Below are 72,089 nucleotides of genomic sequence, written 5' to 3'. Positions count from 1 at the left end.
CGGAGGTCTTTTATGTAAATATTATTATGTGCATGTTTGGTTTCCATTCGCGTATGCTTTTTATCCTTAGGCTTTTTCCTTTGCCGCCTTCCCTCTTTGGGGAGGCAAGTACTCGAGCTTTCTTGGATTGAAGTGAAGTGAATGGAAACCGGGTCGGTGGTAGGCGGCAAACCGGCTTTCGTTATATTAGTCCGATGGTCCCTGGCCATTTTTCGTGTGGGCATCCTTTCCTGCTTTTGACTCTTACCAGCCGGACAGCCGGTTCTTCGAACTGCGACTTTGGCAAGAGCTAAGCCTGGGTGTCGGCACACTACTTGTCTGACCGCGGGTAGGACTTCTAATATAACTCCAGTCGGCCAGTCCCCGGGTCGACTAGTCGAACCCGGTGCCGGACGGAACAAGTAAATGAAATGACAAGGTCATAAGCATGATACTTTTCATTCATAGATAAAGGATGGCAGTCCCCGAGCCCTCCTCGGGGGGCCTTTTGTCTCGTACTTAGTACAAAAGTTAGCGTGATACATACTGCATTTCAGCTGTAAAATCTTCGAAGGAGGTTGGCGTTCCATGGTCGTTCCGACTCCTTGCCGGAGTCATCTCTCTTTCGTGCCTTCGGCTTCTGTGCGTCGATCAGGTAGTAGGAGTCGTTGCCTAAGGCTCTATGATGACAAAGGGGCCCTCCCAAGGGGCCGAGAGCTTGTGTTGGCCGGCTGTTCGCTGGATCAGCCGGAGCACAAGATCGCCCTCTTGGAAGGATCTTGGCTTGACCTTCCGGCTGACTTGTTTGGTGTAGCCGGTTGACTCGTTTGGTGTAGTGCGCAGGCTCCAGAGGACAGCCGGCAGCTCGTCGAGCCAACAGCCGGCTGAACGCTCCAGTGGTACAACCAGTCAGGGCTTGATGCCGGAGAGGATGAGGCCGTTGGCTCACTCGACCTGGCCGTTTGACTGCGGGTGGGCGACGGATGCTAGGTCCAGCCAGATACCTTGGGCTGCACAGAAACGTGCCAAGGCTCCTTTGGCAAAATTTGTGCCATTGTCGGTGATGATGCTGTGTGGCACGCCGTACCGAGTTGTTATGTCTATGATGAATGTCACAGCAGTCGGCCCATTCAGCTTCTTGATCGGCTTTGCCTCAATCCACTTGGTGAATTTGTCCACGGCGACGAGCAAATGCGTCATGCCGCCGCGCGCCGTCTTGAATGGGCCCACCATGTCCAGTCCCCAAATGGCGAAGGGCCAGGTGACAGGAATGGTCTTGAGTGCCGAAGCCGGCATGTGTTGCTTGGAGCTGAAGAGTTGGCACCCTTTGCAATATTTAACTAATTCCTTGGCATCATCCAAAGCAGTCGGCCAAAAGAAACCATGGCGGAAGGCTTTGGCGACGAGTGATCTTGAGGCTGCATGGTGGCCGCATTCTCCTTGGTGAATGTCTCTGAGGATTGCAATGCCCTTCTCTTGCTCGACGCACCGTTGGAGGACTCCAGTGACACTGCGCTTGACTAGTTCTCTGTTGACGATTGTGTATGCTCCGGCTCGACGTTGGACTTGTCTTGCCTCTGTTTCGTCAGCCGGCAGATCTTGGTTTACTAGGAAGTTGAGGATGGACTGAGCCCATGACGGAGCCGCGACTTCTCCTACTGCCAATGTGGCTACTGCCACAAGGGTGGGCGGGTTGGGTGGTGAAATGCTGGAGTCGGCCGCCGGCTGTTGTGCAGGTGCAGTCCCCGGGCTGGCTACCGCAGTCCCCGAGCCGGGTGTGGCAGTCCCCGAGCCGGTTGCCGAAGTCCCCGGGCCGGCTGCGGAAGTCTCGGGGTCGCCTGCTTGGTTCTTCAAGCCGGACCCGGCCGCGTCGGGGTCAGGCGGCACGAAGATGGAATCGGACTCTGGAGACGGCTTGATAGATGGCTTGAGGAGGCGTTGTAGAGCGACGCCGGTTGGTATTGCTTGCCGAGTAGAGCCTATTCGAGCCAGGGCATCGGCTGGCTCGTTGTCGGCTCGCGGTACGTGGAGGAACTCGCATCCCTCAAAGTATCCGCTGAATTGTTGGACTAGGAAGCGGTAGCTTGCCATATTTGCGTCCTTGGTGTCCCAGTCGCCGGATGATTGCTGAACCACCAAGTCCGAGTCGCCATAACATAGGATCCGGCGAATGCCGAGTTCTTTGGCAAGCCGGAGCCCGTGTATGAGCGCCTCATACTCGGCCATGTTGTTGGAGGTGGCGAAGTGGATCTATAGCGTGTATCTGAGCTTGTTGCCTTTGGGAGAGGTAAGGACGACGCCGGCTCCCAAGCCGGTGCGCATCTTGGACCCGTCAAAGTGCATGCGCCAATGGGTGGAGTCGGGAGCCGGCGGCAGGTACTGGGTCTCGGCCCAGTCGACGAGGAAGTCGGCCAGTGCTTGGGACTTGATGGCGGTGCGGGGCTGGTAGAAGATTGTGTAAGGGGCCAGCTCGATGGCCCATTTCGCCACCCGGCCGGATGCGTCCCGGCTGCCTATGATCTCGGCCAACGGGGCGGTGCATACGACCGTGACGGGATGCTCTTGAAAGTAGGGCTTCAGCTTCTTGGCGGTGAAGTACACGCCGTAACACATCTCCTGGTAGTGCGGGTAGTTCTGCTTTGAAGCGGACAGCACCTCGCTCAAATAATACACCGGCCTCTGGACCGGCTGGGCTCGGCCTTCTTCTGGGCGTTGGACTACGATGACGGTGCTGACCACCCGGCTGGTTGCGGCAATGTAAAGGAGCATGGGCTCTTTCTCAGTCGGCGCCGCCAGGACGGGCGGCGTGGCCAGCATCTTCTTCAGCTCGTGAAAATCTTGGTCGGCCTGGTCGTTCCATTCGAAGTGAGTGCTCTTCTTCATGAGGCGGTAGAGGGGGAGAGCTTTCTCTCCGAGCCGGCTGATGAAGCGGTTCAAGGAGGCCAAGCATCCGGTGAACTTTTGGATGTCTCGAAGCTTGGTGGGGATCGCCATTCTCTCGATGGCCTTGATCTTCACCGGGTTGCATTCGATGCCGCGTTCGGAGACCAGGAAGCCTAGGAGCTGGCCGGCTGGCACTCCGAACACGCATTTCTCGGGGTTGAGCTTGATTTGGAACCGGCGTAGGTTCTCAAACGTTTCCTTGAGGTCTCCCAGCAAGGTGTCGCGCTTCTCCGTCTTCACCACAATGTCGTCCATGTAAACGTGAGTGTTTCTGCTGAGTTGCTTGAGGAGGCACTTCTGCATGCAACGCTGAAAAGTGGCACCGGCATTTCTCAAGCCGAATGTCATAGTCAGGTAGCAGAAGGCTCCAAATGGCGTGATGAAGGCGGTCTTCAGGCGGTCGTCCGGATCCAGCTTTATCTGGTGATATCCTGAGTAAGCATCCAAGAAACTCAACAGCTCGCGTCCGGCTGTGGAGTCTATCACTTGGTCAATCCTTGGCAGGGCAAAGGGATCTTTGGGGCAGGCCTTGTTGAGGCTTGTGTAGTCTATACACATGCGCCACTTGTTGTTCTTCTTTAGCACGAGGACCGGGTTGGCGAGCCACTCTGGAAAGAAAACTTCCATAATGAAGCCGGCTGCCAGAAGCCGGGCTATCTCCTCCCCTACAATCCTGCGTTTCTCCTCCGACAGTCGGCGAAGGGGTTGTTTGACTGGCTTTGCGTCTTCTCGGACGTGTAGTTTGTGCTCGGCGAATTTCCTCGGAACACCCGGCATGTCCTTGGGGGACCATGCAAAGATGTCCCGATTCTCACGGAGGAAATCGGCGAGCTCGCCTTCCTATTTGCTGTTCAGGTTTGCCCCGATGACGGCAAACCTCTCTGGGTGCTCGGGGTCAAGAGGTATCTTCTTCGTCTCCTTGGCCGGCTGGAAAGATCCTTGAGCATCATGCTCCTTGGGGTCGGGGGACACGGCCGACTGCTTGCCGGCTATGGCCACGACTCGGTCCAACATCTTCTTTTCTTCGGCAATCACAAGGGACTCGGCCAGCCGACTGCTGGCTGCTGCGCACTCAGAGGACTTCTTGTAATCGCTGGCTACGGTGATGACGCCTTTGGTGCTTGGTATCTTCATCTTGAGGTATGCATAGTGGGGAACTGCCATGAATTTGGCCAAGGCAGGTCGGCCAAGCAATGCATGGTAAGGGCTTTCCAGGTCCACCACTTCAAACCATATTGCTTCCCCGCGGAAATGCTCCTTGTCCCCAAAGAGTACATCAATCTTGATCTTGCCAATGGGGGCGCAGGACAGGCCGGGTACGATGCCATGGAACACTGTCCGAGTAGGCATGAGCTGCTTCGTCTTGACATTTAGCTTCTCCAGGGTGTCACGGTACAGGATGTTGATGCTACTCCCGCCATCTATCAGCACGCGGGAGAAGCGGGCAGCGCGTCTGTCCGTTGCAAGGGTGGCTTCCAGGACCAACGCATAAGAGCCGGGAGACGGCATCACCTCTGGATGGTCGGCCCGGCTCCAGCTGATGGGCTTTTCCGACCAATGCATGTGTCCGGCGGGGTTGGCAGCGACCACGCTGACTTCCTGGTGCTCTTGGCGTTTGCTGCGCCGGTCTTCGGGCTGGCTTGTAAAGACGATGTAGGTTGCTTGCTCGTCGGGGAATTCGTCGTGCACGGCTCCGACTGCGGGCCGAGCGGCCGGAGGCGGCGGGGCCGGAGGCGGCGGGCCGGCAGGCGGAGGCGGCGCGAGCCCCTCGCCTTTAGAGATTCGGGTGAGCCAATGGCACTTCCGGGTGGTGTGGTTGGACGGCTTCGCGCCGCTGTGGAACTTGCACAGGGCGTCAAGAGCTTGCTCGTAGGAGAAGGCCGGCTGCCAAGCTGGCCTGCCGCCCTTGGGCTTCTTGGGCGCGGGTCGCCCTTCAGGCGGCACGTCTTCAACTGTGGCCACCTGCCGACTGGCGGGAGGCGGCGCGGGGCCCTTGCGCTTGTGGTCGTTCGAGTGTGGGCGTCGGCCGGAATCCCCAGCCGGCGTCTTGGGCGCCGGGTTGAGTACTTTTCCGGACGCGTCTACCCGAAGCTCGGTCTTCATCGAGGAGTCGGCGGTGGCGTACTTGTCCGCTATGTCCAGAAGCTCGTCGAGGGTAGTCGGCTCGTCGCAGAGGAGCTTGTGCTTGAGGAGGGTGCCTTCTCGGCATCCGGCTGTGAAGTATTCTATGGCTTGCACCTCGTGCACCCCTTCGCAAGAGTTGCGGAGCTCGGCCCAACGCGTGAGGTAGTCGCGAGTGGACTCGGCGGGGCCTTGTACGCACAAGGAGAGCTGTCTGGGCTTGGGAGCCCGCTTGTAGGTGCTGGTGAAGTTGCGGATGAAAGCTTCGGTGAAATCTAGCCAGCTGTTGATGCTGCGCGGTTTGAGGCTGTTGAGCCAGGTCCGCGCCGTGCCTTGCAGCATGAGGGGCACGTACTTCACGGCAACGCGCCGGTTGCCGTTGGCTATGCTAACCGCCGTGGAGTAGTCGATCAACCAATCTTCCGGCTTCACGGAGCCGTTGTACTTGGGCGTGTCTCTTGGGAGCGAGAACCCTTTGGGGAAGGGCTCGTCGCGGATGCGGGGGCCGAAGCAAGGCGGACCGACATCGTCTTCTTCTTCCAGCGCCAGGGATCGCGCCAGGCGGTCGATCCGATGGCGGGCGTCGTTCACGCTGACTCCTTCGCGGCGACCTAGTCAGCCGCTGAGAGTCGGGTGCACCACTGGCGGCGGGGTGGGATATCTCTCTCCACGGGGTCGAGGCGGAGGCAGGTTGCCCCGCCATTCCATGGCTCGGGGATGGCCGTCCGCGTCTCGCTCGATGGAGATTCGGGTTTGGCTTCGGCTGGCAGCCGGCTCTTTCTCACGTCGCGCGCGGTCTCTGCCCGCAGTCGGCATCCGGGACGTCGCGCCGTGATCTCGGCGCGGGGGAGGGCTTTCCGCACGGGCGTCGGCTTCGTGCCGCTGCACGGCTGCATCGATCAGCTGCTGGATGCGTCGGGCCATGTGGGGAAGTTCTTCGGCCCCCAGTCCGTCTAGCTCGTCTATGGCCGCCTGGGCGGCGCGCAGGTTCTCGAGTGGAGTGGCGTAGACTGGGCGGTCGACTCCCAGCGTGTCGGCGATGACGGCGCCACGTTGCTTGACAATGCCAGCCCGGCTTGGCCCGCCCGGGGCCGGCTTGCCGAAGGCGGCGCGGTCAGCTTCGCGCTGGTAGGCTTCAGTGAGGCGTCTCATGGAAGCCAGCCTCCGGCCCTCTGCGAGGAGGGCAAGGCGGCGCGCCTCCAGTGCTTCGTCGTCGGCATCAGCCGGGAGGGGGGTGGACAAGTCGTGGGCCGCCGCGTGTGGGGCGTCGTGGGCGCTCTCGTCAGCAGCGCCGTCGTGGCCGATGACCATCACCTCGGTGGTGACAGCGTCGCAGCCACCGGCTCGGGGAAGCGGGTTGTCGTAGATCACGACGTTGGTGGGGAAGGTGTCGAACGAGGCCGTGTCGGAGCCGACAGGCATCGGATCGGTGGAGCCAACCGACTCCAGATCCACAGCAGGCTCGCTGGAGACATGGAGCTGGCCGAGGAGGTTGGCGAGGTGGTCGGTGCCCGCATCGGAGGCGAGCTCGTCGGAGATGAGGGTCTTGTCGAGGAGATCGGCGAGGCTGCTCGCTGCGCAGGCGTTGGTGACGCCTTGCAGCGCGTCGTGGCAAGCGCCATCGGGCATGCCGGGCTAGCTACGCTCGCGGGGGAGGAAGAGGGTTCCTGTCCAGAGCAGGTCTCCGGACGACGGTGCACCTGGCCCCACGGTTGGCACCAAATGTCGGGTGGTAGGTGCGACATATGCCAACGGGTGGCTTATGATTGTGGGAGCCAGTAAGACGTCGCCGGTGCCTGGAAACGGGATGAGGCAAAGACATGCACGCCGGCGAATCTTACCCAGCTTCGGGGCTCTCCGTGAAGATAACACCCCTACTGCTGCTCTGCGGGGTCTCCGCATGATCACTAGATGGACAAGTAGCTACACAATGCTCCTTGAGCTGTTTGGTGGGAGGAGGAAGAAGGGCACGGCTAGCTTGCTTCTTCTCCTAGTGTGGTGTCTAAAACTAGCTGAGGGTCGAACCCTTTGCATGGGTGCCCCGGGGGGTTTATATAGGCCTACCCCCAAGGGTACAATGGTAATCCGACTGGGTGCGGGGCCCAGCCGTCTGTGACTGCGCTCGCCGGCTTCTGCGCCGGCTGCTGGGGCCCGCCGACTGGTGGGTCCCGCCGGCTGCCGGCCCCTCGGTCGACAGGCAGGCCCCACTGTCCAGGACCTGGTCGGCGGCTGATCACTGTTGCTCTATCTTGGTGACGTGGGCTTCGTCGTGGTAGGCGTGGCTACAGTGCCGCCGCCCGGTGGGCGATCGCTGTAGCCTCACCGCGTCTTGTCTTCTTAATGGGGCGTCTCCTTCGAGGGAGGCGGCAAGCCAGCTGCGGGGAGCCGGCTCTGCCTTGGGCCGACTAGGGGAGGCATGGCCACCTTCGGGTGTCTCTCTGCCCAAAGGGGCCCACCGCCCGTGGGCCGTACTGGTAGCCCGTCGTGGATGACATCAGGGGCAATGTGGCAACAGTGTCGCGCCGGACGGGTCAAGGCCACCCGTACGGCGCACTGTGCCAGGCGTGCTCCGGGATTCGGGGGTGGCTGGCCTCACTGTAGCCACGCCCCGTCGCACCGCCATTAGGTGGGTGCAAACTTTGAGGGTACGGTCTCGACTGCTTTATGGGAGCCGGCTTCTTGGAGTCGGCCTTCTCGCGGCCAGCTTCTCGAAGTCGGCCCTCCCATGGCTTTCTTCATGAGGGCTAAAGTCGGGCCGCCTTCCGAAAGCCGGCCTGGGTGATAGCCAGCAAGGGGAAGGCGGCCCCATGTCTTGGATTCTTGAGAGCCGGACGGGCTCGTAAATTTTTCAGAAGGGCCAGGGGAAAGCCGGCTAGGCTACCCATGGCTATTTACTCTGACACTTTGGGAGTTACTTCTATGTTTGCTTATTATGCCATGCTATGCTAGTAGACGTGGATTGGGTGAGTGATATCCATGACAGATGTGAGATTGTTAATTAATGGTTTATCTAAGGTGGCAACTTAAAGACACATCTCGGTGGATTGAGGCACCTGAGTATTTCCAGGACTTGCCTGTTTTTCTTTTGGACCGCCACCCAGGCTCAAAGGGATCATGAGACTATTCATACTAGAAACTTCCGTGTGTAGCCACAAGCTATTATGGGCTCTAGCATAGTTGACTAAGTCGTGCGAACTCTTACAGTGGTAGACTAGCAGATGTAGGGGATGTAGGTGGTACGGTCTACCCGATCGTAAGGTGCTAGCGCTTCTGAAAGACTATGTCTCGGTCATCCGTCTTCTCAAACACCATGTAGTGCGAGAAACCAAACGGAGGCGATCGAGTCTTGTGGGGAAAAGTGTGCAAACCTCTGCAGAGTGTAACAAACTAATCATGGTTAGCCATGTCCCCGGTTATGGACATCTTGAGTATCTAGTACTTGGATTATCATGTGAATCTCAACATGTTACTCTACATTAATTTTGTTGGGTTTTGTTTAATGATGATGCTTAATTGGGATTGAGAATGCTGTCAACCATTCTCAATGTTTAACAACTACCATGATAGTTAAATAAATTTTATTCCTTTGAAGTAGGGAAAAATTGGGTTTACGCAAAACTGAAACCATAGAGCTTTCCACCAGCCAAATATGCATATAGTATAGTTGTTTCATTCCATTACTATCTATGTGTTACATTGCCAGCATATTCCATGTGTTGGCCCGTTTTGGGCTGCAACGTTAATGTTGCAGACTTTTCAGACGACGATTAAGGAGTTTTTAGGTCGTGGTTCTATACTCAGTGATACCGTTGGAGTTGATGGACTCACTTATCTTCCAAGCCTTCCGCTGTTATCGTTTAGATGGCCTTAAGCCATATTTATTGTAATAAGTTCTCTATGGAGACACTCAATGTAATAAGTGTGTGATTGCTACTCTGCTATGAATCCTTCGAGTATTGTGTGGTGTCAGCATTACTGATCCAGGGATGACACCGAAGCACAGAGATCAGACTGTTTGAGGTCTGGTCGCTACAAGAAAAAACGGGATCGATAGTAGTCTAGTCTCTTATGTACCCCTTTAGGCACCTCAAAGAAATACAAAAGGAACATTGGCATACTCGTAAACACCGAGTTGATCAATACCAGCCTTCCTCCATATGACATAAGCTTACCCTTCCAGCAGCTTAGTTTCTTCTCGAAATGATCCTCGATACACTTCCACTCCTTATTAGTTAGTTTCCTATGATGAATTGGAACGCCCAGATAACTGAACGGTAATGATCCTAGTTCATAGCCAAACAGTTGCTTGTAACTGTCTTGGTCATCTTTGGCCCTACCAAAGCAGAACAACTCACTCTTGTGAAAGTTGATCTTAAGACCCGACAGTTGTTCAAATAGACATAAGACCAATTTCATATTCCTCGCCTTTGCAAGGTCATGCTCCATGAAGATGATAGTGTGGTCTGCATATTGTAAGATAGAAACGCCCCCATCCACCAGATGGGGAACAAGACCACCTACGAAGCCTCTCTCCTTGGGCCGACCTATGAGAACAGCCAACATGTCTGCCACAATGTTGAACATAATCGGAGATATGGGATCTCCTTGTCTCAGGCATTTATGCGTTTGGAAATAATGACCAATGTCATCGTTCACCTTTATGCCCACACTACCTTTCTAGACAAAAGAATCCACCTGATTCCTCCATGCCCCATTAAAACCCTTCATGCACATGGCCTGTTGCAAAAATGGCCATTTGACCTTGTCATATGCCTTCTCAAAATCTACTTCGAATATCACCCCATCGAGTTTCTTCAAATGGATTTCATGTAGAGTTTCGTGTAAGACAACAACCCCTCTAGGATATGTCTTCCAGGCATAAAGCCAGTCTGACTTGGTTGCACTACCGTATGAGCAATCTGTGTCAGCCTATTAGTGGCCACTTTCGTAAATATCTTGAAACTAACATTCAAGAGACAGATGGGTCTCAATTGCTCGATGCAAATTGCTTCCTCTTTCTTTGGCAGCAGCGTTCTGGTACCAAAATTCAAGTGGAACAATTGTAGATGCCCACTAAAGAAGTCGTGAAACATAGGCATAAGATCATCTTTCACAATATGCCAACATTTCTTATAAAATTCTGCTGGGAACCCATCCGGTCCCAGAGCTTTATTGGGTTTCATTTGAGCGATCGCCTCAAAAACCCCCTAAAAGGTTCAGATAGAATATCATTTTCATATCACCTTAGCTCAGGAATATCCTCGAGTACTTGCTCGTCTAGGGTCACCGCGTTATCCATCAGGGGCCCGAAGAGTTGTTTGTAATAATTGGATATAAATAACTTGAGATTCTCATGACCCACCTGTTGGGGAACGTAGTATTTCAAAAAAATTCCTACGATCACTCAAGATCTATCTAGGAGAAGCATAGCAATGGGCGGGGAGAGTGTGTCCACATAACCTCATAGACCGAAGGCGGAAGCATTTAGTAACGCGGTTGATGTAGTCGAACGTCTTCATGATCCAACCGATCCAAGTACCGAACGTACGGCACCTCCGTGTTCAGCACACGTTCAGCACGATGACGTCCCACGAGCTCTTGATCCAGCAGATGCTCGAGGGAGAGTTCTGTCAGCACGATGGCGTGGTGACGGTGTTGGTGATGTGATTCGCGCAGGGCTTCGCCTAAGCACCACGACTATATAATTTGAGGTGTAATCTGTGGAGCGGGGCACCGCACACGGTTAAGAGAAACTTGTGTGTTCTAGGTGCCCTCTATCCCCACATATATATAGGTTAGAGGGGGGAGAGGCAGCCTTAGGGAGCCCCCAAGTAGGCCGAATCCTACTTGGGGTGCAAGCCCAATTCGGCCTTCCCTTCCTTATTTCAGCATATGGGAAGGAAAGAGAAGGGGGAAGAGAAGCAAAGGGTGGAGGCTGAACCCTCCTCCTTCCTTTCTTATTCCCCTTCCTTTCCTCCTACTCATATTCGGCCTAGGAGGGGCGCACCAGCCCACCAGGGGCTGGTCTGTCCCTCACTTGGCACAATAGGCCCATAACTTTGCCGGGGGGTGCCCGGAACCCCTTCCGGTGACCCGATATCACCCAGAAAACTTCCGGTGTCCAAATATCATCATCCTATATATGAATCTTTACCTCTCGACCATTTCAAGACTCCTCTTCATGTCCGTGATCTCATCTGGGACTTTGACCAAACTTCGGTCACCAAAAACACATAACTCATAATACAAATCGTCATCGAACGTTAAGCGTGTGGACCCTACGGGTTCGAGCACTATGTAGACATGATCGAGACGCATCTCCGGTCAATAACCAATAGTGGAACCTAGATTCTCATATTGGCTCCTACATATTCTACGAAGATCTTTAGCGGTCAAACTGCATAACAACATACGTCATTCCCTTTGTCATCGGTATGTTACTTGCACGAGATTCGATCGTCGGTATCATCATACCTAGTTCAATCTCGTCACCGGCAAGTCTCTTTACTCGTTCCGTAATGCATCATCCTGTAACTAACTTATTAGTCACATTGCTTGCAAGGCTCATAGTGATGTGCATTACCGAGATGGCCTAGAGATACCTCTCTGATACACGGAGTGACTAATCCTAATCTCGATCTATGCCAACTCAACAAACACCATCGGAGACACCTGTAGAGCATATTTATAATCACCCAGTTATGTTGTGATGTTTGATATGTAACGACCAAACCTCGAAGGATTTGAGTCTCTGTGCTTACCGTGCTAGTCCCTGGATCGAGCTCGCTAACACACACAGTATAGATGAATACCAGAATGGCAAGTGCATCATTTATTACATCGTATGATCCAGAATATATAAAATAAAACAATCTTTATAGCACTTGGCTAGCTTTATTCAATCAAACAGCGGAAAGTAGCAGAAAATAACGATGAGTCCCATCATAGCCCACTGGTGATGCTGAGTGTAGACTCGCGACCCTAACGGTACCTTACTCTTCGTCTGAATATCCTGCAACATGAGACGTTGCAGCCATATAGGTCAATACTTGGAATGTATTGGCAAGTTACACAGGAGTAATAATAAAGCAGACCTACATGTATATGCATAGTATATCAAAAGGAAGGCTTGAGGGTTTATTTTTGCAGAAAGCTGATTTTGTCCTAATAACTACCTAATAGTCAATTTTTTATTTAGTTCGTTTATTACTACAATTAAATACACAAGGTTGAGTTGGCAAAAATCAACTCCAACCTACCCTTTATTAAGTTGCCCACAAATATTATTAAGTGTCACATCTGTCAAGATCATCCAACAACTGTAATGGCATAGTCGCTCAAATTTACCCATAACTGGGGGCACGGCTAATCATGATTAGTTTTTAATACTCTGCAGAGTTTAGTACGCTTTACCCACTGGACCCAACCTGAAGATTGAGACGAAGTCTTTCAGAAGCAGTCCCCTAGTCCCAACAGGAGGCCCATCCCAACTATTATATCTACATCTGCTGGCACATCCGGGTAAGGGTTCTACAACTGATCAACTAAGCCAGAGCCCATTTAGCCAGTGGTCGCACATGGAAGCTACTAGTCACTAAGTATGTCTGATCTTTTTGAGCCTGGGCGGCCGTCCACTTACATCCAGAGGGTATAAACCATGATGTTCTTGAAACCACCCTAGCAATACCACTTCCGCCCAGAGGTGAATTAAATCCTAAGTTACTACTCAAATTATTATTATATATATAATCCTCACATAAGCTCAATGAATACATGAACCACCCCCGTCTACAAAGCATAGCAACCTACAACTACCACGATCTGCAAAGACGGGAAGATAGCTCAACAGCATAGCAAAATAATATAGTATTCCTATACATGCATATATTCATAGTGTGATATAACTACATGCATAGAAAACAATAGGTAAAGGATGATCAACATGTAACTTGCCTTGGATCTGGTTTATAAAGTCACACTCCTGACAATAGCTCGCGTCGCACTCCGGACAATCTACACGTTTCACACAATTCAACACATCAATCACCGGAACACGAATAGAACCAGAACAAAACCAACAGCAAGAAAACCAATTCAAAACCCCAACAACAGCAGCTTAACAGCACCTAAATTGCACTACGGTCACAATGCAAAAGGAATCACTCGAATTTGATAAGTGGTTTGAAAGATACGGCCTCCAGAAGGTTTAATTCAAATTCAAACGAATTCAAATTTGAAAAGTGCAAACATGTGCAAAGTCGGTAATGTCATGAAGGGCTGATTTTTGTGAGATCACAGGAAAACGAATTACCTAAATTGGATATACAGAATAGAAGTTATAGCTAATTGAAGTTAGAGGAAGAATCTGAAAAGAAAAAGAAAAACAACAGAAAACTCCTCCACTCCTTGTGCGTGTACTGTAGCTGGTTTCCACGTGGCAGCACGCGGTTGACTCAGGTGGTGCTGTGCACGTGTGTGCTCACCCGAACAGGGGACGGCGGCGGCGGTCTCGGGCGTCGGCGGCAGCGCTTCTTCGACGGTGCTCCGGCGAAGGTAAGGCTACGGGAGGATGCAGCGGTGAGTGGCGAAGGTGGTGGTGGTGTTCAATGGCGGCGAAGCTCCCTCAATAGGCGGCGGCGACGACGTGAAACTCCGGCGAAGGCGGTCTGCTCGGGAGGCTCGTTCCCATGCTTTGTTGGCTAAAACAACATGTCACGAAGATGCAGAAGTGAGAGGGGGTTCGAAAAGAGCAAACGGAGCGACTGGAGGTGCTCCCACCGCGACGAGGTCATCCGGCGAAGGCGGCAGACTGCGGGCGTCCTCGGCGAGATCCAATTCACCCAACAGAGGTGTGCGGACAACGAAAAGGATCGGAAAGAGGCTTCGGGGCTGCGGGGCAAACCCTTACGCGTCTAGGGAGTCCTAGGGGTGCACGGGGCGAACAGGGTGCCGGATCGATCCGGGCTCGGCCACGGTTGCGCGTGCGGTGCGGCGCTGATTCGTCCGACTGGAGGAAGGGGATGGGGAGCGGTGCGGGACCCGCTGTCAGTGGCTGAAGGCGGCGAAGGGCTACGGGGCTGGCGACGCATACCGCTTCGGGTGGCCAGCTGGGCCGCGGGGAGGTGAGGCGCTGGGGTGCTGGGCCACAGCACTCTACTAGGCCGGCTGGCTGGCTGGCTAGCGCTAGCTGGCTGGTTCTGTTTTTTTAAACAAAACCACAGCAACAGACAAAAATAAATAACTAAAACTAAATAATAGAAAAAATCTAGTAAAAAATACCTAGACACACAGTAAAAAAATATATACACCTAATATAAACTACAGGAACAAGTAGTTCCCACTCTAATGCAGTTTTTGAAAATATTTTTTATGTAATAGGCCACACATAACAGCAACCAAATAGAGAATAAAATATTTTGGAGAATAAGAAAAATACCGGAACATATCAGATGAACTGGAAATAATATTCTGGACATTATGAACATTTTTAATAACAGGGGAGAAGTCATGTTATCTCCACTCCAAATAAATTGCCTTTTTGTTGCATAATGAAAAGAATATTGCAGAAGAGCAAATAATGCATGGAAAATATGATATGCATATGTATGATCTATTAACATCCTAATTTAGGAAAACTCGGATGTTACATGATATCACACAAGGTGTTCCTCCGGTATCCGGGAGTTGCATAATCTCATAGTCAGAGGAACATGTATAAGTCATGATGAAAGCAATAGCAATAAAACTAAATGATCATTATGCTAAGCTAAGGGATGGGTCTTGTCCATCACATCATTCTCTAATGATGTGATCTCGTTAATCAAATGACAACACATGTCCATGGTCAGGAAACTTAACCATCTTTGATTAACGAGCTAGTCTAGTAGAGGCATATTAGGGACACTTTGTTTGTCTATGTATACACACATGTACTAGGTTTCTGGTTAATACAATTCTAGCATGAATAATAAACATTTATCATGATATAAGGAAATATAAACAACAACTTAATTATTGCCTCCAGGGCATATTTCCTTCGGTCTACCACTTGCACTAGACTCAATAATCTAGTTCACATCGTCATATGATTTAATACCAATAGTTCACATCTTTATGTGATTAGTTCACATCTTCATGTGACTAATACCCAAAGGGTTTTACTAGAGTCAATAATCTAGTTCACATCGCTATGTGATTAACACCCAAAGAGTACTAAGGTGTGTCATGTTTTGCTTGTGAGAGAAGCTTAGTCAATGGGTCTGTCACAATCAGAACCGTATGTATTTTGCAAATTTTCTATGTCTACAATGCTCTGCATGGAGCTACTCTAGCTAATTGCTCCCACTTTCAATATGTATCCAGATTGATACTCAGAGTCATCCGGATCGGTGTAAAAGCTTGCATCGACGCAACTCTTTACAACGAACTCTTTATCACCTCCATAACCAAGAAATATCTCCTTAGTCTTCTAAGGATAATTTTGACCGTTGTCTAGTGATCCACTCCTGGATCAATATCATACCCCCTTGCCAAATTCATGGCAAGGTACACAATAGGTTTGGTACACAACATAGCATACTGTATAGAACCTATGGTTGAGGCATGGGGAATGACTTTCATTCTCTTTCTATTTTCTGATGTGGTCGTGTTTTGAGTCTTGCTCAACTTTACATCTTGCAACACAGGCAAGAACTCCTTCTTTGACTGATCCATTTTGAACTACTTCAAAATCTTGTCAAGGTATGTACTCATTGAAAAAATATTATCAAGCGTCTTGATCTATCTCTATAGATCTTGATGCTCAATATGTAAGCAGCTTTAACGAGGTCTTTCTTTGAAAAAACTCCTTTCAAACACTCCTTTATGCTTTCCAGAAAATTCTACATCATTTCCGATCAACAATATGTCATTCACATATACTTATCAAAAAGGTTGTAGTGCTCCCACTCACTTTCTTGTAAATACATGTTTCACCGCAAGTCTGTACAAAACTATATGCTTTGATCACACTATCAAAGCGTACATTCCAACTCTGAGATGCTTGCACCAGTCCATAAATGGATCATTGGAGCTTACACACTATGTTAGCCCCTTTAGGATTGACAAAACCTTCTGGTTGTATCATATACAACTCTTCTTTAAGAAATTCATTAAGGAATGCAGTTTTGACATCCATTTGCCAACTTTCATAAAATGCGGCAATTGCTAACATGATTCGGACAGACTTTAAGCATCAATACGAGCAGGAAAATCTCATCGTAGTCAACACCTTGAACTTATCAAAAAACCTTTTTGCGACAATTCAAGCTTTGTAGATAGTAACATTACTATCAGCGTCCATCTTCCTCTTGAAGATCCATTTATTCTCAATGGCTTGTTGATCATCGAGCAAGTCAACTAAAGTCCATACTTTGTTCTCATACATGGATCCCATCTCAGATTTCATGGCCTCAAGCCATTTTGCGGAATCTGGGCTCATCACCGCTTCCTCATAGTTTGTAGGTTCGTCATGGTCTAGTAACATGACTTCCAGAACAGGATTACCGTACCATTTTCGTGTGGACCGTACTCTAGTTGACCTACGAGGTTCGGTAGTAACTTGATCTGAAGTTTCATGATCATCATCATTAGCTTCCTCACTAATTGGTGTAGGAATCACTGGAACTGATTTCTGTGATGAACTACTTTCCAATTCGGGAGAAGGTACAATTACCTTATCAAATTCTACATTCCTCCCACTCACTTCTTTTGATAGAAACTTCTTCTCTAGAAAGGATCCATTCTTAGCAACAAATATCTTGCCTTCGGATCTGTGATAGAAGGTGTACCCAATAGTCTCCTTTGGGTATCCTATGAAGACACATTTCTCTGATTTGGGTATGAGCTTATCAGGTTGAAGCTTTTTCACATAAGCATCGCAGCCCCAAACTTTTGAAAACTTGGGTTTCGTGCCAAACCATAGTTCATATGGTGTCATCTCAACGGATCTAGATGGTGCCCTATTTAACGTGAATGCAGTTGTCTCTAATGCATAACCCAAAACGATAGTGGTAAATCGGTAAGAGACATCATATATCGCACCATATCTAATAAAGTACGGTTACGATGTTCGGGCACACCATTTATGATGTGGTGTTCCAAGTGGCGTGAGTTTGTGAAACTATTCCACATTGTTTTAAACTAAGGCCAAACTTGTAACTCAAATATTCGCCTCTGCAATCAGATCATAGAAACTTTATTTTCTTGTTACGATGATTCTCAACTTCACTCTAAAATTCTTTGAACTTTTCAAATGTTTTAGAGTTGTGTTTCATTAAGTACATATGCCCATATCTGCTCAAATCATCTGTGAAGTTTAGAAAATAACGATACCTGCCACGAGCCTCAACACACATTGGACTGCATACATCAGTATGTGTTATTTCCAATAAGTCAGTTGCTCGCTCCATTGTTCCGGAGAACGGAGTCTTAGTCATCTTTCCCATGAGGCATGGTTCGCAAGCATCAAGTGATTCCAAAATCCCATCAGCATGGAGTTTCTTCATGCGCTTTACACCAATATGACCTAAATGGCAGTGCCACAAATAAGCTGCACTATCATTATTAACTTTGCATCTTTTGGCTTCAATATTATGAATATGTGTACCACTACGATCGAGATTCAGTAAACCATTCACCTTGGGTGTATGACCACATAAGGTTTTATTCATGTAAACAGAATAACAATTATTCTTTGACTTAAATGAATAACCATATTGCAATAAACATGATCCAATCATATTATGCTCAACGCAAACACCAAATAACATTTATTTTAGGTTCAACACTAATCCCGAAGGTAAAGGGAGTGTGTGATGGTGATCTTATCAACCTTGGAATCACTTCGAACACACATCGTCACCTCGCCCTCAACTAGTCTTTGTTCATTTTGTAACTCCTATTTCAAGTTACTAATCATAGCAACTGAACCAGCATCAAATATCCAGGGGCTACTATGAACACTAGTAAAGTACACATCAATAACATGTATATCATATATACTTTTGTTTACTTTGCCATCCTTCTTATTCGTCAAGTATTTGGGGTAGTTCCGCTTCCAGTGACCATTTCCTTTGCAATAGAAGCACTCAGTTTCAGGCTTGGATCTAGCTTTGGGCTTCTTCATGGGAGTGGCAACTTCCTTGCCATTCTTCTTGAAGTTCCCTTTCTTTCCCTTGCCCTTTTACTTGAAACTAGTGTTCTTGTCAACCATCAACATTTGATGCTTTTCTACCTTCGTTGATTTCAGCATCACGAAGAGCTCGGGAATCGTTTTCGTCATCCCTTGCATATTATAGTTCATCACGAAGTTTCAGTAACTTGGTGATAGTGACTAGAGAACTCTGTCAATCACTATCTTATCTGGAAGAATAACTCCCACTTCATACAAGCGATTGTAGTCCTCAGACATTCTGAGCACATGCTCACTGGTTGAGCTATTCTCCTCCATCTTGTAGGCAAAGTACTTGTCAGAGCTCTTGGAACATCTTATATGCTTTGTGGCGTTCAAAACATTTTTGAAGTCTCGATTCTAAGTCGTAAAGCATGGTGCACTAAACTATCAAGTAGTCATCATACCGAGCTTGCCAAACGTTCATAACGTCTGCATCTGCTCCTGCAATAGGTCTGTCACCTAGCAGTGCATCAAGGACATAATTCTTTTGTGTAGCAATGAGAATAATCCTCGGATCACGGACCCAGTCCGCATCATTGCTACTATCATCTTTCAACTTATTTTTCTATAGGAACGTATGAAAAATAAAACAGGGGAGCTATACGCGAGCTATTGATCTACAACATAGATATGCAAAAACTATCAGGACTAAGTTCATGGTAAATTAAAGTTCAATTAATCATATTACTTAAGAACTCCCACTTAGATAGACATCCCTCTAGTCATCTAAATGATCACGTGATCCATATCAACTAAACCATGTCCGATCATCACGTGAGATGGAGAAGTTTCCAATGGTGAACATCACTATGTTGATCATATCTACTATATGATTCACGCTCGACCTTTCGGTCTCAGTGTTCTGAGGCCATATCTGCATATGCTACGCTCGTCAAGTTTAACCTGAGTATTCTGCTTGTGCATGTCGGGTTTCGTAGTAATTTCAAAAAAATTCCTACGCACACGCAAGATCATGGTGATGCATAGCAACGAGAGGGGGGAGTGTGATCTACGTACCCTTGTAGATCGACAACGGAAGCGTTAGCACAACATGGTTGATGTAGTCGTACGTCTTCACGGCCCGACCGATGAAGCACCGAAACTACGGCACCTCCGAGTTTTAGCACACGTTCAGCTCGATGACGATCCCCGGACTCCGATCCAGCAAAGTGTCGGGGAAGAGTTCCGTCAGCATGACGGCGTGGTGACGATCTTGATGTTCTACTGTCGCAGGGCTTCGCCTAAGCACCGCTACAATATTATCGAGGACTATGGTGGAAGGGGGCACCGCACACGGCTAAGAATATGATCACATGGATCAACTTGTGTGTCAAGGGGTGCCCCCTGCCCCCGTATATAAAGGATCAAGGGGAGGAGGCCGGACGGCCCTCTATGGCGCGCCAAGGAGGAGTCCTCCTCCTAGTAGGAGTAGGACTCCTACTAGGAGGGGGAAAGAAGTGGGGAGGGAGAGGGAAAGGGGGGGCGCCGCCCCCCTCTCCTAGTCCAATTCGGACCAGGGGGGAGGAGGCGCACAGCCCACCTCTGGCTGCCCCTTTCTCTCTCCACTAAGGCCCATATGGCCCATTACTTCTCCCGGGGGGGTTCCAGTAACCCTCCGGCTCTCCGGTTTTCCCCGAAATCACCCGGAACACTTCCGGTGTCCGAATATAGCCGTCCAATATATCAATCTTTATGTCTCGACCATTTCGAGACTCCTTGTCATGTCCGTGATCACATCCGGGACTCCGAACTAACTTCGATACATCAAAACTCATAAACTCATAATATAACTGTCATCGAAACCTTAAGCGTGCGGACCCTACGGGTTCGAGAACAATGTAGACATGACCGAGACACGTCTCCGGTCAATAACCAATAGCGGAACCTGGATGCTCATATTGGCTCCTACATATTCTACGAAGATCTTTATCGGTCAGACCGCATAACAACATACGTTGTTCCCTTTGTCATCGGTATGTTACTTGCACGAGATTTGATCGTCGGTATCTCAATACCTAGTTCAATCTCGTTACCGGCAAGTCTCTTTACTCGTTCCGTAATACATCATCTCGCAACTAACTCATTAGTTGCAATGCTTGCAAGGCTTATGTGATGTGCATTACCGAGAGGGCCCAGAGATACCTCTCCGACAATCGGAGTGACAAATCCTAATCTCGAAATACGCCAACCCAACATGTACCTTTGGAGACACCTGTAGAGCACCTTTATAATCACCCATTTACGTTGTGACGTTTGGTAGCACACAAAGTGTTCCTCCGGCAAACGGGAGTTGCATAATCTCATAGTCATAGGAACATGTATAAGTCATGAAGAAAGCAATAGCAACATACTAAATGATCGGGTGCTAAGCTAATGGAATGGGTCATGTCAATCAGATCATTCACCTAATGATGTGATCCTGTTAATCAAATAACAACTCCTTGTTCATGGTTAGGAAACATAACCATCTTTGATTAACGAGCTAGTCAAGTAGAGGCATACTAGTGACACTCTGTTTGTCTATGTATTCACACATGTATTATGTTTCCGGTTAATACAATTCTAGCATGAATAATAAACATTTATCATGATATAAGGAAATAAATAATAACTTAATTATTGCCTCTAGGGCATATTTCCTTCAGTTCAAAACTGGCTTGCACCCGTTGTATGTGAACGTAGAGCTTATCACACCCGATCATCACATGGTGTCTCGGCACAAGGAACTGTAGCAACGGTGCATACTCAGGGAGAACACTTGTACCTTGAAATTTAGTGAGAGATCATCTTATAATGCTACCGACGTACTAAGCAAAATAAGATGCATAAAAGATAAACATCACATGCAATCATAATAAGTGATATGATATGGCCATCATCATCTTGTGCCTTTGATCTCCATCTCCAAAGCACCATCATGATCACCATTGTCACTGGCTTGACACCTTGATCTCCATCGTAGCATTGTTGTCGTCTCGCCAACTATTGCTTCTCCGACTATCGTTGCCGCTTAGTGATAAAGTAAAGCAATTACATGGCGATTGCATTTCATACAATAAAGAGACAACCATATGGCTCCTGCCAGTTGCCGATGACTGTTACAAAACATGATCATCTCATACAACAATTTATATATCATCATGTCTTGACCATATCACATCACAACATGCCCTGCAAAAACAAGTTAGACGCCCTCTACTTTGTTGTTGCAAGTTTTACGTGGCTGGTACGGGCTTCTAGTAAGAACCGTTCTTACCTACACATCAAAACCACAACGATTTTTCGTCAACTGTGATGTTTTAACCTTCAACAAGGACCGGGCATAGTTAAACTCGATTCAACTAAAGATGGAGAAACAGACACCCGCTAGCCACCTGTGTGCGAAGCACGTCGGTAGAACCAGTCTCATGAACGTGATCCTGTAATGTCGGTCCAGGCTGCTTCATCCAACAATACCGCTGAATCAAAGTAAGACGTTGCTGGTAAGCAGTATGACTATCATCGCCCACAACTCATTGTGTTCTACTCGTGCATATAACATCTACGCATAGACCTGGCTCGGATGCCACTGTTGGGAAACATAGTATTTCAAAAAATTCCTACGATCACACAAGATCTATCTAGGAGAAGCATAGCAACGAGCGGGGAGAGTGTGTCCACGTATCCTCGTAGACCGAAAGCGGAAGTGTTTAGTAACATGGTTGATGTAGTCGAACATCTTCACGATCCAACCGATCCAAGTACCGAACGTACGACACCTCCATGTTTAGCACACGTTCAGCACGATGACGTCCCACGAGCTCTTGATCCAGCAAATGCTCGAGGGAGAGTTCCGTCACCACAATGTCATGGTGACGGTGTTGGTGATGTGATTCGTGCAGGGCTTCGCCTAAGCACCATGACTAGATAATCTGATGTGTAATCTGTGGAGGGGGGCACCGCACACGGTTAAGAGAAACTTGTGTGTTCTAGGTGCCCCCTCTCCCCAAATATATATAGGTTGGAGGGCGGAGAGGCAGCCTTAGGGCGCCCCCAAGTAGGCCGAATCCTACTTGGGGTGCAAGCCCAATTCGGCCTCCCCCTTCCTTATTTCAGCATATGGGAAGGAAAGAGAAGGGGGAAGAGAAGGAAAGGGTCGAGGCTGAACCCTCCTCATTCCTTTCTTCTTCCCCTTGCTTTCCTCCTACTCCTATTCGGCCTAGGAGGGGCGCACCAGCCCACCAGGGGCTGGTTTGTCCCTCACTTGGCCCAATAGGCCCATAACTTTGTCGGGGGGTGCCCGGAACCCCTTCCGGTGACCCGATATCACCCGGAACACTTCCGGTGTCCAAATATCATCGTCCTATATATGAATATTTACCTCTCGAGCATTTTGAGACTCCCTGTCATGTCCGTGATCTCATACGGGACTCCGAACAAACTTCAGTCACCAAAAACACATAACTCATAATACAAATTGTTATCGAACGTTAAGCATGCGGACCCTACGGGTTCGAGAACTATGTAGACATGAACGAGACACATCTCCAGTCAATAACCAATAGCGGAACCTGGATGCTCATATTGGCTCCTACATATTCTACGAAGATCTTTATCGGTCAAACCGCATAACAACATATGTCATTCCCTTTGTCATCGGTATGTTACTTGCATGAGATTCGGTCGTCGGTATCATCATACCTAGTTCAATATCGTCATCGGCAAGTCTCTTTACTCGTTCCGTCATGCGTCATCATGTAACTAACTCATTAGTCACATCGCTTGCAAGGCTCATAGTGATGTGCATTACCGAGAGGGCCCTGAGATACCTCTCCGATACACAGAGTGACAAATCCTAATCTCGATCTATGCCAACTCAACAAACACCATCGGAGACATTTGTAGAGCATCTTTATAATCACTCAGTTACGTTGTGACATTTGATAGCACACAAGGTGTTCCTCCGGTAATCGGGAGTTGCATAATCTCATAGTCAGATGAACATGTATAAGTCATGATAAAAGCAATAGTAATAAAACTAAACGATCATTATGCTAAGCTAACGGATGGGTCTTGTCCATCACATCATTCTCTAAAGATGTGATCCCATTGATCAAATGACAACACATGTCTATGGTCAGGAAACTTAACCATTTTTTATTAACAAGCTAGTCTAGTAGAGTCATACTAGGGACACTTTGTTTGTCTATGTATTCACATATGTACTAAGTTTCCGGTTAATACAATTCTAGAATGAATAATAAACATTTATCATGATATAAGGAAATATAAATAACAACTTAATTATTGCCTCTAGGGCATATTTCCTTCACCACCATGGTTCCCTCGTCTTGCTCAAGCTCGATAATTTTCTTTCTCCTATGTTTGCCATTCGCAATCATATGAAAGAATTGAGTGTTATCATCCCCTTGGACGACTTTATTAGCGCGTAAGACCCATTTCATCTCCTCTTCCCTAAGCAAAAACCTCAGTTTCAACTCAACTTCGGATTTAACAGCTTGCTCTGTTGCATCCAGTAGAGTTGTTTCCGCCTTCAAATCCAGCGTCTGAATCAACTAGGTAAGTATATCCTTCTCTTGTTTAGAGCAACTCTAGTAGACCCCACATCCCACCCCAACCAGCAAAATAGCCGCCAAAATGTGGGTCGGGCGGAAAAACCAGCCCGATCAGACCCCGCATCCCGCCTCGACCCGCAAAAAAATTTGAGGGGTGCGGCAAAATCTCGGCCTCAACCCGCTTATTCACGAGTTTCCCCCTCGCCGCTGCGGTGCCCTGCATATAAGCGGAAGCAGTTGGTGGGGGGGACATTTCATCCCACGCTTTCCCCACCAACCACCTCTCCTCCCCCCTCGCGCCGCCGCCGGTCCGCCGACCAAGATTCCGGCGAAAGCAGCCGGTAGGAGCACGCCAAAAGGCCGCCACATGCACGAGGCCTCCCCTCCCTCCCCCCTGCGTCGGCGGGCCGCCGGATTTGCGGATCTGCGGCACTTCATCGCGGGCCACCGGATTTGGCTATTCCGGCCGCCGGTGGCTGCGCCAAGCGATGGAGTGGTCGGGGAGCCTCTCCCACAGCCCCGGCAAGGGCGCATCGCTGCATGCAGGTACGGGTTCGTCTGCCCGCCACCGCCAACGGTTTGCGGGCATGGATTCGTCCGGCCGTCCACCGGGCTCAGCGCTCGCGCAGCGTCTCTGTGGCTTGCCGATGCCGCTCATACAGTGCGACGACTGCACGCGGACCATGTTGCGGCTAACTTCGGGCATGCCAAAGCACCCTGGATGGGTGTTCTTCAAATGTGAAAACGACGGAGTGCGTGCACTTGCGGTAGCTCATTTGATAGCCCATTCTTTAGTTCAATTGCGGTAGCTCATTTCGAACTTGCTCATTCTTTTGTGTAGGACGATGGATGCTCATTTTGGTTTTGGGAAGGCCAATACATTGATTTATTGATAGAAAGAAACTTAATAGATGTTGGTGCACTCCTTAGTACAATCGAAGGCAATGATGTGGCTGCATGTGCAACTAGAGGGGAAGCAATGTCCGCTTCTTTCGAACCAAAGATGAAGAAAGAAAAATGCAAAATCAAGAATCCACAGATAAACAATGAATGCATTGAGAAGATACTAATCCAACTTGTGTGAGCGGTTATGGAAGTTGGAAATCTTCTGAAATGCATACTTGTGGTTCCTATTTTCTTTGGTCTTGCTATTCTAGCAAATTTGGTGATGTCTTTTGTATCCAATGTTGTTGAAAAAGCAAAGAAATGCATTATGGTAGATCAAATTAAGGTGCAAATTTAAATTTTGCGGGCCGGGAGGAGCTGCGCTAGATCAGACGCCGCAAAGCCAACCCGTAAAAAAGCATATTCCGGGAATATCCTTTTTATGGGTCCCTTATGCGGGGTCTGCAACTGCGGTCATCCGCGCCTGCCTACAAAGGCGTTTTTCCGCAAACTGCGAACATGTTTTGTGGGCCGGGAGAATGCGGGGTCTGCTAGAGTTGCTCTTATAAATCCCACTCTCATTTCTGGCCCAACCCCTTAAAAGTTGTCTCAGGTGCTGAATCTTGTTCTGCCAGCGCTCCATTTTGGTTCTACCCGCGATGGGCCTCGCCCATTCCCTCGCGGTCATTTCTAAAAAAACTTCTTTTTTGAACCAACTTAGTTCGAACAAGAAGTTATTCTTATTGCCAATATGTGTTGCTTCACCGGAGTTAACTAACAGGGGCGTGTGGTCGGAGATTCCCCTCTGCATCGCATGCACCGATACCAGAGGGTATTTCTGTTCCCATTCCACAGTTGCGAGCACCCTGTCAAACTTCTCATACGTAGGAATGGGAAGAGAATTTGCCCAAGTAAATTGTCTACCCGTGAGCTCTATCTCCCTGAGGTTGAGACTTTCAATGATTATATTAAACATAAAGGACTACCGCCCATCAAAATGATCATTATTCTTTTCTTCTTTCCTCCTAATGATGTTGAAGTCACCTCCCACTAGTATTGGTAACTCCTCATCCCCGCAAATCCTAACCAGATCTGCAAGAAAATCAGATTTATACTCGGGTTGGGCAGCACCATATACCGCCACTAAGGCCCATCGGAATCCATCCAACTTAGACCTTACCCAGAATTTAACCGTATAGTCTCCTCTTACGACGTTAATAACCTCGAGTGTTTCACACTTCACCCCTAATAGAATCCCACCCGACTGTCCTCTGGGTGGTAGGCAGTGCCAGTCAAAATCAATGCCACCCGTAAGCAAACCAAGAAATTGTGAAATGAAGTTATCTCTACCAGTTTCAAGTAGCGATGAAATCTAGTTTATCTTCTATGGCTGATTCAGTCAGGAACCGTTTCTTAGCCAAGTCTGCTAGACCTCTGCTATTTCAAAAGATTTCTTTCATGCTTCATCGTGGAATTTTTCTTGAGCTTGACTCGCCCACTTCTGCGGCCCGCCGACACTGGATATATCTTCCTCTTCGAGGAACGTTTAGGTTTATCCAGTATCAACCCCGTGCCCCCGCTATTATTGGTCGGTTGTACTCCGCCACTAGAGGCGAGAGGCCAACAGGTCCCTCGGCCCCTTCGTCTCCAGCCTCTCCTTCGGCATCCGAAGTAGGCATCATTTCGTCACAGAATTTCTCTAGCGGACAAATACCCATGCTATTAATGTCAGTATCATACATAGGTTTAACAGCCGCTAATGCTCGGATTAACTTTGAAGCTCTCTCAGTCTGTAAGTCTAAAATGTCATTAACCAATTTAGCAATTTCTTTACAGAAAAATATATGTGAATTGCATACACCCACAATAAGGTCGGACTAAAATCCATCATAAGTCGTTTTCCCTATCAACAGGGACTCAAAAAACAACCTATGAAAAAGTATTTCGAAACTAGATGGGCCTTGTCCAAAAGCAAGATGGCGTGACACCTATAGAAGGCTAATACACAAACGGCCATCGAGCTAGCCGATAAGCACGCCGATAGCGGCCACATGCCAGAAACTTTGCGGACAAGTGACTGTATACCGAGTGCCTTTTTTATTATATGCCGAGTACTTATTTTTTTAACGAAAATGCTGTCGGCACAGCTTTTCATTGTAGTTGGGGGGGTTAAGGTACATGGGATTTACAAAACATCAGTTACATCCTGGCAAAGATGCCAGCACCGCTATATATGCCGAGTACTTATTATACGCTGAGATCTTTTTAGTGACACACTCGGCTTATTTACGTGTAACCCGATGGTTATCTTATTGCCGTGAGTTCTTCGTTTAATTCCCGGTTTATATTAATAAGCCGAGAACCCATCTTTTGACGTACTCGAAGATACATGACAGCGTGTGATTTTTCTGTAGTGCACCGAATTTATACAATACGTAATTTATATCTAAGATATATACACACCGACATAGCCCAGGCTGGCTACGTGATTCTTACATAATATATTTACATGCTTCCCAGTTCTGAAAGAGACAACATTAGATTTTGCTTCACTTACATAAAACGTACAAAGCCTCAACTACCATTTGGTTGTCATTTGCAGCTAGTTGTTCATTCACATTGTGTTTCTTTGCTAACCTTCGGATCTCTTTGACCGACTTTGAATCTAGGGGCCGGAACATAGTCTTCTGTGCCTTCTCCTGTATCAAATAACAATAGATTTTAATAATGTCACGTACGTAGTATTGCCCATGGGCTAACTATATACTCACTCCGTTCCGAATTACTTGTCTTAGATTTGTCTAGATACGGAGGTATCTAGCACTAAAATGAGTCTAGATACATCCGTATCTAAACAAATCCAAGAAGTAATTCTGAACGGAGGAAGTAGAAAATAAGATAATGAATATGACCTTCCTTTTGGAGCGGCACGGGACTCCACAAGCTCTCCGGATATTTCTCCACTTATCCTGAAACAAGAAGCAACATGTTATATGAATTAATATTTTTAGTCAACTTTAATAAAGCATCATCAATAATATACTCTCTCCGTCTCATAATATAAGAGTGTTTTTGGCACTACACTAGTGTAAAAACCGCTTTTATATTATGGGACAGGGGGAGTAGACAAAATCGACTATGTAGGGTTGCCATATCACTAAGAACCATCGCTATTAATTACTAATGAATTTGGATTGGCTATAATGTTGAATTTTATGTTAGGGCACTTCCAGTGTTTGCCTATTACCATTACTTTATAGACAAAATATTGAGGTGGCATTTCATTTAAGAAGAAAGTGAGAAGAGTTGTATATGAGCAAGGCTAATAAGACTATTATGTCATCAAGAGTCGTCATCATTAATTACTAATATAGTGTCCCCACAATTTTTCCCTAATATAGTGGACTTTTCTTTTTCTTATAGGGAACTTGTATTAATAGAGTTGGCTATTACGCTAGTCCTTTTTTTTTTACTTTCTATCCTTTCTTTTCCTCTTGTTTGCTCGTTGTACCTAGGAGCATGTGTAGAGATTGATCCTTGCATGAGAGTCAATTCTTCTCTCTCTCTCTCTCTCTCTCTCTCTCTCTCTCTCTCTCTCTCTCTCTCTCTCTCTCTCTCTCTCTCTCTCTCTCTCTCTCTCTCTCTCTCTCTCTCTCCTTGACATAGGCGAAAGATGTTATGGAAGAAGCCTTATAGCTCCTTAATAGTATTATACTTGCTATGTTTGTGGGAAAGGCAACTCTTAACACATATCCCTACACAATGAAATTAATTCTCTGATTCGATGTGGTTTCTCTTCTTCCTTTCTTTCTTTCCCTTCTTTTCATTACCAGGCAATAATGTTGAGATGAAAACATAAACTCTAAACAGATTAAATGCAACATCACTTAGATACAATTTCTAAGAGATAATGGATTGGGGTGGTTGTCTTTAAAAAATATATTTCACCACCTATGATGACACATTAAGAGCAAATGAATTGGGAGTGTCCTTAGTCATTCTTCTCAACCTTGTTCAATAATTCGTCCAATTAACCAATTAACTTTCCGATTAATCGCTACTCGTAGTGTCACCAAGTAGCCAATAAACAGATAAATCATCTGATTAATAGATTAACTTGCCAATTAGCCTATTAACCCCTACTCATCACCTAACCGAGCAGCTATCAGTTAACGATTTCCTCAACAATGTTGTTCACTTTCCTTTACATTTACTCTTTGTGTCTAGGAACATCTGGAAAGGTCGAATCTTGCATGAGAGCCCACTCCTTTCATTTTTTTCTCTTTCACACAGACAAAAGTGTCACGTAAGCAAGTTTATATTCCCTTAGCATACATACCTTGAGATGTGTTGGCTTTCGAACTGATGATGAGAAGTAATGACGCTTCACCTTAGTCCATCGCCGTTCACCATATCTCCTAACACCCCTAATCAGCTTCTTCACTTCTTCAAGTGTCCAGTGTTCATTGTTTTTTCGACTGTGCAATTTCTTGCCTCTACTTTCCGAAGGAAATATCCTCCTCTTGCGAGGACCTTGTGGGGCACACCTCCCATTTTTGTTTAATATGAATTCTAAACACCAAACATTCATGCATTAGCTTGAGAATATACAAAAGTGTATCTGTTCACATGTGTATAGATAAGATGGAACAATCAGACATGGTACCTCCCAAATATTGCTGGTGGCACTGCCCATCTTCGGGCTCTTGTGCAAATTTGTTGATTTCCATGTCATCATCGCCATACACATAACTGAAGTATTCTTCCACCTATCATGAATAAGAATAAAAATATCTTGATTTTTGGTTGTGCTGACGCAGATGGTTGGATGCTTTGCAGGAGTGTGGTGCCAGATAGATTTCAAATGCGAAACGCCGTGTGTCTGTCTCCCCATTTGTTTGTGGCCTCGGCAGATGATGGGCTTAGTTGATGTCTTAGGCCATGTTCGGAGTCACTCCAACTCCTAAAAATACGAGGAGCTTGAGCATCTCTTTCCCAGCTCCATGCCTTGTGACTCCAACTCCAGGAGCGGAGTGATGGAGTGGCGAGTCTCCAAACAGGGCCTTAGTGTAATGTTCACTACTCTTGGTTTGTAGGATGGGAGCTAGCTGATCAAGAATGAAACGTGAGGGCAGAGTAAATGTAGTATATATACTCGTACCTGGCTTGGACGAGGAATAGTAACAGAAGATGGAAGCCAATCAAGCGGATCCGCCAAGATGGCCTCCCAAATCTCCACTTGGTCCGCTGGCTTCATTGTGTGTATGGATCTGCAGCAGCAGATGACATGAGCACAAAGTCAGGACTCACGACTAAAAACATTAGCAAATACTCCCTTCGTTCCTAAATATTTGTCTTTTTAAAGATTTCAACAAATGACTACATACAAAGCTAAATGAGTGAATCTATACTCTAAAATATGTCTATATACATCCGTATGTGATAGTTCATTTGAAACTCTAGAAAGACAAATATTTAGGAATGAAGGGAGTAACAAGCAGACTAGCTATAACTTGGTGCTAGAGGTAGCTCATGAATGAATGAACTAATCGGCCATGAGAGGGCGTGTTGCACTTGATCGATGATGACTAGATCATGCAGAGATCTGCAGAAATCATACACACGTATATGCGTGCTAGCGCTCGTATACTACAACCTACGCACATGCATGCAGAGTTCTCAAACCAAGGCCGCGCTTGGGACATCGGTTAGATTTTCCACCTGTAGACAGTTACCGCTGTACGTATATTACTGGACGGACGCCAGTAAAATACACCCCCCGTATCTTTTCCCCGTCCGATCGCGGAGTGTAACCAAGCCGTGAACTGCGGAGTGTCAACACCACGCCCAGCGCTCTCTGGCGAGCAGCACCTCCTGTCCGTCCACTACTCCACCACCAGCAGTGCCACCCGATCGCACACGACTGCCAAGAAGGACGCCGCGACGTACGGGCACGCTGGCCGCCCGCGCCACCCAAGGCAAGGCAGGAGAGAGTCGCACACCGCAGGCGTCTCCGACGGGAGGAGCTCCCACAGCGTCTGGGACACCACACCACGCCCCTTCCAACAGGGAGAAGCACTTGGTGTCCAAGCCGGCCCGACACGGCATCGAAGCCGCCGGAGAGGCGGTGATGGCAGCCATGCGGAGGCGCGCAGGTTGGCAGAAACCGTGCGTGGAGCGGAGGCCAGTCTCAACGCTGGACTAAGACTCGCTCGCCACGCGCTCCGGACAGAAATATGTTCCAATCCATATTAAACGATGAACCAAGCGCGCCCTGGGGTTACCCGGCCAGTGGAGAGGGGTGGTGCGCGTGCTGTAGTTCGGCAACAGGAGACGAGGGATGCGATGGAGAACCGTCCAGCACGGCCGGTGTCGTCGAGGCAGGGGCGCCGGGCGCGGACAGGATGAAGAAGAATAGAAGCACTTAAGTGGTGGAGTACCTAGCTAGCTCCAGCGCGTGTTCTTTACTCGCATCTCTATTATTAAAGGAGGAGTTGATATAGTCGTCTTTCTTTTTTTTCTGGTCTTTTCGTCCTCACGGTCCCATCCCTTTTACTTTTCTGTTGAATTTTCTTAACCCAATCAATTTTTGCATAAAATAAAAACCAATATAAATATCTACTATTAACGGGTTTTAAAGCGGAGTTAGTATAGTCGATTCCCCTCATTCCTGATCTTTTCCTCCCCCACGTTCTCATTTCTTTTCCCATATTATTAAAGGTGGATGTAAGTTATATGTCGGACAATATTGATACTCCGGGTTTGGGAGGTTCTCTTATTTTGAGCTAAAGTTTGACATATAAATTTAACTAATAAAATATAAATTATGTGCCACAAAGATTATGCTGTCGGAAAGCTCTTTCGTATACAAGTTTAACATCATACTTTTTGTAGCATATATTATGTATTTTATTAGTTAAATAAGTGGTCAAAATCTAAGCCAAAATATGGAAGGGCCCAATAAAAACCACGATAGTATTATTTAATTAAGTTGAAATCCCTGCTCTTGGCTGCTCGCGTGGGGGTACATTCTTCATGTCGTTCTCAACCAGCCAAAGGACCCACGAAGTCTTTTTTTTTTTTTGCCCCCTGCCTTTTCTTTTCTTATGGAATCTAAAGTTGTGGGTTCTTGCAAACATGTATGCTATAGCAACGATCAACACATGGTGTGAATTCATGGGTATTATCATATTTCTTCTGGACTCTCAGTACAAACACTACAAACTTTACGTTAAATGAAAAAAAAAACTATCATGCTGAACATCTTTTTAGAAGATAAACTCTTCATTAAAAATGTATTAACAAGTTAACTACTAATAGTTAGAAGTTTGAAATCATGATCTAGTTCTGACGGATGTAATTAATCCTACTTAGAAATAGATGGATGATTGTCACATCAATGATGTCACATAATGACTTGAGTTATTGACTATGACTAGATTCCACTTAGCTTGTTGGAAGTTTGGTATCAAATCAGAAACATAAAGCACGCACGTATTGGGGTCACGAACTTTTCAATCTAGTTTCACAATTATTATTATTTGCTTTACAACTTACAAGTGGCCGGATATATATATGCGCTGACATAAAGATGTAACGATTTGGTCGTGGAATAAATCTTAGTGAATCATCTATCTTTCCATAGATTTGTGGGCACGGGAACATGGCCACTTCGCTGTCACCAACTCACATCGTCTTGCTCTTTATTCTCGTCACCGTCGTCCTTGTATCTCCCGTCATTTTCTTCGTAGCTAGCTAGGGTGATCCGAGTTCACATTTTAAACAGGACCTAGACCATTGTGATTTTTTATTTATGATATGAAACTATGTTTGTCCAGAATTAATTATGCACTCGTGGTATTATGTTTATGACTGATCTAAGACTTAGTATAGTTTGCAGTTATGGAATTCATTTAGCCTCAGCTTATGGTTCTCGATTGAACTGTGTTGTGTTGTCCTTCCTTCCTTCATGCTTTTTGGTTTGCAATGTTTCATGTATTTCCCCACAAAAAAAAAGGTTTTGTGTTTAGCCCCTTGTCTCTTTGCGGTTGGTGTTGCTTTTCGTGGGTGTTGCTTTCCGAGAAGGGAGATCCGTCTTCCTCTGTCGTTCACTCAAGTGATCAATCACTTCTCATCGACCCCCTAGCACCTTCGTGGGTCGACGAAAAATGATCGATTACTTGAGGGAACCCCTAGCACCTTCGTGGGCCCTAGCTCGGGAACTTTGTATCTTCTTTTCTTCTATCAATGAATGGTACACAGCCTTTGTATATTTATGAAAAAGATTGGTACAGGTAAGGTAATTAGCATGTACGCGCCGGTGCTCTCTTGGATGGCCGTTGATCGATCCAGCCTTGTTCCTAAACTGCAGGACCGTACGAACGAGGTAGCTACCACTGCAGCAGACGAGAGAAGCCACCTACACGGGTTGGATGGAGTGGGTAAGTGGAGGGCCCGACGGGTGCCTTTATTTATATGCATGGTGCGGCCAAGCAGCTTCCGCGAAGCATCCTCGTGTCCCAAGCATGTGTAGATGCACAGCGGCAGGCCAGGGGCACTACGTCTGCCCTGATTCTGTTTCTCGAAGACGACCACGACCACGACGGAGAACCCATTCCTCGTGCGCGCGCGTGTGTGTGGACTGTGGAGATGTGAACTCACTTGAAACCAAGTAGCTGCACCCACATCAGTACTGTATATGATTGACTAGCGCTAAGCACGCGAGAATTAGTTAAATTGATAATGATGGGTTGTACGTGTGACGTCACACCAGTACGGCTTCTCAGATGCTTTTGTGTTTTCATGATGTGACACGAAACCTAATTCTATAAGAACGACCGAGTCAACCGTGTGATGTGGTCCATGGAACATTCAACAACAGTTGAAACATGGACTCATTTTACCTAGGTTGGGATCAACTAGCTGCATCCGCGTAAAGCATCTACGCAAATCTAATACTAGCTCCGTCCTATATTACATGGGACGGAGAGATAGGAAACTTCAATCCAATGCATGTTCACCCGCATCTACTCAGACTCAGTTACAAAACCTAATGAGATATAGGTCACATGACATGACAACAGAATAATTCTTATGTCATTTTCCAACCTCTAGGTGGGTCCAAAAAATTGCCGAACTTAAAGTGATGCTACAATCAAAATTAGAGATCCTCACAGCATGAGCTTTTTCTAAGAACCATCCGTCCAACATAAACTTCATTGGTAGCGACGACAACACACGACAACTGTCGATTGCCAAGTAAATGGTACGGCACCGCTCACCGTCTATGACTGAGCAACCTCTTGCTTTGACTCCCCAGGGACAAGTCCGCGTATCTTCACATCATAAAATACTTCCTCCACCCTTCTCAAATCATACTTCATCCCTGCAAACACAAGTACAAAAACAGAGGGGGAAACACAGCTGAATCAATACAGATTACAACAACAACAACAACAACAACAACAACAACAACAACAACAAGGCATGGCAAAATATTACGGTAAGCTGAAATAATACTGCCAAAGCTAGTTGAGTTCTTTTAAAAAGGAACATGTCCAGTGAACCATAAGCTGGGGAACTCACCATCAAATTTCTTACGCAAGAAGTCATTGCGCAGATTCAGCATCCTAAATGAAGCATGCAGATCAGTCAAAAAGCTTAGCACCTTCCGTGGGCAGTCGTAGTCACCCGCCGTGACCCGATTCACTACATATCTAGGCTGTAGACAATTCAGCAAGCAGCCATTAATACAAGTCATAGCTATAGAGCATTACAATTCTATTCAGTACACATCTAGGCTGTAGAAAATTCAGCAAGCAGTCACTCATATCAATATTGGTTGTTGAGCACTTTCGTTTCATTTCATATTAAGGATGCACTCCCTCCGTTAAGTCGGCGACAATTAATATGGATCGGAGTTGTACTAAGTCAGTAACAGTTAATATGGATCGGAGGGAGCAGAAGATTCCACAAGCAGCAATTAGTACCACTCACTGGCTGTAGAGAATTGCAATTATATCCACTAAGCATCTATCTAGGCTGTAAAAAAATCAGCAAGCAGTCACTGTACCACTCATTAGCTCTGCAGCATTAGAATTCTTGCTTAACATACATCCAAGGAAATAACCATATAAATAGTAAATTCAAGACTTCAGAATGCAGATGGTATTATGTAAAGTTTGCATTTTGCAGATATGCCCAGCTTGGTCTAATCCATTCATTTACGAAGTGTGCTACACACTAAAGTCCATCTCAAGTTTATATGCTTGACACTTGTACGTAAATCATTCATGAAGAAAAATAGTTCAGTCCGTCTCAGGTTTATATGCTCGACACTTGTACATGAAACATTGATAAAGAATTATAGTTCACAGTCCAGCCCAAGTGTAAATTGTTTGTACTTATATGTAGTTGTTTTAGCATGCACTCATAAGTTCATAAGTTCATAAGATACAACATGGATCCGACCTTAATACCAACCAAAAATTTGAAGTCAATCTCCATATTCTAATTTATTGGCTTTGGTTCTTTAGCTTTCTACATTCCAATAAAGGGGTATATATAGTATAGGTATATCCTATTCCTGAACACTCACATGTTGAAAACAATCTACATATTATAATGCATTGACTTCGGCTCTTCAACCTTCTAGTATTTATATAGTACTTACGTCTTACAAATCTTATAAAGAAACAAGTCGGTGATGATGGACCATTCAACTTCTGTAATACCAACCAACCGCCTTGGTACGAACGACTGAGAATGGGAAGTGGTTGCTCACTAGTCACTACCCACCTAATTCTGTTTCATAAAACACCCCAATCTACCATGAGTTTTGCAGATTTTAATAAAGTAATTAGCTTGTAAACATAAAGTATGGTTATCCTTCATCCCATAGCAAAGCATGAGTTTCTTGCTAGTATGTAATAGAAGTACAAGTTTAACGAGATTTCTCTCTCATGGTCGACCATTTCGCGTTGTTGATCCGACCGAGGAACCACATGCCCATCAACACCCCCTCAGGAGATATCTACGCCACAGACCCCATCCACGACCTGTACTAAAATCACTAATCCCATGATCATATTTCTCCCCTGCACCCACGATCTGTTTATTTTGTTGGCAAAAGATTCCTGCATTATGTTAAGAGCTCGATGCATGGGGCTAAACAAGCCACAAAGAAGAGGAGAACCTGGAAACCTAAGACAAACACAAAAGAAACAAAGGTTAAAGGGCTGCCCTACAAGGATACGTGCACATACGGGTCCTTACGAACCATCCAGAATGCCACGCAAACCAGAGCTTCACCGCTGACTGGAATAGGGTTCACCATAGGAAAAACCAGAGCTTCACCCTGACTGGAACAGGGTTCACCATAGGCAAAACCAGAGCTTCAATCGCCACCAGCTTCACAGAAAAGCAGCCAGACCAAGGGCCTCTCTCGGAACCGCAGAGGAACCAGAGGTTGAGGAAGTTACTGACGCCCTTGAATCTGGGGAGCCGCATGCGCCAGGCAACAAAGCTGCACCACAAGAATGGTAGAAGGTCCCCAACCAGGAGGCCAAGCAGCCATCGACCATACCGCAGAGTCGTCAATCCCATAACCACATTGCAGGCGTCCAAAGGGGAGGTTGAAAAAAGAAACACCAACCGAGAGGCAAGATCAATGAAGAAGACCAGTCTCACACCCATGCAAGAGTAGATAAAGAAAACCATCACCGGCAAGAAATGGAGCAGACACCAAGATACAGAAGGAACACTTCATCAGCTCCAAACGGACACGCTTGAGCTCCATGGAGAACGGAGATGAAGCAGCACACATAGGGCGCTCCACAGCGGCTGAGCAGGGACAATGCGGTGGTGGACATCGCTGGCGGCTGTGCAACCAGAAAGACACTGAACCAGGGTCGGCGACAACGTGGCTCACTATGGCGGAACAGGCACAGGCAAAGAAGAGCATTAGGGGCATGGAGTGTGGGGACATGCAAGCGCTGAATAAGAAGCTAGGCCCACAGGCTTAAGAAGGATGACTGGGGCGGTGGTGAACTGCGGAGGAGGTGGTTGGAGAAGGGCAGAGCGGCAAAAGTGGTGGTTGGGGCAGTGTCGGTCAGCGGATCTGGTGGTACTGCAGCAGTGGATTTTGGCGATAGCAGTGACTCCGACCAAAAAAGGACAAGGAACCGTGTCCGGCTGTACTCGATGATCGTCATTGGAAAAACTAATTTTCTTTTTTTTAATTACACGCGCCTAAATGTATTTACATACTAGAATTTGAAAATCTCACAAACATCTGGGCCTGAAGCCCACAACTGGCACAATACACTTCCAAATAAACAAAACCACAATGTGCTCTACCACCCTCATTACTTAAGTTGAAACTTGTAGTCTAGAGCTAAAAAGTATCACGCTTCAGCATTGCTCTGTACCATCACAAAGACCACTCAAGTTGGAAAATGGGTATCGATGTGTCACTGTCATGTGGCCCCAGGTATCATTTCTCAGGTTTACATCTTTGAGATGGTACAAAACAATTTGTTTTCTAATTTCAAACATACCTCGAAACCAGAATACACTTGAGACCAAATCACTTGAAAGGACCAAGTCTTTCTTCATTATGACCAATTTTTCATCAATCTGTAGATATAGAATTGCATTTCTGCTGCACTGTATGTTGTGGACTAGCACCAAGGAGTATGAATTGAGGGAGATCAGGGATCTTTTAGGCAATAGAATTGTATTGGCAAAGATGGGATAAAGGAGTCTAATTTATCGGCAGTTCATACCGTGTTAGCAAATCATGTATCTCTGTTTGAGATAAGCAAGAAGAATCAATCCATTCTCTCCGAATTATTCTATCATCTCAACCCTATGCCCTATTTCTCCAACCCACCACATCTGGTTCTCTCTCTTCAGCATGGCAGTTATCCATTGTGATCAAGGTTAATGGTACAGAGATTAGACTGTTGTTAACAAGTGTATGCAAGTTTTCTGCAAACCCTTTAGAAATAGATAAGACAGCACCAAAGAATTTTAAATATTACACCCTTCGTTCACAAATATAAGATGCTCTGGATATTTCAGTATGGTCTACATACGGACTGAAATGAGTGAACAAACACACTAAAACGTGTCTATATACATCCGATTCAGAAAAAAGTTGGAACATCTTATATTTGTGAACGGAGGGAGTATTATTTTAGAGTCAGTAGCCATTGTTGATAGCTATAGAATTATATTGTATGACTAAAAATTTATGTTTCACATAAAAAAAGTGAATACTGTGTGGAATTGAGAAGGGTAGGTACATGTCTCACATCCGTCTTGCAAAACAAACTATCTCCACAAGTACATCAAAAGGTTTCTTAGACGTCAAAATTATAACGCAACAATTACTTTTTTAACATGGTTTGTTCAGTCCTCGGATATTCTAATGAAAGTTATAGGCAGTGTCTACTAAAATCACAAATCACAAAACAGAGAAAAACAAGAAATTCTCACAAAAAAGCAAAAGATGACCCTCTTTTAATTAGCAAAGTATGACCGGTCTATTTTTGTAATTGTACCTATACATCATCCAACCATTGTCAAATCCATATTCTGGTTAGTCATAAACATTATATCCTCGTGATGGGAAAAAAAATGCAATCCTTCTGTCATCATCGAATGCACGGCCACCAATCTGCTATCACATGTGCATGCATCCATCCAGTTGCATGCCCACTGTGATTGGGAACACAAGACCAGGCATCCAGCTCCCTTGTGTACCAGGCCTTGTGAGGAGGACACAGTACTAGCCACACTCGTGTTTTCCAGGCTTAGCAGATAAATAAGCATGCAATGAGCGATCCAGGTAGCAGCGCAACTGCGAATGTAGCAAGTCCAGCTCTCGATCCTATCGTGAGCACAACTGGCCAGGTAATCCAGAGTAGAGCAGGAATTATGTGTGAGACGGAGAGAGAACTTATCAAATACTCTGAGGCTTGGAGTACCTCCGTTGCACCGGCACATGTTCGCATGCCTAAAGGTCATTAAAAATTACAAAAAAAAAAGACCACAACCAAACAATACATGCATCTGTCACAGTTTTTAAGTGGTCCTCATATCATCGATATGGTTGTGGTGCCCCTCCAGTCCAAGCCATTTTGTCGTCATGATATGGAGCATGAACCTTCTCCTGTCCTATGGAAAGAAGACCATACTGGAGCATGAGAGGGCAAACAAACAAGGGGTGCGGGAGGGGAAAAGCAGGCATGAACCTTCTCCCGTCCCATGGAAAGAGAGAGAGAGAGAGAGTACCGTGCAGACAAAGAAGGGATGGACCTAATGAGAAGAAAGAGAGGCGGCACACCTGGGAGCAGGAATGAGATTAACGTAGACATGATGCAACCTAGATTTTCTTAACTCATAGCTAAAGGCAATTTGGGCGGTAGAACCATGTTTGAGGGAAACTATGAGTTATTCTACAATGGTATATAATTATATATATATATATAAGCGATACTGCAAATTTAGCCACAGCCGCACTATCAATTATGTGTGCAGGAAGAGAAAATGCATATAGGCATCGCTTACTTTGTAATAAGAATAAAAAATGCTGTGTACGCATATGAAAATAGATAGTACACTGAGTGCATATAATACAAACAATCTAAAAAGAGAATATTTATTTAGTTGTGAAAATTTAGACTACATACATTGATACACGTTTAGGATCAACCAATAATACAATATCAGTTGAGGTGAGTAATTCCTAGATTCTTTTTTAGTTCATTATAGATCAACAGTATTTTGTATGAATCAATACTAGAACTAATGAAAACTTAGGTATACTTGCAATATCTCTTATTGCATGGCAAATTTTAACATGCTCCCTCTTACCCCCTCTTTTTACATGTGAGGTAAGAAGGTAAGAAATAAGCAGACCACTAATTAATAAGATCACGGATCAGATCTATTATATACTCTTGCCTCTCATGTGAAAAGAGAGGGTAAGAGGGAGCATGTTAAAACTGCTCTGCATGCATAGCTTCGACGAGGAGAGTGGTTGACATAAAATCTTGAAAACAGAATTTTAGCTGGCTGTATGTGAAAATTGAAACCAAGTATACTATACACTTAAGGATCAATCAATAGTGTACAATCAATTAAAGTAGCGATTCGACCCTTATACATTGTTGGAGAGAAATAACTCTTTACCATCAACTAAAGCTTTAACGCCTAATTGTAACTTGCCTAAATCAAAGGATGTGCATACATACTATGATGCACTTATATAAACTCTAATGCAGTTTGTATAATACTTTATTCTGCTTGGCATGTTAGAATTTACCTGTCTAAATTTATTGGATTCTCTAGGATTATTTATAGAAAAGAAAACACTATTGGTAGAATGGTAGTTATAATAACTACGAGAAGAGAATATCTTAATGATATGCCATAAAGCATGAACTAACATCCGTGCTATGAAAACTGAAATAGGAATGAGGAAGAGAAACATACTGTGATGTAAGTGAAGACGATTGCCATTTATAATGGCTCTATGAATATGAATATGTTTGCTACTGAAACATGCCTATTGACTAGTAATCTTTAGAATGGAAATAGTTATGAAGCCCAGCATATTGCCAATTCAAAAGGAGGCATAGTCATATGAATGTGGTGTTTGTAGGGAGATGCCTTGGATATGACGAATACCACAAATCTAAATAACACAAAAAAAAGTACAGAACAAAGGAAAAGTTCTTGACAAAGATCTTTCTTTTATAGCATTAGATAGGAATGAATGTTCATTATAGGGGCTAGGATCCAAAAACTAATTCTGCAAAAAAAGATACTGCGTATGTAATCAAATTAATATTGAGTAGTTGATGGGGAACTTACAAAATCATTGGACATGAAGCACAATCCTGCAATACAATCAAGTCCTCATGTGAGTAAGCAATGTCAGTTACGTACAGCGTTACATAAAACAAAAGCATGCTAAACCTTAAAGCAATTTAGTTGTTTAAAAAAGAGATGCAATAGTTCTGATGTGAATGCTATAATATATGCATATTTATGCCCAGATAATCAGTATATTTCAATCAAAAGGAGGGTCAAAACTACATTCCCCCTGAACTGTTCTTGAACAAAACATTCAACATGTATGACACTTAAATCTCACAGATAACACCCAATTCACAAAGCAGAGAAGGTAATGCATATAACGAACCGGTCAGGTAGTCTTCAACGTCCAGGCCAAACTCTCCAGAACCCACTGCAAAAGGCCAGGAGCACAACATATTTAATTTCGTAAGCAAGCACACTGGCATTGTATGCTACTTACAAGACAACTAATGCAATAGTTGGCAGAGCCTTCACGTACATCCTAGCTTTTCCTGGGCCTCGGCGTGCGTGAGCAGGCCACCATTCTCGAGCCAGTGCGTGAACGCTAGCATCGACACCACAGACTGTGTCTCACTCTTCCAGTCCCCATGCTACCTAATAAGCAACAAATCCCAATAGATGAGCAATTTCCACATAGCCCAACCTCGGTAACATGGAAAAGGCGCGTAGTTAAGCCATCTCATCACCTGTAGTACTGATCGGGGCACTCTTTGAGGATCTCCGCGAGCTGAGAGTACAGCCCCTTGATCACCTCCACCTGCGCCTTCGCCTTGCCGAGCACATCTGCACGAGGAGAGGAGATAGCTCAGGATTAAGCACTGGGAGCCAAAACCCGAACAGAAATGGAAGGAGGAAAAGGGGGCAGCAACCAGATAGGGGGACGGGCTGGTGGATGAGGAGGAGCGCAGCGGAGGCGGCCCGGGAGGCTGACTCGACCTCGGAGACGACGGCGCGGATGCGGTCGCGGAGGGTGGAGGAGCCATCGAGCTGCGCCCGGAAGGACTCGAACTGCGCGTCCATGAAGGCAGGCAACGGCAGCGGCTGGGAGTCGAAGGAAGCGGCGCAAGGAGGGGCGACCGGGGACGAGGAGGAGGAGAGGCGGTGGAGGGGGAGGAAGAAGACACGGCGGGGAGGGAGGAGGCGGAAGGCGGCAGCGGGAGGGGCGAGGAACGCGGCTCGGAGCGCGGCGGCGGAGGCTGCTACCGCTGTTGCTGCGGGTCTCATCGCGGAGCAATGGCGTTTTGGGGAAGATTTTAGGGAACTGGGGGGCCGCCGGGAGGAGCAGGACATGTGTCTCCAGCCCAGGCACGAAAACGTATCTTAGACCAGGCCGTGCAGGGCCTCAAACTTTCTTTTCTTTTTCTTTTCCAAATGGCCTCAGACTTGAAGCATAAGTGCACAGGGCCTAGGGCCTGTTTTGGTAGATGACTAATTTGTTTTTTACGGGGATTTTATTTTTTGAAGGAAGGTTATTATGGCTAGTTTTATTGAAATCAAAAAAGCATTACATCATTCATGAGTTTAGTGACCAGACAATCCGAAGGTTCGTCTGTCCAACTAAGCAAAATCTTATTACAGAAGCTATAATTGGCTAACATATGTGATATCTGATTAGCAGAACAGTAATTAGGTGTCGTTCCCAAATAAAGTAGCTATATCGACACACTCAGTAAAGATTGCAGAAGCAACATCCCGCCATCTTGTCTCTCCAGTGCAAAACTCAAACACATTAAGTGAGTCAGATTCAACTTTAATTCGAGAAAACCCTAGTTGGTTTGTGAAGTTTCAGCCATCCATGAAAATAACATCTGCAACATGGGGAATGTAAGTGCACCTTACTGCAAGAAACACACATTTTTCATCCCTCAAAAACTATGATATTGCACCACCTCCCTCATCCTCGAAATAGGTTGCATCAACATTAAGTTTGATATGTTTGGGTTCTGACTTGGTCCATCTTTGCTCTTTGTTGGGTGTAGTACTGAGAGTCGACCGTATGAAAATTATTAGCAATTGCTAGTACTGACATCGGCCATCGCATGATTGGTGAATAGAGCTCATTGTGGTGATCTGGCGTCGTATCCACCGAAGATATCAACAGCCCACCATAGGCACCTGCCTTCGATCAAGACTTGTTTTAATAAGTAGTGAAACCGCTAGCTAGAGCAACAAGTGTTCCATGATTATTAACCCCGAGCGATTAACTTGCATCGCCTCTTCTATGATGTCCATCATACCCAGCTTATTTTGCAACTCCTTAGCCTGCATGCAATCTAATAATAAGTGGCTGGCATCTTCAGTTCCTTGATGACATATGGGGCATGCATCATCAGATCCGATGTGCATGTTTATCAATATGGACTTTAGGAGTGATATTCCATGGAGAATTCACCATCTAAAGATCTGAAATTTACGTGGGATTTTTAGTTTTCAAAGAGCACTCCACACAGCGGGTGATCTAGAGCTACCCTTCTGCACAAATCAGGAATAGGTAATGGGAGAAACGGTCCCTTGCCTAATGTCCCTAGTTTGATTAATAGTGTTTGTTTCTTGAGAATTAAATATCACCATGTATCTTACCGAACAGACACATTCCACAACCGTCTCAACACACTGCTCATGGAACCCTAACTTAATCATTATGTCTTTCAGAAAAGTTCCATTCAACCCTGTCATAAGCTTTGTGAATATCTAGATTTACTACATAAAGGTCGAATTGTCCTGCCCTTTTATTCTTAATCTTGTGTACACACTCATAAGCAGTAAAAATATTATTTGAGATCAATGTACCCAGGGCAAAGGCGCTTTGAGTTCATGAGATAATACTAGGGAGGATATTTTCAGACAAAAAAGACACCATATTTTGAGATGATTTTATATAAAACATTGTGTAAGCTTATTGGATGAAATCGTGTTACTCATTCCGGGGTATCTATATTCGGGTATATGACGAGGTGAGCGATTTATTGGGCCGGCCTGTTTTGCGTTTCAACACATCCTGATTCTGGGAACCTTCAAGAAGGTTCCTGACTGGTTCAGGTCTGGTTATTTTTGTTTAGTTTTGTCATGTTTCTTTATGGTTTTCTTCGTTTTTTCTTTTATTTTTTCTCTTTTTGTTTTTTTGTCTTTAGTTTCTTTTATCTTTATCTTTACTTCTTATTTTACATTTTTATAAAATCAAATTTCTCAAAATTTTAAATTTATTCCCTTCTTTTCAAAACATGATTGGGAATTTCAAATTGTGTTCGCATTTTAAAAAATTGGGAATTCTAAAAATTGTTAATTTTTTCGAAAAATATTCATGAATTTTAAATTATGTTCATGTTACTAAAAAAATTGGAATTTTAAAATTGTTCACTTTTTTCCAAGAAATGTTCATTTTTTGATTTATTTAAGGTTAAAATTTCAAATAATTATTCCTTCTTTAAAAACATTAAAATTTTCCTTTTTAAAAAAAATAGTTCAGATTTTCAAAAAAATTGAAATAGTTCAAAAGAATTGGAATTTAAAAAGAAAATCATGTTTAAAAATTTTGTTCTTATTTTTCAAAAAATGTTCACAAATTTTCATCACTGCTTGTAATTCTATATTTTGTTCGTGTAACTCAAAAAGTATTTGGAATTTGAAAAAAGAATCACATTTTCCAAAAAAATATGTTCATGTTTTATAAAATGTGTTCAAAAAATTGAAAAAAATGTACACTATAGTAAGTATGATGTTGCAGTGAATATCCCATTATAGTGCATTTTAAATACAGTTCACGCTGTCATCTGTCGTCGGCAGCCATAAGGTGTACTGCTTCTGCATTATATGAAACTTAGTTCCATTCCTCAAAAAGAAATAGTTTGTATGTAATGGAATCAAAATTGGATTAGAGCATCACAAAACATCATACTAACAAGAGAGGCAGTTGTATGATGCATAAAATGGAGATGAAGGGAGACCTCGTCATCACCATGGCCCAACATCTGGTGAGGTTGATTTATCCTTCAACCACTATAAGAGAAAAAATAAAATAAGGGACCATCATAATTTAAACTACAACTAAATGAACTGACACATGTTTAGGCACGTATCTAGCAGTGATTCTTACATGGAAAGGTCACACCGAATAAATTAGTGAGAAGCGAAATGAGATTGGACTGGATGAAGAGTGAAAGGTAGCAACTCACACGACATGTGGAGAATAAAAAGGGGGCCGGGTGAGGGTACTAGAAGCATTCGCATGAAGAGTTAGTGGGAGCACGTGCATGAAGTGTTAGTGGGAAGTGCTTTTACATGGTGAAGCTACTTGATGATGTGTATAGACTACATGTCAAGATAAATAAGATACTAGGGATGGATCTCTTAGATGTATATGATATATGATATATGATGACTAGTGGAACCGTTGGGTGGTATTATTTATTTCTCCTCCATAATACCTTTTTCTACTGCATTTTTATATGGGACATTTACATTTACCCCCTAACTTTGTCCCGACCTCATCTTTACCCTAAAAACGGTGCTCAACTGTACCCCTCTTCCGTCTATGATGCTTATAGAAATACCCCTTCGTTCCCTTTCTGTCTGGTCAAAGTGCTTTGACCGCATTAGTCCGTTATTTTGGACATCGCTGCCCCTCGGTCTTACATGTGGGGCCTACACGCATCTCTCCAACCCCATCTCCTCTCTCTTTTATTATGTTCTCTCTCGCGACAAACTCTAATCCTAGCTCATCGATTTCCCCTATCCCATTGGTTGTTGACTGTGCATCAACTTTTATCAAGTTTAGAAGTGCTATCTCAGAGAAATATCCATGGGGGTTATATGATGCTATTGAAATTAGGTATTGAGACATGAAAAATACTGCTTGGGTGCATGTCCTGTGTGATGATGAGCTAGCTATCATGTTTGGAATATATGTAGAAAGTAAGTCAATAGAAATTGAAATCACACTACTGCATGATGTTGTTAACGCGACACTATAATCAGAGACCCTTTGATGAAACTGTGTGCGATGCATTAATCGTAAACGGTGATGTAAAAAACCGTCAAAAAGATGCAAAATGTTTGTGATGAATGATACATCAAACACAGTTTAGATTTTAGTTGCGTGTGCGATGAGGGGCATACGGCTGATCTGTACGAACTGTTTGTGATGAGACAGAACAACAGAAACGGACAGCCAGATCAAGGTGTGTGCGATATACGGCATATAGTTCACTCCGATGAACCGTTTGCGATGAGTGAGGTGAACACAAACGATTCCGCGTAACAAGATGTGTGTGATACCCGACAAACAGGTCGGTAATCAGAATTGTGTGCGATCATTATAGACAGCCCATACGGTCTTTTTTGTGAATTGTGTGCTCGTCAGGGCACACAGTTCAACAAACCAACCTATTGGCGATAATGTAGAAGATCTCTGTCGAATACATATTACTAACCGTCTGCGATGAGATTGACAGGATAAACAGAGATATATACAGTCTGCTTAATTTAGTCCTTCTTCTTCTTGTTGTTCTTGTTGGATGGCCCCGCGACATCATCTTGGCGAGGACGCTTCTTGCCGCTGACTATTGGCGTTTCATCGCCGCCGCCGTCATCATCGTCGTTGCTGTCGTCGTCGTCGTCCTCGTTTGACCATTCCTCCTTATCATCATCGTCGTCCTCTTCTTCGTCCTTCGACGGCTCCTCGTCCGTCTGGTTGTCGTCTGACGACTCCGGAGGCGGCGTCCCTTCCATGAACCGAATATAATTGAGGTCTGGGCTCAATGTCGTACTCATGGAAGACGAGCGGGATGATTCTAATGTTGACCTATCATCGGGCGCCAGACTGCTGGCCGAACTGTCGTCCTCGCTGTCGCTCGACATGGCTGCAGAGTGTGTGCCAGTGTGTAGCGCGACCTGCCGGGGACGATGATGATGGTGGACACTTAAGCGGGGTATGCAGAGAAGAGGAACTGTCAATTGAAGCGGGGATTGAAGCGGGGGTTGACGTATTAGCTAACCGCTGATATAATCAACCACAATTATTTGTACCAAGTCGCTCCAAATTCTCGGGGTAGCGCAGGACCCCTATTGGCTATTTGGCTGGTTTCCTTTTTCAGGATAAAAACAAGGAACGAGTTTTGGGATTATGCACCGGTATCGGTACGAACGGAGTAGGACAGTTGGCAAGCAATACATTGAGCTCTTCTTATTGATAAAGCCAGTAATAGTCAAACTAGAAAGGAAAAGAAAAAAGACAAAGAAAAATATCTGCACAAATCTTCGCATAATATCAATGGCATAGGACCTAGATGTGCATTACTTAGAGCACATCTATATGTGCTTTAGCAATACTGTCAAACAAAACCCCTAATCATCATTGCAAACGGCGCATGGAACATGGCTAATGCGACAACCACAACTACACATGCTAGTTCCTTCTTGTCTCTTGCTTTCACCTGTTGTCTATGATTGATTCTTTCTTTCTTCATCATACTGATTGTACATTCCAGATCAACCAGTTTCTTCTTCAGCTTTACGTTATCTTCTACGAGCTTGGTGATAACACTTCGAGCCCTGCCATGCCATTCTTCATCCAGCTAGTTAACAAAGGCACAAGCCTCATATCCATGCCAATGTTAAATAGTATTCTGGATGAGAGATGGCATTAACTGAAGTAAAATGATGAACTTAATTAGCACTAACCTCTAAGGGGCAACTGAGAAACCGCCTGCCAATGTCGAATCCCTCCATGCATACACGTCGAGTGGGAGTGTGCCCGTGCACACAACTCAGCTTTTGGTACTTCTCGATGGCACAAAACTCGGAGTCGAATTCGTGTTGCAGGAGTCTGGAGTCAAGCTCCGGATCTGGCGGCAAATCGCTTTCCTGGGGGGGGTCATTCAGGATGGATTCGGCAAGGATCTATACTTTGGACATGCTAAAAAAGATCGGGATAGATTGGAACCTAACAGGACGATTCGGATCCGTAGTACACCTGCCTTCTGATGACCTTAGGCAAGTGCTCAACGGCGGCCGCTGTCGTGGCGGTGATACGAGTAGGAGCAGCCGCGCGAGGGAATTTGGAGGCTATGTAGGGATTTGGGGGAAATGGGGAAACTGTGGAGATAATGATGTAGGGTGGAACCCTAAGTGGCCGATCTTTCATGAAAGGAGCAGATCCCGCGATGAACACGAAGAACACGAGCGAAATCACGAGAGGAAACACGAGAAAATCACTAAACCAACAAGAAATAGTCACACATATGCTAGATCATCGAGTACATAAGAGATCACACGATCCACGGTCAACTAGGGACGATACAAAGGTAGCCGGTCTTCTCCGTGAGGAGGTCTTGATATTCTTCTCTGCAAGGAGGTCTTGAATCCAAAGGGATCTTATCCGAAGAGGGGCCGCAGTCTCTCTTATGGAGTAGATCCGATGTGGATGAGAAATGCTCTATCTCTAATATGAGCTAAACCAATGTTGCCCTAAAACGTATGTAGGAGAAGAGTATATATAGTCTAGGTGGGCGAAGGGGTACACGGGCCTCGGCCCTTACACTGTGCGCAGACAGGGGAGGCCGGACGTCCGGGCGTCGGGCCGGATGTCCGGGATGTGGATGCCGGATGTCCGGGCTAGTGAAGCTGGCCATGTAGCTCTCGGGTTCGGGGGTGTCCGAATTTCCGGGCTGGAGGCCGGATATCCGAGAGCTCGGGAAGGGCCGGATGTCCGGGCTGGCGGGGCCGGATGTCCGGGACCTGTAGGCGCTTGGTGGTTGAGCAGCTGTAGTGGACGACACTCCAGGGGCCGGATGCCCGGGGTCACGGGCGGATGTCCGGGGCCTAGGAGGTGTTCTTGTCTCCTTCCATTGGTTCTCTTCATCCATGGACTTGGGGATTTGTCCATCTTCACGCGCATCTTCGGGAGGGTCCTCTTGGTACCTAATCATGCACAACGTCTCGGACTTAGGTAGTAGCCATGTCTCGAGAGGATCATATGTAATATCACTAAGGAGATAAGTCACCTCGGTCTCGAGAGCTCTAGCTCTAGCTCGAGTCATGGGTCCTCTTTGCACTTTGTGAGATGATGGTAGGTTCATGGGGATGACGTAGGATGCTCTGCATCATCTCCCCTCCATTGGGGAAGATCCGACCTCGGATTGAAATCCTCATCACCATGGTAGGGCGAGAGATACTTGACGTTGAAGATGTCGCTCATGGAGTATTTGTCGCGCGGGAGGTCGATCTTGTAGGCGTTGTTGTTGTTGTAGCGTTCAAGCACCTTGAAGGGTCCATCCACTTGTGGTAGAAATTTGGACTTGCGTTCGTGGGGGAAGCGGTCCTTGCGAAGGTGTAGCCACACAAGATCTCCAATGTTGAATACCATGGGGTGCTTGTTGATGTTGCGCTTGGTCGCAAGTCGTTGTACTTGGCGCTCGATGGTGTGCCTTGTATCGTCATGCACCTTCTTGAGATGGTTCACACATGCACTTGCGTCCATATTGATGCGCTCTTGTAGTGGCAGAGGGAGAATGTCCAATGGGGACAATGGGTTGAATCAGTAGACGACCTCGAAGGGGGACTTGCCAGTTGTTGAGTGTCTTGCTCGGTTGTAGGCGAACTCGGCGATAGGTAGACACTCCTCCCACTCCTTGATGATCTTCTTGATGAGCACTCAAAGTAGAGTGGAGAGTGTGCGGTTGGTCACCTCCGTTTGGCCGTCGGTTTAAGGATGGTAAGCCGTGGATAAGAGTAGCTTGATTCTGAGCTTGGCGCATAGGGTCTTCTAAAAGTAGCTTAGGAACTTGACGTCACGGTCCGAGACGATCGTCTTTGGCACTCCGTGTAGACGTAATATTTCCCTACAAAAGAGATTCGCAACATGTGAAGCATCGTCTATCTTGTTGCAAGGAATGAAATGTGCCATCTTAGAGAAACGGTCCACAACGACAAATACCGAATCCTTTCCATTTCTAGTTCTAGGCAAGCCAAGTACAAAATCCATGCTAATGTCTTCCCATGGTTGATAAGGAATAGGGAGAGGCATGTAAAGGCCATGGGATTGGGCTTTAGACTTAGCTTTGCGACATGTAGAGCATCGGTTGGTGAAGCGGTTGACGTCGCGAAACATCTTAGGCCAATAGTAGTTCTTGGAGAGCGTAGAAAAAGTCTTGTCGCGTCCAAAATGTCCCATTAGTCCTCCTCCATGGGATTCCTGCAAAAGCAACAACCGAAGAGAAGACTCGGGGATTAGCTCTCATAAGATATCCATCTTTGGTGTAATAGCGTTCCCAAAAGGTATGTTTCAAACATTTGGCATGAGGAATAGCAAAAGTAGGATCATGCTCATACAAGTCTTTTATATTCTCAAAGCCAATGACATCCAATTCAAGTTGAGTAACAAGCATGCATATGCGGGAAAGAGCGTCCGCCACAATATTTTCCTTACCTTTATTGTACTTGATGACATAAGGAAAAGACTCAATAAATTCACTCCATTTAGCATGACGCTTGTTCAACTTGGTTTGACCCTTAAGGTACCTGAGCATTTCATGATCGGTATGAATGATGAATTCATGAGGGCAAAGCTAGTGTTCCCATTCGTGCAGAACTCTCACTAAAGCATATAGCTCTTTGTCATAGATGGGGTAATTGAGTTGCGCTCTGGATAGTTTCTCACTAAAGTAAGCTATGGGGCGCTTCTCTTACGTTAACACACCTCCTATGCCATTACCACTAGCATCACAATGAATCTCAAAGGGTTTGTCAAAGTTGGGTAAAGCAAGCACGGGAGCATGAGTAAGCAAATTCTTAAGCTCATTGAAATCGGTATTTTGGGATGGTCCCCAAACAAAAGGCACATTTTTCTTGCTCAAAGCATGCAAAGGCGAAGCAATGGTGCTAAAATATTTCACAAAGCGGCGATAGAAACCCGCAAGGCCAAGAAAACTTCACACTTGTTGCAAGTTGGTTGGTTGGGGCCAAGTCTTAATAGCATTTATCTTGGACTCATCTACATGGACACCCATAGAAGATACAACAAAACCCAAGAAAACGAGCTTATCAATGCCGAAAAGGCACTTTTCCATGTTAGCAAAGAGATGCTCGTTTCGAAGAGTTTGCAAAACGGTTCGAACATGGGTGACATGATCTTGAAGAGATTTGCTATAAACAAGGATATCATCGAAGTAGGCCACAACAAACACACCAATGTAAGGGCGAAAGACATGATTCATAAGGCGCATAAAAGTACCCGGTGCTTCCGATAGACCCATAGGCATGACTAACCACTCATACAACCCAAACTTGGTTTTGAAAGCGGTTTTCTTCATCACCCTCTTGTATGCGGATTTGATAGTAACCACTTTTAAGATCAATTTTGGAAAATATAGTGGCACCACTAAGTTCATCAAGCATATCATCAAGGCGTGGAATGGGATACCTATAGCGAATGGTGATAGCATTGATAGGTCTACAATCGGAGCACATGCGAAAGCTACCGTCTCGTTTTGGCACAAGAATGACCGGGACAGCACAAGGGCTCAAACTTTCACGCACATGTCCATGGTCTATGAGATGCTTTACTTGCCTTTGTATTTCTTTTGTTTCTTCGGGGTTTACGCGGTAGGGAGCTTTGTTCGGAAGAGGTGCTTCGGGGATGAGGTCGATGCGGTGCTCGATGCCTCGTAGTGGAGGTAGTTCTGGAGGTAGCTCGTCGGGGAAAACATCTTGAAATTCCTGCAAAAGAGAAGACATCACTAAAGGTAGAGTGTGATAGGTGTTAGCTTGTGTTGCATTGTCCTTGCACAAAAGGACGTAGTGTAGGACACTAGATGGGTTCTCACACACTCCTCTTATCTCACTTTTGGTGGCAAATAGGACTAAGTTTTTCTTTTCGCTCATCGTGGAGGCGCTCGATTTGGGCTTGCGGCGCTCACTCTCTTTTTGATGGCTCGCTCTCTAACTATTCTCTCCATGATGGGCGGCTTGCTTGTCGGTGATCACTTGGCTTGGAGACATGGGGCGAAGTATGTACTCCTTTCCCTTCATCTTGAAGATGTAGTGGTTCGTTCGGCCATTGTGGATGACACCTTTATCAAATTGTCATGGGCGTCCAAGAAGAAGGTGGCAAACGGTCATTGGAACGACGTCACACTCCAAAGTGTCTTTGTAGGCACCAATTTTGAAGGAGACTTGTACTCGATGCTCGACTTGGATAGTGCCAGAGTCGCTAAGCCATTGAACTTTGTAGGGATGTGGGTGCTTCGTCTTGGGCAATTGGAGCTTGGAGCAAAGTTCTTCACTTGCGAGGTTATGACAACTCCCTCCATCGATGATGACCTTGACGGATCTTCCATTGATGCCGGCCTTGGTGTGGAATATGTGGCATCTTTGGTCTTCTTCTTGTTGATGTTGAAAAGTCAAGACCTTTGAGATAACGAGAGCGGGACTTGAATCTTCATCACAAAAGACGTGTTCCATGTCTTCTTCGTTCACTTGCCGGTGTATGGCCACTTGCTCAAGGGCTTCCATTTCTCCTTCACTCGTTGAGTCATAAGTGTCGTCGTCGTTGAGGATCATGGTCCGCTTGTTGGTGCACTCATAGGACTTGTGGCCTCGGCCTCCGCATGTGAAGCATTTGAAGGAACTCATCTTGACGATCTCATCGGTTGCGGTAGATGATGATGAAGATCTCGACTTGAAGTTGCTCCTTGTAGGAGGATGACTTTGAGTTGACGAAGCTTTCTTGGAACTCGACTTGTCGATGTTGCTTGTAGAAGGATTGGTAGACGGTGTTGAAGTCGTTGAAGCTTGGGTGTTGGAGAAGCTGTATGACTTGGATGAGAACTTGGCATACTTGTAATCTTCTTGCACTTGATGTTCCGCTTTGGTAGCTTGATGCACTAGCTCGATGAGGTTCGAGTATGGTTGGAAGTCGGTGATCTTCTTGATAGGATGGTTGAGTCCATTCAAGAAACGTGCAATTCTTTGCTCACCATCTTCCGTGACATTGGCTCTTATCATGGCAATCTCCATCTCCTTGTAGTACTCTTCAACGCTCTTGGTTCCTTGCTTGAGTAGTTGGAGTTTCTTTAAGAGGTCGCGGTTGTAGTAGGTAGGTACGAAGCGTGTTCTCATGACATCCTTCATTTGCGCCTACGTAGTGATGGGTGGTTCACCTCTTGCCTCGCGGCGCTTGATAACTTGTTCCCACCAAATGAGGACATAGTCTTGGAACTCAAGGGATGCCATCGCGATCTTCTTCTCTTCTTCATAGTTGTGCAAGCGGAAGATTATGTCGACCTTCAATGCCCATGAAAGGTACTCTTCGGGATCGTTGCTTCCATTGAACTTGGGCATGGTGAACTTTAGCTTGCTGTAGCGTTGCTCTTCATTGTGTTGGGGTCGGGGATGATGATGCCCATGTTGTTGATGATTGTCAAACTTGCGTTGCTCTCGGTGAGGAGGGTTGTCAATCTCATTTTGATCTTGTCGTGGATGATTCCCATTATCGTCATGCTCATGGTGAACTAGATGTTCTTGAGGAGCTTGTGGAGGGGCTTGTCAAGCTCGAGGAGGAACTTGAGGAACTGGACGATGCACATGAGCTTGAGATCTTCGTTTGTGAGCTTCTTCGCGAAGTGCTTCTTCATGTTCACGAGCTTGTCGGCCTCGGTTGGCTACGGCTCGACTTGAATCTTGGAGGGCTTGTTGCGCCTCAAGTACTTGAGCTTCACCGAGTTGTTGTTCTTGGCGTTGTGCCTCGGCATCTTGTGCATCTTGGTGGAGACGTGCTCGCTCTTCCTCTTCATGTTGGCATTGTCGTTGCCGTTCTCGTGCTAGCGCAAAGGCCGCTTGGGTTTGACGTTGTCAGTGCTCTTGAGAGTCGGTGTCACATAGAGGATTGATGCTTTCTTGACGATCGTTTGCGCGTCACGTCGAAGAGTGTTCGATGTCGGTGACTTGAGCCGGAGAGGGTGAAGTCAGAGTGTCGACTTGAGCGGCTCCGTCTTGATGAGGACGAAGTGGAAGAAGAGTGGTTGAGCAACAAAGCACGAATCTCGTCCATTCTTGCGTCGTTCTCTTGCTTGTGATCGTCGAGCTTGTAGTCAAAGTAGTCCCTTGTACGTTGCTCGGAGAGTCGCAAGTCGGCGACGAGGTTGTCAATGCGTTCACTCATAGCTTGTTGCTCTTGATGCAAAGCACGTTGTGCACCAAAGAGGTGGCTCTTGGTGACGTAGGAGTTTGTGTCGTCTTCTTGTCCGATGAAGAGTGGGTTGGTAGATGTAATTGGCCTATCCATCATTCCAAGAGAAATATGTGAGTGGGAGAAAGAGAAGAACGAATATCAAATGTACCTTGACCGAAGTTGAAGGTGGATCAATGATCACTCCAATGTGGAACAAGGAAATAACATAATTGGTACCAATTCTTGTCGGTTTCTCACACCTACACAAGTAAAAGCTTATGGTGGATCTTGGTTAGGATGGTGGCACAAAATTTGGTGCAATTGTTAGTGAGCTTCAATAATGTTGGAAAAGATTCGCAAGTTTGCAATGCAACAAGTAGACCATGTAATATAAGGTACACGGAAACACACACGCAAAAAGATAAGTGGGGTTGGGCAACCAAGGATGAGCCAAAATGTGGAATCCACAAAAATTCTCTTGTTGCACAACACTAGAGAGACGCTAACACGATTGCACAATAGGCGGATACAAGACTTGTGCACAACCTACTAAGCAAAAATGCAACGACTTCTATCCCAAGTATGCTCTATGTATGGTGTTTCGATGCTATGATCCAAGATGATCTACTATGACAATATTAATGTTGTATGATGCTATGGTGCTTGCTTAAAAGCTCTTTGCTTATCTTTCCCTTTTGCTTAAAAGCTTGTTTGGATCTTTGTTGTTTGAGCTCTTTTCTCATGCAATGCTTCACGAACTGATATAGCAATTGTGTATGCGATGACAACCTTGTGACACAAGAGATGATACCAAGATATGCGCCAATGATGTATGTATGCTATGGGAAGTATGATCACTAATGTGCACAAGTCGCGTTGCCGGCAATACTCAAAGGCTAGTCTCGATGGGTAAGCGACACAAAGGAGTAAGGCTATGATGGCTATCAAAGTAATGGCAAGAATGATATGTCCAATACCAAGGTGAGGTTACCGTTCATTGGTTCCTTGTAAGCAAGAAACGGTTGATGGTGTCAAAATTGGTGAAATGGTTGTTGTCGGTGATGCGTCCGTGGCGAAGATGAGTGGCGGTGATGTTGATGTCGAACCGTACCTAAATAGCCAAAATACAAAAGGACATGGAACCGCAACTCAAATTCTCAAGACAAAACGGGACAAAATTGTCGGATTTGGAAGTGGTAAGTGGTGGTTGTGTATGTGGTATATGGTGGTGCTATGCGGAAGTGGTGGTGGTATGCGGAAGTATATGTGGGCACTGGAAAAAAATTTGGCGAAATATGGACGGAAAAAGGGGCGGTGGATGGAGATGTTGCTGCTAGGGGCCAGATGTCCGGGCTTGATGGCCGGATGTCCGGGCTATCGGGCCGGATGTCCGGGCTCTGGATCCGGATGAACTCCGCATGGAAGGTGGCAAATCCGGGCAAAATTCGGAGGAATTTGTGGATGGAAATTGGGGAAAATTGGATGGAAGGATAGATCTACCTGCAACACACGAAATCCGCGGATCAAATCCAACAAAACTTCATCACACCAACAAATCACAAAAAAAATTGGGGCTATTTTTGTGGGGAAATTTTCAAATTAGGGACAAAATCACAAAAACAAGGCTAGAAACACAACGGGGAGGCTCCGAAATCATGATCAACATGGCTCTAGATACCAAAATGATGTAGGGTGGAACCCTAAGTGGCCGATCTTTCATGAAAGGAGCGGATCCCGCGATGAACACGAAGAACACGAGGGAAATCACGAGGAGAATCACGAGAGGAAACATGAGAAAATCACTAAACCAACAAGAAATAGTCACACATATGCTAGATCCTCGAGTACATAAGAGATCACATGATCCACGGCCAACTAGGGACGATACAAAGGTAGCCGGTCTTCTCCGTGAGGAGGTCTTGATGTTCTTCTCCTCAAGGAGGTCCTGAATCCAAAGGGATCTTCTCCGAAGAGGGGCTGCGGTCTCTCTCGTGGAGTAGATCTGATGTGGATGAGCAATGCTCTATCTCTAATATGAGCTAAACCAATGCTGCCCTAAAACATAGGTAGGAGAAGAGTATATATAGTGTAGGTGGGCGAAGGGGTACACGGGCATCGGCCCTTACACTGTGCGCAGATAGGGGAGGCCGGACGTCCGGGCGTCGGGCCGGATGTCCGGGCGTTCGCGGAGGGCTGGATGTCCGGGCTGGTGAAGCTGACCATGTCGCTCTCGGGTTCGGGGGTGTCCGGATATCCGGGAGCTCGGGAAGGGCCGGATGTCCAGGCTGGCGGGGTCGGATGTCCGGGACCTGTAGGCGCTTGGTGGTTGAGAGCTGTAGTGGACGACCCTCCAGGGGCCGGATGTCCGGGGTCACGACCGGATGTCCGGGGCCTGGGAGGTGTTCTTGTCTCCTTCCGTTGGTTCTCTTCATCCGTGGACTTGGGGACTTGTCTGTCTTCATGTGCATCTTCGGGAGGGTCCTCTTGGTACCTAATCATGCACAACATCTCGGACTTAGGTAGTAGCCATGTCTCAAGAGGATCATATGTAATATCACTAAGGAGAGAAGTCACCTCGGTCTCGAGAGCTCTAGCTCTAGCTCGAGTCATGGGTCCTCTTGGCACTTCGTGAGACGATGGTAGGTTCATGGGGATGACCGTAGGATGCTCCGCATCAGATAAGCTAACGATCGGGAACTACTAATGGCACTATATATATGTTGTATACGGCACATTGTTTGTACATGTCGTTTGTGTGAGGTATTACAACGTAACACACGATTTCCGCACCAAACCATGTGAGAAGACAACGTAGGTTAGACACGGTTGCCGTTACATAACCGTATGTGATGTACTACCCTGTCCATATAATTGAGTTACGGTGAGATACTATGTAAATAGCCGCTCCGCGGATATCCGTAAAAAAACAGCCGCTCTGCATATAGAGACGGCAGCGGCGGCCTAGGCAGCGGCTACCGGAGAAGAGGTCAATCCTCGGTCGGTGGCGGTGGTGGCATCATAGGAGGTCAATCCTCAGTGTGCGGTGGGAGATAGGAGGAGCTCAACCATCGAGGTTGGCGGCGGCGTGATTCGAGCACATCCATCACGGTCGATGGCGGGATAGTGGAGGTCGAACTTCAGGCGGCAACTGCACTAAGCTTTGCTCCTCGACCCTGCTGTCTCGGCGTGCCGCCACATCGCGCTTGTCTGTCTGCTGGGTGGAGGTCGCCGCACGGCTAATTAATTAAGGTATTATTTTCGTGAGTGGCTAAATTAAGGTATCAATTCCTAAATGTAGTGTTTTACTAGTACTCTGCATGTAAATTGACTGGCCATTAATTTTTGTCATTGCACGTCTGGATAACAACATGGAGCGCCCTTATTAATTATTAGAATAAAACCTTGTGATTTATGCACGCATCTTTGGGCAGTAGTTAATCCGTGTATTAATGTTATTGTTTTGTTTTTAATTACCATTTGTGTGTTGCAGATGGAACGATCTCGATGGATGAAGAATCGAAAAACCATAGATTTTATTAGTGGCATGATAGAGTTCATGAATTTGGCTGAAAGTACAAAGAGGAGAATTGGTGATGTGGATTACATCCTGTGTCCATGTACTGATTGTGCCAATAGAGAGTCACATGAAGTTGCAGATGTCCATATGCACTTAGTCTCTAGGGGATTCATGGATGATTATACACGTTGGACCAGACACGGTGAAGAGGAGGTCATGGATGAAGATACCCAGGGTAGCGAGATGCCAAACCCCGATCATTGTCACATGGATGTTGAATCTAACATCGGGGCAGAGGCGTCAAGCTACCAATGGAACACCGGAAAGCAGAAACGCCCACTGGAAAACCAAGACGTCGATGCAGATGACGACGATCTTGATATGCCAGATTTTGCTACTATGATTGCAGATTTCGAGGGCCCAAAAAAGGATATGATTGGGTACATGGATCTGCCAACCATTGATGCGGACTCCAAAAAAGAATTGTATCCAGGTTGCAAAAAGAAATATTTCAGGTTGAGTGCCACCCTGGCACTTCTCAGATTTAAAGCAGCAAACGGTCTATCAAACAAGGGCTTCACAAAGATGTTAGGTCTTTTGAAAGAAATTCTTCCGGAAGATAATGTGCTCCCCAGAAGCACGAATGAAGCGAAGAAAATTGTTTACCCATTGGGACTTGAAGTACAGAAGATACACGCTTGTGTGAATGATTGTATATTGTACCGTGCTGAGTACAAAAAATTTCGTGCATGTCCCACATGCAAGCATGCATGATACAAGCGCAGGAGAGAAAAGCACAATTACAAATTGGACGACGAGATCAAGACAGGAATCCCGTTCAAGGTTGTTTGGTACTTGCCTTTAATTCCAAGGTTGAGGCATTTGTTTGCAAACCCTAGAGAGGCAAAGAGGTTGCGGTGGTATCATGATGAGCGAATTGTGGATAGGTTTATGAGGCACCCGAAAGATGGGGCTCAGTGGGAATTAATTGACAAAAAGTTTGAAAAACCAAGGAACCTAGAAGTATAAGGCTCGGGGAGTGTACTGACGGGATGAATCCTTTTGGCGATATGAGCACCAATCACAGCACATGGTTGGTGCTTCTATGCATATATAACCTAGCTCTTTGGTTGTGTATGAAAAAAATACATTATGGTGTCAATGATTATACAAGGCCTAAAGCAACCTGGAAATGACATCGACATTTGCATTCAGCTACAGGTAGAAGAACTGCTGACAGTGTGGATAGATGCGCCTGCTGTAAAATGTTATGATGCTTACAGAAAGGAGATTTTCGATCTACATGCGATGCTGGTGCACACCATTCAAGATATGCTGGCATTAGGCAACACATCGGGGAAGAAAACAAGGGGAGATGTAGGGTGTGTCACATGCATGGATAGGACATCTAGTAGAAGACTTCCCAACTCGCGCAAAACAGTGTATTTGCGTCTTCGTAGGTTCTTACGGAAAAATCACCCATACCGAAAGATGAAAGCTGAATTTGATGGTACGACAAAGGCAGGTGCGGGCCCAAGACCTTATGAAGGGGAGGTGGTCCACAACATGGCTAAAAAAATTAATGTTGTGCTTGGCAAGAACCAGCCTTTGACGGTGAAACTAACACCCAAGGATCAAGTGTTTAAGAAGAAATCGGTGTTCTGGAATTTACCTTACCGGGAGATTCTATGTGACTTTCGAGAGCCATGCCCGCGGTTATGTGGCAGACGGGAATTTGTTAATACCGGTTGTAGAGAACTTGACACTTGATTTAATTAAAATGCATCAACCGCGTGTATAGCCATGATGGTCTCTTTTCGGTGGAGTCCGGGAAGTGAACACGGTTGGGTTATGTATGAACGTAAGTAGTTCAGGATCACTTCTTGATCACGTCTAGCTTTACGACCGTTGCGTAGTTTCTCATCTTACTCTTGTACTCGTATGTTAGCCACCATATTTTCTTAGCGCTTGTTGCAACTCCACCTCATAACCACATCCTACCCATAAGCTTAAATAGTCTTGATCTCACGGGTTTGAGATTGCTGAGTCCTCGTGACTCACAGATACTACCAAAACAGTTGTAGGTGCTGATGATACCAGTGCAGGTGATGCTACCGAACTCAAGTGGGAGTTCGACGAGGACATTGGTCATTACTATGTTTCGTTTCTCGATGATTAGTAGTGGAGCCCAGTGGGGACGATCGGGATCTAGCATTTGGGGTTGTCTTCTTTTCATTTGGATTCATCCGTAGTCGGGCTATGTGTGTACTCTGAATGATGTATGCATTATTTGATCATTGTGTGATGTGGCGATTGTAAGCCAACTATCTATTTATCCCTTCCTTGTTCATTACATGGGATTGTGTGAAGATGGCCCTTCTTGCGACAAAACCAAAATGTGGTTATGCCTCTAAGTCGTGCCCCGACACATGGGAGATATAGCCGCACTTTGGGTGTTACAAGTTGGTAATCAGAGACATCCCCGACTTAGGAGCCCCCTGCTCGATCGAATTGCTGACGTTGTTGAGTCTAGAATAAAATGTTTTGAGTCTTACAATAACCCACAAGTATAGGGGCTCGCAATAGTTTTCGATGGTAGAGTATTCAACCCAAATTAATTGATTCGACACAAGGGGAGCCAAAGAATATTCTCAACTATTAGCAGTTGAGTTGTCAATTCAACCACACCTGAAAGCTTAATATCTGCAGGAAAGTATTTAGTAGCAAAGTAGTATGGAAGTAATGGTAACGGTGGAAAAAGTAACAGTAGTAGTTTTTGTAGCAATTGTAGCAGTGGCAACGGAAAAGTAACTAAGCAAAGATCAATATGTGAAAAGCTCGTAGGCAATGGATCAATGATGGATAACTATGTCTCATGCGATTCCTCATGCAATAGTTATAACATAGGGTGACACAGAACTAGCTCCAGTTCATCAATGTAATGTAGGCATGTATTCTAAATATAGTCATACATGCTTATGGAAAAGAACTTGCATGGCATCTTTTGTCCTATCCTCCCATGGCAGCGGGGTCCTATTGGAAAATAAGGGATATTAAGGCCTCCTTTTAATAGAGTACCGGAACAAAGGGTTAATACTTCGTGAATACATGAACTCCTCAAACTACCGTCATCATCGGGAGTGGTCCCGATTATTGTCACTTCGGGGTTATCGGATCATAACACATAGTAGGTGAGTATTGACTTGCAAAATAGGATCAAGAACTCACATATATTCATGAAAATATAATAGGTTCAGATCTAAAATCATGGCACTTGGGCCCTAGTGACAAGCATTAAGCATAGCAAAGTCATAGCAACATCAATATTAGAACATAATGGATACTAGGGATCAAACCCTAACAAAACTAACTCGATTACATGATAAATATCATCCAAGCCATCACCGTCCAGCAAGTCTACGATGGAATTACTCACGCACGACGGTGAGCATCATGAAATTGGTGATGGAGGAAGGTTGAAGGTGATGATGGCGACGGATTCCCCTCTCCGGAGCCCCGAACAGACTCCAGATCAGCCCTCCCGAGAGAGATTAGGGCTTGGCAGCGGCTCCGTATTGTAAAACGCGATGAATCCTTCTCTCTGATCTTTTTCTCCCCGAACATGAATATATAGTTGGAGTCGATGTCGGTGGAGCCTCAGGGGGCCCATGAGGCAAGGGGCGCGCCCTACACCCTCGTGGACAAGGTGTGGGCCTCGTTACACTGATTCTTTCGCCAGTATTTTTTATAAATTCCAAAATGTGTCTTCGTAATTTTTCAGGCCATTCTGAGAAATTTTATTTCTGCACAAAAACAACACCATGGCAATTCTGCTGCAAACAGTGTCAATCCGGGTTAGTTCCATTCAAATCATGCAAGTTAGAGTCCAAAACAAGGTCAAAAGTGTTTGGAAAAGTAGATACGTTGGAGACGTATCAACTCCCCCAAGCTTAAATGTTTGCTTGTCCTAAAGCAATTTAGTTGACAAACTGAAAGTGATAAAGAAAAACTTTTACAAACTCTATTTGATCTTGTTGTTGCAAATATGTAAAGCTAGCATCCAAGTTTTCAGCAAATATTATGAACTAATAATATTCACAATAACATTTAGGTCTCATGTTTACTCATATCAATGACATAATCAACTAGCGAGCAATAATAATAAATCTCGGATAACAACACTTTCTCAAACAATCATAATATGATATAATAAGATGGTATCTCGCTAGCCCTTTCTGAGACCGCAAAACATAAATGCAGAGCACCCCTGAAGATCAAGGACTGACTAGACATTGTAATTCATGGTAAAAGAGATCCAGTCATATTCAATGTAAATTAATAGTAATGCATGCAAATGACAGCGGTGCTCTCTAACTGGTGCTTTTTAATAAGAGGATGATGACTCAACATAAAATTAAATAGATAGGCCCTTCGCAGAGGGAAGCAGGGATTTGCAGAGGTGCCAGAGCTTGAGTTTTGAAATAGAGATGAATAATATTTTGAGTGGTATACTTTCGTTGTCAACATAACAACCAAGAGATCTCGATATCTTCCATGCTACACACATTATAGGCGGTTCCCAAACAGAATGCTAAAGTTTATACTCCCCCACCACCAACAAACATCAATCCATGGCTTGTCCGAAACAACGGGTGCCTCCAACTAACAACAATCCTGGGGGGAGTTTTGTTTGCAATAATTTTGATTTGAGCATGGGACTAGGCATCCCGGTTACCAGCCATTTTCTTGTGAATGATGAGCAGAGTCCACTCACCTTGAGAATAACCCACCTAGCATGGAAGATATAGACAGCCCTAGTTGATACATGAGATATTCAAGCATACAGAACATAATTTCATTTGAAGGTTTAGAGTTTGGCACATACAAATTTACTTGGAATGGCAGGTAGATACCGCATATAGGAAGGTATGGTGGACTCATATGGAATAACTTGGGGTTTATGGAAGTGGATGCACAAGCAGTATTCCCACTTAGTACAAGTGAAGGCTAGAAAGAGGCTGGGAAGCAACCAACTAGAGAGCGACAATAGTCATGAACATGCATTAAAATTAATCAACACTGAGTGCAAGCATGAGTAGGATATAATTCACCATGAACATAAGTATCATGGAGGCTATGTTGATTTTGTTTCAACTACATGCGTGAACATGTGCCACGTCAAGCCACTCGAATCGTTCAAAGGAGGATACCACCCTATCATACCACATCACAACCATTTTAATAGTATGTTGCCACACAAGGTAAACCATTATAAACTCCTAGCTAATTAAGCATGGCATGAGCAACTATAATCTCTAATTGTCATTGCAAACATGTTTCGTTCATAATAGGCTGAATCAGAAATGATGAACTAATCATATTTACAAAAACAAGATAGGCCGAGTTCATACCAGCTTCTCTCATCTCATTCAGTCCATCATATATCGTCATTATTGCCCTTTCACTTGCACGACCAAACGGTGTGGATAATAAAAATAGTGCACGTGCATTGGACTAAGCTGAAATCTGCAAGAATTTAATACAAGGGAGAAGACAAGGTAATATGGGCTCTTGGTTATATCAACAATAATGCATATGAGAGCCACTCAACATTTTCATCATGGTCTTCTCCTCTCGACACCCAAATAAAAGAAATAAAACTATTTACACGGGAAAGCTGCCAACAAGCAAAAGAAGAACGAGAAATCTTTTTGGGTTTTGTTTTAATTACTACTACAGGCACGGAAAGTAAACTAGCTAAAATCTACAACTAAATTTTGTTGGTTTTTCTTAAGGTTTTTCAATCACACAAGAAGAAGGCTTAGAAACGAAAATAAACTAGCATGGATAGTACAATGAAAAAGTATGAGCACCGACAACTGGCATGAGTGTGTGAACATGAATGTAATGTCGGTGAGAAATACGTACTCCCCCAAGCTTAGGCTTTTGGCCTAAGTTGGTCTATGCCTATGGATTGAGGCAACTCCCTCCGGTGTACTGAGGAGGGTCCTCAGGGTGCCACTGGTTGGCGATCTCCTCCGGATTCCACTGATAAACAAACTAACGATAAGGATCAAGTGGTGACTCAGGCTCAGGCTCAGGCTCTGGGACTTGTGTCAGCCTCTAGTACGCATAAATGGCCTCGGGTTAGATGAGGTACTTGCCTGAAAGTATGTTAAACAGAGAGGGTACATGCAAGGTAATAATCTCACAGTGAGTTTTACCAAGTATCAAATTACACTTAAGCATCTTCTTCTTATCTTTAACAATAAAATCATGTGCTACCGTACTCTTATAATCTAGAAAAATAGGGGGCAACAACTTTTCCTCTTTCTCATAATGCCTAATAGGTATCCCAAAGTATTCAGCAAGGCGTGAAGCAAAGATGCCTCCGAAGATGGGGCCCTTTGTTTGGTTCAGATTTAACCGTTTAGCAACAATAGCGCCTAAGCTGAAAGTGGTATCACGAAACAAAGCATGGCGCAAAATGACAATATTAGGAGCACTAAGATTTCCACTGTTCCCGCGACCAATTAAGCATCTACTAGCAAATATCGCAAAGTAACATAGAACAGGAAAATGTATACTGGTAATTCTTGCATCTGAAATTTTCCTAGTTTCTCCTACAACAATTCTATCAATAAACCCATCTACATCGCTACGATGTGGTTCCTGGATGCTGCCCTCAAAGGGTATCTTGCAGACCCGACAAAAATCATGAAGTGACATCTCCTTAACCTCATCATATAAGTGAAACTCCACTGAAGGTGGTGATTTCTTAGCATGGAAATAAAAAATTTGCACGAAAATATTAGTGAGTAGAAGATACTGTTCGTGCTGGTCGCGGAGGAAGTCGGTGAGGCCTGCATTCTCAGCCAAATAATAAAAGTCATCATAAATCTCGTCTACTCTCAAGAACTCATCACACAGCCATTCGCACGGCCGAACCTCCGCAGTGCGAGGAAGATTGTATTTGGGCCTTTTATTCTCCTCATTCTGCTTATCCTTCGAGCTTCAGCTCAAGGAGCCCCTCAACAATCTCTTCATCATTATCTTTCTCTGAAAAATTTCTGAAATTTTTAGTGTCTCAAAATAAAAGTGAACCAAACTCAACAAGATTAATAGCAACTACTCCTACAAGTGCCTAGAGGCCATATCATGCATTAAAACTACTTGGGACCATATAAATTTGACATGCAAGCTCAAGAACGGGGTCACCTTAGCAGCAAAAAATGCAATAAATAGAGCACTAGAACAAAAACTAATTGGACCGTTGGAGGAGTCACATACCGAAGAACAATCCCCCAAAGCAGTTTTGTGAATGGAGCTTTGAGCAAGGAGATCGAAAATGGCAGCAAGATGAGCTAGAACACGGGTTTGAGCTACGGGATGATTTTTTCTAGAGGAAGATGGAGTGTGTGGGCGCTGGAATGAATGGAGGGGGGCCACGTGGAGTCCACGAGGCAGGGGCACGCCCCAGGGGGTGGGCGTGCCCTGGACCCTCATGGCCAGATGGTGGGTCCCCCTGGCGTGTTCTCAGTGCTAGATATTATTAAATATTCTACAAAAATTCATACTTCATTTTCAGGACATTTGGAGAACTTTTATTTTCTGGGTATTTTTTATTGCATGGATAATTCAGAAAACAGACAGAAAATACTATTTTGCTTTATTTAATCTAAATAACAGAAAGTAAAAGGAGGGTACAGAGAGTTGTGCTTTCTAACTTCATCCATCTCATGCTCATCAAAAGTAATCCACTAACAAGGTTGATCAAGTCTTGTTAACAAACTCTTTCTGAATAACATGAAACCAGAGAATTTTCGAATAACACTAGGTTACCTCAACGGGAATATGCCTGTCCCCAACAATAAGAATATCATATTTCTTCTTGACAGTAGGGAGAGGGAATTCAAAACCTCCAATAGTGATCGTTGAAATTTTTCCAATAGAATTGATACTATGGACTTGAGGTTGTTTCCTCGAAAAGTGAACCTTATGCTCATTACCATTAACATGAAAAGTGACATTGCCTTTGTTGCAATCAATAACAGCCCTTGCAGTATTTAAAAAGGGTCTACCAAGGATAATCGACATACTATCGTCCTCGGGAATATCAAGAATAACAAAGTCCGTTAAAATAGTAACGTTTGCAACCACAACAGGCACATCCTCACAGATACCGACAGGTATAGCAGTTGATTTATCGGCCATTTGCAAAGATATTTCAGTAGGTGTCAACTTATTGAAATCAAGTCTACGATATAAAGAGAGAGGCATAACACTAACACCGGCTCCAAGATCACATAAGGCAGTTTTAACATAGTTTCTTTAATTGGAGCATGGTATAGTTGGTACTCTGGGATCTCCTAGTTTCTTTGGTATTCCACCTTTAAAAGTATAATTGGCAAGCACGGTGGAAATTTTAGCTTCGGTATTTTTCTTTTATTTGTAACAATATCTTTCATACACTTAGCATAAGGATTCATTTTAAGCATATCAGTCAAACACATACGCAAAAAAGATAGGTCTAATCATTTGAGTGAAGCGCTCAAAATCCTCATCATCTTTTTTTCTTGGATGGTTTAGGAGGAAAAGGCATGGGTTTCTGAACCCATGGTTCTCTTTCTTCACCGTGCTTCCTAGCAATGAAGTCTCTCTTATCATAATGTTGATTCTTTGATTGTGGGTTATCAAGATCAACCGCAGGTTCAATTTCTACATGAGGGTTATTGCTAGGTTGAGAATCAATATGAACATCATCATTAACATTATCACTAGGTTCATGTTCATTACCAGATTGTGTTTCAGCATCAGAAATAGAAATATCATCGGGATTCTTAGATGTGTCAACAACAGGTTCACTAGAAGCATGCAAAGTCCTGCCATTTTTCTTTTTCTTCTTCTTAGAAAGACTAGGTGCATCAACATTAGTTCTCTGAGAATCTTGTTCAACTCTCTTAGGGTCGCCCTCATGATATAAAGGTTCCTGAGTCATTTTACCCCCTCTAGTCACAACTCTAACAACATTTTCATTTTCCTTATTATTCAATTCATTGAGCAAATCATCATGTGCTTTAAGCACTCGTTCTACTTTAGTGGTAAGCATAGAAGCATATTTACTAATAAGTTTAAGGTCACCTTTAACTCTAGACATATAATCACTCAAGTGTTCAATTATATAAGCATTAAGTTTCAATTGTCTACCAACATAAGCATTGAAGTTTTCTTGTTTAACAATAAAGTTATCAAACTCATCCAAGCATTGGCTAGCAGACTTATTACGAGGAATATCACCTTCATCAAGTCTATAGAGAGAATTTACCTTTACTACCTATGTCGGATTATTAAGACCATATATTTCTTCAATAGGTGGTAAATTCTTAACATCTTCAGCTTTAATACCCTTTTCTTGCATAGATTTCTTTGCCTCTTGCATATCTTCAGGACTGAGAAATAGAATACCCCTTTTCTTCGGAGTTGGCTTAGGAATTGTTTCAGGAAGTGTCCAATCATTATCATTACTCAACATATTATTCAATAGCAATTTAGCTTGTTCAATAGTTCTTTCCCTGAAAATACAACCAGCACAACTATCCAGGTGATCTCTGGAAGAATCGGTTAGTCCATTATAAAAGATATCAAGTATTTCATTTTTCTTAAGAGGATGATCAGGCAAAGCATTAAATAATCGGAGAAGCCTCCCCCAAGCTTATGGGAGACTCTCTTCTTCAATTTGCACAAAATTATATATTTCTCTTAAGGCAGCTTGTTTCTTATGAGCAGGGAAATATTTAGCAGCGAAGTAATAAATCATATCCCGAGGACTACGCACACAACCAAGAGCAAGAGAATTAACCATATTTTAGCATCACCCTTTAATGAGAACGGAAATAACTTAAGGATATAGTAATAATGAATTGTTTCCTCATGAGTGAATAGGGTGGCTATATCATTCAATTTAGTAAGACGTGCCACAATAGTTTCAGATTCATAGCCATAAAAAGGATCAGATTCAACGAAAGTAATTAACTCAAGATCGACAGAGAAATTATAATCCTTACCAGAAATATAGATAGGTGAAGTAGCAAAAGCAGGGTCATATTTCATTCTATCATTCAAAGATTTTTCTTTCAACTTAGCTAACAGTTTCTTAAGATCATATCTATCTTTGCAAGCTAAAAGACCTCTAGCAGTTTCTTCACCCATAACATAACCCTCAGGCACATCAGGCAATTCATATCTAGGGGAAGAATCTTCATCATCACTTTCATCAATATTATCAGTTTCAATAATTTCATTCTCTCTAACCCTAGCAAGTTGTTCATCAAGAAATTCACCTAATGGCACAGTCTTATCAAACATAGAAGTAGTTTCATCATAAGCATCATGCATAGCAGAAGTGGCATCATTAATAACATGCGACATATCAGAATCAATAGCAGGAGTAGGTGTAGCAAGTTTACTCAAAACAGAAGGTGAATCAAGTGCAGAGCTAGATGGCAGTTCCTTACCTCCACTCATAGTTGAGGGAAAAATCTTGGTTCTTTCATCTTTCAAGTTCCTCATAGTGATCAACACATATAAATCTCAAGTGACTCAAAGAATAGAGCTATGCTCCCAGGCAACGGCGCCAGAAAATAGTCTTGATAACCCACAAGTATAGGGGATCGCAACAGTTTTCGAGGGTAGAGTATTCAACCCAAAATTATTGATTCAACACAAGGGGAGCCAAAGAATATTCTCAAGTATTAGCAGTTGAGTTGTCAATTCAACCACACCTGAAAGACTTAATATCTGCAGCAAAGTATTTAGTAGCAAAGTAGTATGCAAGTAATGGTAACGATGGCAAAAGTAACAGTAGTAGTTTTTGTAGCAATTGTAACAGTGGCAATGGAAAAGTAACTAAGCAAAGATCAATATGTGAAAAGCTCATAGGCAATGGATCAGTGATGGATAATTATGTTGGATGCGATTCCTCATGCAATAGTTATAACATAGGGTGACATAGAACTAGCTCTAGTTCATCAATGTAATGTAGGCATGTATTCCGAATATAGTCATACGTGCTTATGGAGAAGAACTTGCATGACATCTTTTGTCCTACCCTCCCGTGGCAGCGGGGTCCTATTGGAAACTAAGGGATATTAAGGCCTCCTTTTAATAGAGTACCGGAACAAAGCATTAAAACTTAGTGAATACATGAACTCCTCAAACTACGGTCATCACCAGGAGTGGTCCCGATTATTGTCACTTCGGGGTTACCCGATCGTAACACATAGTAGGTGACTATTGACTTGCAAAATAGGATCAAGAACTCACATATATTCATGAAAACATATTTGGTTCAGATCTGAAATCATGGCACTTGGGCCCTAGTGACAAGCATTAAGCATAGAAAAGTCATAGCAACATCAATCTTAGAACATAATGGATAATAGGGATCAAACCCTAACAAAACTAACTCGATTACATGATAAATCTCATCCAACCCATCACCGTCCAGCAAGCCTACGATGGAATTACTCATGCACGGTGGTGAGCATCATGAAATTGGTGACTGAGGAAGGTTGATGATGATGATGGCGACGGATTCCCCTCTCCGGAGCCCCGAACGGACTCCAGATCAGCCCTCCCGAGGGAGATTAGGGCTTGGCGGCGGCTCTGTATTGTAAAGCATGATGAATCCTTCTCTATGATTTTTCTCTCCCCGAACGTGAATATATAGAGTTGGAGTCGACGTCGGTGGAGCCTCAGGGGGCCCACGAGGCAGTGGGGCGCGCCCTGCACCCTCGTGGACAGGGTGTGGGCCCCTTTTTGTTGATTCTTTCGCCAGTATTTTTTATAAATTCCAAAACGTGTTTGTAAATTTTCAGGTCGTTCCGAGAACTTTTATTTCTGCACAAAAATAACACCATGACAATTCTGCTGAAAACAGCGCTAGTCCGGGTTAGTTCCATTCAAATCATGCAAGTTAGAGTCCAAAACAAGGTCAAAAGTGTTTGAAAAAGTAGATACATTAGAGAAGTACCAAGTATTATATATATCGGAGAGTAGGATTCTTTTTACTCCTCAGTCCCCTTCGTCGCTCTAGTGAGGCCTCCTGGCATAGATGTTTTGACTTTACTCTCCTCAATTTCACAAAAAAAAAGTTTAGGATCACGCGGGTATCTTGGGATCATTCCGATATTCTTGTGACGAGAACATTGTTCTTGGTGCCTGTTGGGGAACGTAGAAGAATTTTAAAATTTTCTACGCATCACCAAGATCAATCTATGGAGTCATCTAGCAATGAGGGAGAGAGGAGTGCATCTACATACCCTTGTAGATCGCGCGCGAAAGCGTTCAAGAGAACGGAGTTGATGGAGTCGTACTCGTCGTGATCCAAATCACCGATGACCAAGTGCCGAACGGACAACACCTCCGCGTTCAACACACGTACGGTTGGAAGACGTCTCCTTCTTCTTGATCCAGCAAGGGGGAAGGAGAGGTTGATGAAGATCCAGCAGCACGACGGCGTGGTGGTGGATGCAGTAGGATCTCGGCAGGGCTTCGCCAAGCGCAAGCGGGGAGGAGAGGTGTTACGGAGGGAGAGGGAGGCGCCAAGAGCAAGGGGTGCGGCTGCCCTCCCTCCCCCCTCTTTATATAGGGGCCTTGGGGGGGGCACCGGCCCTAGGGAGATGGATCTCTAAGGGGGCGGCGGCCAAGGGGTGGCTTCCCCTCCAAGCCAAGTGGGGGGCGCCCCCACTCCTAGGGTTTCCCAACCCTAGGCATAGGGGAGGCCCAAGGGGGGGCGCACCAGCCCACTAGGGGATGATTCCCCTCCCAATTCAGCCCATGGGGCCCTCCGGGATAAGTGGCCCCACCCGGTGGACCCCCGGGACCCTTCCGGTGGTCCCGGTACAATGCCGACGACCCCCAAAACCTTCCCGATGGCCAAAACTGGTCTTCCTATATATAAATCTTTACCTTCGGACCATTTCGGAACTCCTCGTGACGTCCGGGATCTCATACGGGACTCCGAACAACTTTTGGGTTACTGCATACTAATATCTCTACAACCCTAGCGTCACCTAACCTTAAGTGTGTAGACCCTACGGGTTCGGGAGACATGCAGACATGATCGAGACGCCTCTCCGGTCAATAACCAACAGCGGGATCTGGATACCCATGTTGGCTCCCACATGCTCCACGATGATCTCATCGGATGAACCACGATGTCGAGGATTCAATCAATCCGTATACAATTCCCTTTGTCAATCGGTACGTTACTTACCCGAGACTCGATCGTCGGTATCCCAATACCTCGTTCAATCTCGTTTCCGGCAAGTCACTTTACTCGTACCGTAATGCATGATCCCGTGATCAACCACTTGGTCACATTGAGCTCATTATGATGATACATTACCGAGTGGGCCCAGAGATACCTCTTCGTCATACGGAGTGACAAATCCCAATCTCAATTCGTGCCAACCCAACAGACACTTTCGGAGATACCTGTAGTGTACCTTTATAGTCACCCAGTTACATTGTGACATTTGGCACACCCAAGGCACTCCTACGGTACCCGGGAGTTGCACAATCTCATGGTCTAAGGAAATGATACTTGACATTCGGAAAAGCTACAGCAAACGAACTACACGGTCTTTGAGCTATGCTTAGGATTGGGTCTTGTCCATCACATCATTCTCCTAATGATGTGATCCCATTATCAATGACATCCAATGTCCATAGTCAGGAAACCATGACTATCTTTTGATCAACGAGCTAGTCAACTAGAGGCTCACTAGGGACGTGTTGTGGTCTATGTATTCACACATGTATTACGGTTTCCGGATAACACAATTATAGCATGAACAATAGACAATTATCATGAACAAAGAAATATAATAATAACCATTTTATTATTGTCTCTAGGGCATATTTCCAACAATCTCCCACTTGCACTAGAGTCAATAGTCTAGTTACATTGTGATGAATTGAACGCCCATGCAGTTCTGGTGTTGATCATGTTTTGCTCTAGGGAGAGGTTTAGTCAACGGATCTGCCACATTCAGGTCCGTATGTACTTTGCAAATCTCTATGTCTCCATTTTGAACACTTTCACGAATGGAGTTGAAGTGACGCTTGATATGCCTGGTCTTCGTGTGAAACCTGGGCTCCTTGCCAAGGGCAATAGCTCCAGTGTTGTCACAGAAGAGAGTCATCGGGCCCGACGCATTGGGTATGACTCCTAGGTCGGTGATGAACTCCTTCACCCAGACTGCTTCTTGTGTTGCCTCTGAGGCCGCCATGTACTCCGCTTCACATGTAGATCCCGCCACAACGCTTTTCTTGCAACTGCACCAGTTTACTGCCCCACCATTCAAAATATACACGTATCCGGTTTGTGACTTAGAGTCATCCAGATCTGTGTCGAAGCTAGCATCGACGTAACCCTTTACGACAAGCTCTTCGTCACCTCCATAAACGAGAAACATTTCCTTAGTCCTTTTCAGGTACTTCAGGATATTCTTGACCGCTGTCCAGTGTTCCATGCTGGGATTACTTTGGTACCTTCCTACCGAACTTACGGCAAGGTTTACATCAGGTCTGGTACACAACATAGCATACATGATAGACCCTATGGCCGAGGCATAGGGGATGACACTCATCTTTTCTCTATCTTCTGCCGTGGTCGGGCATTGAGCCGTGCTCAATCTCGTACCTTGCAATACAGGCAAGAACCCCTTCTTTGACTAATCCATTTTGAACTTCTTCAATATCTTGTCAAGGTACGTACTCTGTGAAAGACCAATGAGGCATCTCGATCTATCTCTATAG

General features: G+C 45.2%; 2 pseudogenes; both read right to left on the bottom strand.

Annotated features, from left to right (window-relative positions):
• Window positions 1-25,678: 25,678 nt before the first annotated feature.
• On the bottom strand, window positions 25,679-30,958 carry LOC123044290 (uncharacterized; annotated as a pseudogene).
• A 2,731-nt stretch (window positions 30,959-33,689) lies between these two features.
• On the bottom strand, window positions 33,690-41,854 carry LOC123044287 (translin-like; annotated as a pseudogene).
• Between the last annotated feature and the right edge of the window lie 30,235 nt (window positions 41,855-72,089).

Source organism: Triticum aestivum, chromosome 1A (genome assembly GCF_018294505.1).
Source record: "Triticum aestivum cultivar Chinese Spring chromosome 1A, IWGSC CS RefSeq v2.1, whole genome shotgun sequence".
NCBI classification, from domain to species: Eukaryota; Viridiplantae; Streptophyta; class Magnoliopsida; order Poales; family Poaceae; genus Triticum; species Triticum aestivum.
The sequence above is the reverse complement of the archived record's forward strand: the minus strand, read 5'-3'. Positions and strand labels throughout refer to the sequence as shown.